Source organism: Hemitrygon akajei, chromosome 4, assembly GCF_048418815.1.
Source record: "Hemitrygon akajei chromosome 4, sHemAka1.3, whole genome shotgun sequence".
Lineage (NCBI taxonomy): Eukaryota > Metazoa > Chordata > Chondrichthyes > Myliobatiformes > Dasyatidae > Hemitrygon > Hemitrygon akajei.
This window is the reverse complement of record NC_133127.1, coordinates 121,173,888-121,245,976: the sequence shown is the minus strand read 5'-3', so window position 1 is coordinate 121,245,976 and position 72,089 is coordinate 121,173,888. Positions and strand designations below refer to the sequence as shown.

At 40.8% G+C, this 72,089-nt stretch overlaps 1 protein-coding gene and 1 long non-coding RNA gene across 2 annotated transcripts; one reads left to right on the top strand and one right to left on the bottom strand.

The window, feature by feature from the left end:
- Nucleotides 1–38,618: 38,618 nt before the first annotated feature.
- Nucleotides 38,619–55,296, bottom strand: LOC140726614 (uncharacterized). Its single transcript, XR_012098681.1, has 2 exons — nucleotides 55,159–55,296; nucleotides 38,619–39,145 (listed from the first exon to the last, which is right to left on the bottom strand). It is a non-coding gene; the product is annotated as an uncharacterized lncRNA (long non-coding RNA).
- Nucleotides 53,727–60,158, top strand: LOC140726613 (protocadherin-8). The gene is made up of 4 exons (XM_073043208.1): nucleotides 53,727–55,980; nucleotides 56,120–56,202; nucleotides 56,302–56,438; nucleotides 59,145–60,158. Exons 1-4 carry the CDS (start codon nucleotides 53,791–53,793, stop codon nucleotides 59,462–59,464), a joined length of 2,730 nt encoding a protein of 909 aa, XP_072899309.1. The 5' UTR covers nucleotides 53,727–53,790; the 3' UTR covers nucleotides 59,465–60,158.
- Nucleotides 60,159–72,089: the final 11,931 nt, after the last annotated feature.

Sequence of the window (72,089 nt, the reverse complement as noted above, 5' to 3'; positions counted from 1 at the left end):
CCTGCTTCTGCTCTTCTGTCATCAATGCAAGTTGTGAGTGAGTGAGTTGGGGAAATGGATATTTGAGGGGTTAGAGTTGCAGGTCTGCCAGGTAGCTTGCAAGGAGTAAGTAAAAAAATAAACATACCATGAGCATACTGCTCCTGGTGAACTGACTTGCATACTTGCAGCTTCACATGGACAGCAGAGAGGGTTCAATGTATATCTGGGTTATGGAGACATATAAAAAATAACAGTGTCCTCTTCTCTGGACTTAATAATGGTCCCAATGCCGCTTCCAATCTGTGCAGCAATGTGTGTGTGTGGGAAAGAGATTTTCATCTCAAAGCGGAAGAGAGAAGGTTTAAATGATGGACCTTTACGTATCTTGTGAGGGTCATGGTACTGTTTCCAGCATCTCTCTGTTCTGAGGAATGACATTCTTGAAGGACAGCGTACAGATGACCTCTCACCAGGCTCTTTTACCTGTTTCCCTTGCAGGTCTCTTACACTGTATCTGGTACACCCTTTGTATAAGATTCTTCCACTAATGTCTCCAAGCCATGACCCACTAATTGTAGGTATTCACTCCATTTTCCTTCCTGCCTCTCTCATCTGCATTGTAGATGTAACATCTGTTGTTGCCACTGAGATACACCTTTAGGAAATCACAGAACAGTACCAGCAGCATCAAATCTCTGAGAGGTAGATCGTACTGCAATCTTCCAATTTAAAAAAAGCATCTGTGCTGTTGCGATAGGATTTACCTGAAAAAGATCTCACTCACACACACACACACACACACACACACACACACACACACACACACACACACACACACACACACACACACACACACACACACACACACACACACACACACACACACACACACACACACACACACACACACACACACACACACACACACACACACACACACACAATAATATTCTAACATTCCAAGAATTGGTGCTGATAAACTTCTTGAGAACTGTATGCAAAGTTGCAGAACTTCAAAGGTTTGATTTAAGTAATTTTGCTGGTGTCCTGTGCTTGAAGATGACAGCAATTTAAAAGTACAAACTGGTTTATTTGACCTCATAACATTGTCAGTGGAATATTTCAGATTCTGTTCACCAACAAATTTATGGCTGGAAAGAATAAGTTTTACTTACAGAAAATTTTCTCAGGTCTTCTCAATGTGCTTTATAATTAATGAAGAACTGCTGCAGCATCAGAAGAAACAGTGAAATCACGTTACCTATTTCTATGTATTTGTTGAAGAATAAGCGCTGAGATAACCCTGTGCTTTCTTTCAATAATTCTGTGTGATATTCAATACAAATGGGAAGAGAAGGTTTCTTTGTAACATTTTATGCAAAAGCATGCCCTCTACCACAACACTGCGACAAAGACTGCAGAAACAATAACGTCAATGCTGGAGTGAGACTTTGAATCAGCACTCTTCTGATCCGAGCTGAGAGATGTACCACTGAGTTAGGACTGGTGATGTACCTGCTGCCTTTTGCTTGAGTGAGATAGCTTAATACATGGTACTAGAGAAAGTAAACCGGACTTTAAAATTGATTTTTAACTTTTTAAAAAAGATAACAATTCATTGGATCATCTGTGGACATTTCTCTATAACATTAACCTTTATTATGGTTCTATCTTAAGGAGGTCCAATGATCAAAATAATGGTATCTCTACCAGGATCTGTAGATCCTGCATACCTCTGAATATCAGATAGCCAGCCCCACTCTGAGGCTCTGAGGATCTGAGGGGTGAGAGAGAGGGTGGAGAAGTGAAACCATTTCTCTCATTTGTCATCCCACAACTATCTGTACAATCAGCCACATTCCAGAGGCACAGAAGCACAGCTTCACAATTCACTTGCTGTATGACGATATCTCAGAGACAGAAGTGAGACCATTAGGGAGCAAATCATCTGCCACCAATGAAAGGCAAATTGGGGATCAGTAAAAAAATTCCCATTCTTAACATAACTTGGTTGAGGAAGGTCAATAATTCATCTCATTATTTTGGATGGCTCAAGAAGGATTTTTGCTTATGTGAAATAGGGAAATGGAAGGAGTGGTTGCTTTATTTATTTTCTATGCTCCCAAGAGGTTTTACCACACCAGAATACTCAACTGATAATTAAAAATTAAGATACTGTGGAAAATCTGTGGATGTATATGATCTTTCTGAGTGGTTTTGGTGCTCATTTACAAATTGAATACTCTACATCAGTATTTACTTCCATTGCAAAATGTTCAAAGTGTGGAGCACACAATGTATATTAACGGTATGTCAAATATCCCCATTGTTTGAACTTTTAGATGCAATCCTTCGAACCTCTGGGAAGATGAGTTAAATCTCAAGGCATTCTCACTCCTGGTCTGTTTGTCACAGTCTTATTTATGTGGGTAGAATGTGATTTTTGCATTTATAGAGTCTAAGCAAAGAGCAAAAAATGTCCCTTTAATAGGCACTGCAGGAGATATCAGCAGGGATGAGTGTTCAAATGCAGTTTTATTACCATCACTAACTAGTGCCCATTTCATTGAAAGAGTTATGTCAGCAACTGTGAACGAGTTGAAAGAAAATATCAGCATATGTGCCACTTTCCTATTATGTTAAACACAGTGAGAATTTTCTATTTGGGTTATTCACCTGAAACAAAACTGGACATTGATATATAACGTCCCGAGGCCGAAGCATCCTGTGGTGTTTTTTGTATCTGCTAATGAGGTTTTGTATCTTTAGTTTAATACTGCAATATTTGCACATCTGTTAGATTCCAGAACCTCAACCCCACAAATTGGGGTTTGAAAAAATATGGTGAGCATAGGGAAGGTGTAGAAAAAGCAGAATCATTATTTGAAAATATTGAACTCAACACTGAGCATTGAAGTTTATTATATGTACAATCAAACAATGTGGCACTTTTCCTTGAGATTTGATTGAGTTATATTGGGACACTATTTAAGATGAGGAAATAATTGTGATAAGCAATTAAAAATTTGCAGCTAATAGACTAAGTTTGACAAACAATTGTCAGCCCAATGAATGTAATCCTCAAAAGATTTATCCAGCCATATTCAATCCCCAGAATGTAGATGAAAAGATATAGGAACTACATTGCAAACACGTGGAAATCTGAAGATGCTGGAAATTCAAGCAACACACACAGAATGTTGGTGGAATGCAGCAGGCCAGGCAGCATCTATAGGGAGAAGCACTGTCAACGTTTTGGGCTGAGGGTCTCGGTCTGAAACATTGACAGAGCTTCTCCCTATAGATGCTGCCTGGCCTGCTGCATTCCACCAGCATTTTGTGTGTGTTGCTAGGAACCACATTGGGCCATTTGGCCCATTGAGTTTGTTCTGCTATTTCAACAAGGCTGATACATTTCCCTCTCAGCCCCAATTCCTGCCTTCTCCCCGTATCCCTTCATGCTCCAACTAATCAAGAAACTATCAACCTCCACCTTAAATATAACCATATAACAATTACAGCACGGAAACAGGCCATCTCGGCCCTTCTAATCCATGCCGACACTTACTCTCATCTAGTCCCACTGGCCCGCACTCAGCCCATAACCCTCCACTCCTTTCCTGTCCATATACCTATCCAATTTTACTTTAAATGACAATACCGAACCAGCCTCTATCACTTCTACTGGAAGCTCTTTCCACACAGCTACCACTCTCTGAGTAAAGAAATTCCCCCTTGTGTTACCCTTAAACTTTTGCCCCCTAACTCTCAAATCATGTCCTCTTGTTTGAATCTCCCCTAATCTCAATGGAAAAAGCCTATCCACGTCAACTCTATCTATCCACGTCAACTCTATCTATCCCCCTCATAATTTTAAATACCTCTATCAAGTCCCCCCTCAACCTTTTACGCTCCAAAGAATAAAGACCTAACTTGTTCAACCTTTCCCTGTAACTTAGGTGCTGAAACCCAGGTAACATTCTAGTACTCTGTACTCTCTCTATTTTGTTGATATCTTTCCTATCATTCGCTGACCAGAACTGTACACAATACTCCAAATTTGGCCTTACCAATGTCTTGTACAATGTTAACATTACTTCCCAACTCTTATACACAATGATCTGATTTATAAAGGCCAGCATACCAAAAGCTTTCTTCACTACCCTATCCACATGAGATTCCACCTTCAGGGAACTATGCACCATTATTCCTAGATCACTCTGTTCTACTGCATTCTTCAATGCCCTACCATTTACCATGTATGTCCTATTTGGATTATTCCTACCAAAATGTAGCACCTCACACTTAGCAGTATTAAACTCCATCTGCCATCGTTCAGCCCACTCTTCTAACTGACCTAAATCTCTCTGCAAGCTTTGAAAACCTACTTCATTATCCACAACGCCACCTACCTTAGTATCATCTGCATATTTTATATTATATTATTATTATTATATCCAACAACCTGGCCTTCACAGCCACCTGTGGCAATGAATTCTGCAGATTCATGACTCACTGGCTTAGGACATCCCTCCTCATCTCAATTCCAAATTAACGTCTATTCTGAGGCTATGTCCTCTGGTCCTAGATTCCCCCACCAAAGGAAACGATCATTCCACATTAACTCTATTGGAGCCTTTCAACATTCAATAGATTTCAATAAGAACCCCCTCATTCTTCTGAATTTCAGTGAGTACAGGCCAGGAGACATCAAACACTCCTCATATGATAAGCCTTTCGATTCTGATATCATTTTTGTGAACTTCGTTTGAACCCTCTCCAATGTCAGCAGATCTTTCTTCGATAGGAGGCCCATAACTGCTCACAATACTCCAAGTGAGGTCTCACCAGTGCCTTATAAAGCCTCAACATTACATTCTTGCTTTTACATTCCAGTCCTCTCAAAATAAATGCTAAAATTGCATTTCCCACCGGCTCAACCTACAAATCAACTTTTAGGGAATCCTGCACAAGGACTCCCAAGTCCATTTGCACATCAGATTTTTGTATTTTCTCTTCATTTAGCAAATTTTCTACCCTTTTACTTACTCTACCAAATTGCATGCCCATACATTCCTGACACTACATTCCACTTGCCACATCTTTGCCAGTTCTCCTAATCTGTCAAAATCCTTCTGCAGCCTCTCTGCTTCCACAAAACTACCTGCCCCTCCACCTATCTTCATATCATCTGCAAACTTGGCCAGGAAGCCATCAATTCTATCAACCAAATAATTGATATATAATGTAAAAAGAACCAGTCCCAACACCAACCCTGTGGAACACCACTAGTCACCGGCTATCAACCAGAAAAGGCTCTCTTTATTCCCACTTTTTGCCTCCTGCCAATCACCTAAAGCTCTATCCATGCTAGTAACTTTCTCTTAATACCATGGGCTTGCAGCTTGTTAAGCAGCCTCATGTGCAGCACCTTGTCAAAGGCTTTTTGAAACTCCTAGGACACAACATCCACTGATTCTCCTTTGTCTATCCTGCTTATTATTTCTTCAAAGAATTCCAACAGATTTGTCAGGCAAGATTTTCCTAAGGAAACCATGCTGACTTCTACCTGTTTTATTATGTGCCTCTAAATATCTGAAACTGTATCATTAACAATCAACTCCAACATCTTCCCAATCACTGAGGACAGACTAACTGGCCTATAATTTCCTTTCTTCTGCCTTTCTCTCTTCTTGAAGAGTGAAGTGACATTTGCAATTTTCCAGTCCTCAGGAACCATGCCAGAATCTGGTGATTCTTGAAAGATCATTACAAGTGCCTCTACTGTCTCATCAGCAACCTCTTTCAGAACCCTGGGATGTAGACCATCTGGTCCAGGTGATTTACCTACTTTCAGATCTTTCTGTTTCCCAAGCATCTTCTCCCTAGAAATGTCAACTTTACTCACTCCTACCTCCTGCCGCTCTCAAACTTCCAGCATACTGTTAGTGTCTTCCACAGTGAAGACTGATGCAAAATACTTAATTCAATTCATCCACCATCTCCTTGTCCCCCATTGCTACCTCTCCAGCATCATTCCAGCCATCAGATATCCACCCTTGCCTCTCTGTTACACTTTATATATTCCAATAAAGTTTAAGTGTCTTCTTTAATATTATTGGCCAGTTTACTTTCGTATTCCATCTTTTCCTGCTTTATGACATTTTTAGTTGCCTTCTGGTTGTTTTTAGAAGCATAATCCTTTAACTTCCCAGCAATTTTTGCTCTATTATAAGACCATAAGACATAGGAACAGAATTAGAACATTTAGCCCATTGAATCTGCTCCATTATTCAATCATGGCTGATCCTTTATCCCCTCCTCAGCCCCACTCCCCAACCTTCTCCCCATAAACTTTGTGCTGTGTCTGATCAAGAACCTATCAAGCTCTGCCTTAAATACACCCAACGACCTGACGTTCATAGCTGCCTGCGGTAATAAATTTCACAAATTCACTACCCTCTGGCAAAAGAAATTTTTCCACATCTTTCTTTTAAATGGATCCCCCCTCATCCTTCTAAATTCCAGCAAGTACAGACCCAGAGCCATCAAACATTCCTCATATGATAACCCTTTCATTCCCGGAATCATCCTTGTAAACCTCCTCTGAACCCTCTCCAATGCCAGTATTGTACATCTTTTCTTAGATGAGGAGCCCAAAACTGCTCACAATATTCAAGGAGAGGCTTTACTAGTACCTTATAAAGCCTCAGCATCACATCCCTGCTCTTGTATTCTAGACCTCTTGAAATGAATGCTAACATTGCATTTGCCTTCCTCACCAACGACTCAACCTACAAGTTAACCTCAGGACTCTCAGGCCCCTTTGTATCTCAAATTTTTGAATTTTCTCCCTACTTAGAAAATAGTCTGCACATTTATTTCGACTACCAAAGTACATGACCATGCATTTTCCATCATTGTATTTCATTTCCAATTTTTTTGCCCATTCTCTTAAACCGACCCCTGCTGGCAGCCAACAAGACAAGGATCCTTTTATTCCCACTCGCTGCCTCCTACCAATCAGCCAATGCTCTAACCATGTCAGTAACTTCCCTGTAATGCCATGGGCTCTTAACTTGGTAAGCAGCCTCATGTGTGGCACCTTGTCAAAGGACTTCTGAAAGTCCAAATATATATGGGCAGTTAAGATTTTCGGTTGAGACCCTTCAACTGAACTGACAAAAAAGAGGAGGTGAAGGGAAGGGACGGGGCAAGAGATGGCAAGAGGTAAGTGGATCAATGTGAAAAGAATTGAGGCTGGTGATTTGAAAGGAGGAGGGGAACATATTCATTGTACTAAGAGAAGAGAAATGCAGCTAGAGGTATGGGAAATAAAAAGCTGATCTTCTTGTCAAAAAGGTGGAAGATTTCTCAGTTGATTAAAACATAAACAGCAGGAGCACTAGTATAAAAGTTGGAATCTTCTGGACTGTTGCAACAGAGGTACAACTGAGATAATAAAATCCTTAAAGGCAACAGGCAAGGAGAATATGTAGTCAGGATAGTTGTGGAATGAAGTGGATTAATAGTGGAATAATTTGAATAACTCCTTTGTGAAAGCTTGAGTTAGGAGCTGCCCCAGGGAGAAATCATATATGTAGCATTACTGAATTTCACAAGAGAATCTACAGGAAGAAATTAACACAACTCAGGTTTACCACCCATGGGCTTAAAAGCAGTGAGCTTTAAAAAGAGGATATTCTTTGAAAGACATTGTGTGAATTGAATGCAATTTCTTGAAGCAGCGAACTTTGCCTTGAGGTGAGTGAAGAGACAGATTGCACTTATTACATAGTAATAGGACCAGTGAGTCTGATGTTGCTTAACCCTGGAAACACTTTCATCCCTGTACTGTTCTTGCACCTATGTTGGAACCAAAGATATCTGCACTGCAGCAGAAGCTAGCCACAGGAGAGATTCAGTTTCAGCAAAAATTTTGCATTTTGAAATGTGTTACTAGAATCTAGAGCAGAGTCAATGCCTTGCAGCAACCAGTGAATGACAAGGAGTGTATCTCTGTATCCTGGATTCCTGAACACGTTGTTTGTTCTATATATTTAGGTTTTTGAGATATATGTTCACGTCTCTAATCATCTGAGGATTTTCTTTCTGTACCGCAAATATCCGGCTACAATGGCTCCCTCCATTGGCATCCCCGTAGCATTTAATGAACTGTTCACACTGGCAAGTGAGTTTCTAGAAGTTCTGAATGGACGCCTTCAAGAACTCATGACCTAAGACCTAGAAATACCTTGCTCTCAGCTTGCACTAGTTCCTCCTAATGCTCCAATTTTGGTTTCTTGACCTGACATGCCCTACTCAAAATTCAACCCTAGTTCAGCCTACAGGATCTGCATTCATGTATTGATATGGGAAGTCCTTGACATAATGTGGTGTTAACTGGGAATATCCTCGACATAATTGTAGCTACTACTGCTCTTTCCCCACCCTCCCACCCTCACCCTGTACTGAAGTACAACAGGACATGTATTTAGCAACATCTAAAATAAGGTTTTAGTAAAATGATCAATTCCCTTCAGCAATTTTTGCACTAATGCAAAAGCTTTTTTATTATCAGATGGAGATTTAGTTCTGAATTGTGTTCCACATTTGCAATTACAGCATTTCTGTGATTCACTAAAAAACATGAGATAACTCTAAACAAAATGAACAATACAATACTACTGGAAGAAGATTTCGTTTTTCCACTTGTCGGTAAATCCCTGACAAATACATCAAAGACTTGAAGTTCTGATTTGAGAAATCTCACCCTTCTGCTGACTTGAGTCAATGCTGTAGAATCTGTAGCACCTGTAACAAAGCACACATTTGAGTCTTTTACAGTCAAAATGAGCCATCCTACAACCACTATTTGGATTTTTCTAATGAGATTGATAAAAAATCCCAAACTGCAAGTTAGAAGCATTATCAAAAATGTGATATTAGGTCCTTTGGTCAAAGAGGCAGGCTTTCAAGTGTACCTCAAGTAAGAGCTAAAAGAGTGAAGAAGGAACTTTCCCATCTTATACTTGAGATAGCTGAACTGACCCTTGAATTTTTGCCAAAGATGGAGCAATTAAAAGTGAGATGCTTGAGTAACCCGAGCTGGAAAATCATAGATTGTTTAAATCATTCAGCTGGAAGTTCTTAAATGCTTGAGTCAGAAACTGATGAACTGTTAGTTTTATGTCTTAATTTTGTAAATCTAATTTTGAGTTGTTTCCAGTTTTTGTCAAACAAAGATAGACTGCTGTGTATATGGCCCAACACACCTAAGTGCTAATGGGGGAGTTCAGCTTCTGAAGTACTCATACTTGTTCAGAGCAAAGCCTCAGAAATGGGTAAATATACCCAAAGATAAAATAGGAGATAAAACATATACAAGTGGTGAACCTACTTTGCTGCTAGAGTCATTGTGTTAATGTCTATAACAGAATCTGTCCTTTCTTCTGAACTTTTCCTCTTGAAGCTCTCACCTCAACTCACATCTGGCTAGTCTCTTTCAGTCTGTTCTCTGAGTGTTTGAACTCACCCAAACCTCCGCAGCTTCTGTCTTATTTTCATCCATCTTATTCATTCACAATCTCTTGCTTGTTACCCATGCTAAAGGTTAAACAGTAATATGATTTTAAATTTCTCACTCTGTTTCCTGTTCCTACAATGACTGGATATTAAGATTCTCATCGCTGTTTTCAAATTCCCCATCTCTGCAATCTTCTGCAACCTGTCAATCTGAGAAACTTTTCCACCTGAAATTCGACTTGTTGAATTCTACTTTGTAATTTCCTCCTGTTTTAGCATAACATTCTAGTGAAATATTTTGGGAAATGTTGTTATATTAAATGCATTATATAAATTAAGTCTCCACTAAAGTAGTTGTAAGGTGTAAGGCGCACCACCTAGTCTGATGGTTACCCCCTTGAGCAAGGTGTAGCTCCTGTTAGTCCTCCCACGATCTGGGTCATGTGAAATAGAAGCAGATGGAGGATAGTCGTAGGAGCAGCTGATATACATCACAAGTCTTGGTAATATGACCAGTGACGCCAGGCAGGCAATCTCTGAAGGGTATTGATAATAGCTGGGTTCACCTACCTTGTAAAGATACTGTCCAGAAGAAGGCAATGGCAAACCACTTCTGTAGAAAAATTTGCCAAGAACAATCATGGTCATGAGACCATGATCACCTATGTCATATGACAATGCACACAATGATGGTGATGATTTTATAAATTAAAAATATTTTAAAAGTCTTGCAACTAATCCAAGTTTTTAGTCATTAATCCTAATTGTGTGGAATTTTTAATCACTCCTGTGAAATGTTTTGGGAGTTTTTGCTGTTGCTGAAGTTGTATATAAATCAACACAAATACTAGTAGAACTGCTGCCTCACTGCTCCAGCATTCCATTTCAATCCTGACCTTGAGTGTTGTCTATGTGGAGTTAGCATATTTTTTCTTTTGACTGTCTGGGTTTCCTCAAAATATTCTGGCTTCCTTCCACATCCCAGAAACAAGTGGGTAGTAGGCTAATTGGCCACAGTAAATTGTGTAAGTGAGTGGTAGAATCTAAGGGTGGAGAGTTGATAAGAACACAGAGACAACAAAAGATAGAAATAACATAAGGTGGGTGCAAATGGGCCAGTGCACACACAGTGGACTGAAGGGCCTATTTTCATCAGGATCTATCAATAATTTTATGAACTTGCATCTTTATTAATGCTTAATCCCAGTTCTCTTGGTTAATACTGCTCCAAAATAGTGGAAAAACAGGTTCAACTTTGAGGTGATTTAGAAAAATCATACCTTTTTTTATCAAAAGGTTGAGGAGGCAGAAAGTCCCAGTGAAAAAACCCGCTTCTTTCAGGTATCCACAGCTCTGCGTAATCATGTGGCATCGTTTTTAACTGAAAAAATATCAGTTGTATGGTACTTCTTGTGCTTATGAAATGTTAAATGATATTTCACTGATGCAACAAATACAAGATATTGGCATATTGCATTACAAGGCAGCTAACACTGGTAGGTCAGAGTGCAAAGCATTCATAGACTTTAGCTGTAGTCAGGGAAGCTAATCTCTTGTTTTGGTATATACAACTTTCAGCTTTCATCTGTTTTTTGATGTTGACTGAGTTCTTTAAACTTTCAAAAATCTGTTAGCTTTACGAAGTTTAATAATTAATTAGACTCCTGAGAATCCTTTAAATCTCACTCCTGTTTTAACTGTATTCAATAGCCACAGCAAAGTTATGGTGGTACAAGTTGATTGAACTATTCTAACTGCAATGTTTGCATTGATTGTGAAATCAAAATTGCTTTTCATCAGGAGAGTGACCCATTATTGACCCTCTAGATACCAATGCCAAACTATTATCTTATGACAGTTTAACTGATTTAAGAAGACTTCAAAAGTACGGAAAAGCATATTTTCAGTCACAATAGAAAATTGGCTTAGAAAATGCAATGAGCTTTCAGTTACTTTGGTATCTGTAAATGCATTCAGAATTCTTGTGTTATTGAAGTGCAATGAAATGTTTTAAAAGTTCGTTAAACTCAATAAATCAATGTCTGATTTGCTTTTTTTAGTTATTATATTGAAAGAGTAACCTTTATTCTTTTTTCCCACAGAATTTGGGCGGTCAATTTAATACAAAGGGTGAATCACCGCATGAATCTTATCCCTTCACGGGAAGATCTTTTGACTGTTTAACTAGACAGCAAAACACACAATCACTCCCAGCAACAGAATGGATTTCATTGATCAACCACTCTGCTACTTTTCTCTGTTCATAATAGTGCTCTCAAAGGCTTCTTCCACATATCTTGAAGGTAACATTTCACTTCAAAAAAAAGAGCAGCAGGTGTCTGCGCGGCGGGTTTGAAACCATCTGCCACTGAAAATCCAGGAACTGTGAGGATTCCAGGACATTCATTAGGAAATGATCATCACCACTTACAGGGACAAAGATCTGCCATTGAAAGCTTATTACAGCTGGCAGGGGACCTTACTATTGTTCTGGAGAAATATATTTTGATCATTAAAGTCTTATAATTCGTAACCTTTCGCACACGAACAGAGCCTTTTGTCAATGCCTCCAGCACATAACTCGTCCATCTTGCAGACAGTTTGCACAAATATCAGGGTGCTTGGTTGGATGTGACATACAAACAAATTCACTGTGCATTTTGAAAAAAGAGAACAAGAGGGAAGGAAGCCAACGCGATAGCATGTGTCGGGTATCAGACACAATAAAAACAAAACAACAGCACTTCGCCATTAAGCAACCTTTGCTATGAGAACATTGAGCCAAAATGGCACATTGAGCTCAGCAAAAATAAAATAGGTTTTGTTTACAGGTAAATAATTTGGAAGAAATAGATTTACCTTGAAAGCAACCACATCTGTTCTGAATAACATAAAGGCTGTGGCAAGAATGGTAGTAAGGATTTTGATTTGTTCCATTTTTACACAAGGATTCTGCAGTGTATATTTATTATTTCAGTAATACTTGAGTAATATTGTAAAGATATTGTTTATTTAAGCATTCTTTTAATCAGGTGGACGATGGCACCAGTGAACAACACAATGAAAGGCAACATCCTCTAGATGGTTACAAAGCTAATCCTTTCACTTTGCTTACTTCTGCTTTTTCTTTCCAATGTAGTCCTGCTGCTGTTGGAGTCTGTGCTCTACATTTTGGTGGTGTGTTTGCAGTCCAATTGAGTGAGTTGGCACTTTGCTGTGTCAGAGGGAATTTGGTGAGGTTTTAAAGTGAGGTGTACGGTGGTCTAGAGGCCAAGAAGCCTGTAGACAGGGCAAGAGCCCATTTTATCACTGATCTTGTTGATTAAAGTGTCAAGGATGAGAGTGGAAGGTGGGCGGGTGTTTAGTGGTGACTACCTGCAAGTGACTGGTTCCTCACTCTCTTTCACTCACTGTTCCCAGAGGAACGCAAATGCATGTGACAGCCTCTCTCTCTCTTGCTTAGTGCTGCTGGAGGATGGTGGTGGAGTCCAGAGTCTTGGGCAAGGTTTAATGTGGTTTATGGATTGAACTCTTGCTGGTCACTTCTTTTTCTTGCTGCTATTTTATCTGATTCTAATCAGGGCAGACAGCCTCTGTGGCCTACAGGTAATGAAGACAGCACTGGGTTAGGCTGAACTGAGCAGCCTGGACTGTTTAAATGACTTTCTGGTTTGATGTTTTATATTCTGTGTTTTTTTGCTCTTTTTTTTGCTGTTTGTGCAATTTGGTTTTTTTTTGTGCATAGGGGCTTTAATGCTTTTCTTAGAATTGTTCCATGGTTATCTTTGTTTTGTGGCTGTCTGTGAAAAGAGGAATCTCAGGGTTGTATACTGCATACACACATTGATAATAAATATACTTTTAACTTTGATTTTTTGATTGTTTACATAATTCATTATGGGTTATATGTAAAAAGTACATGAATGGCATATGTCATTACACCATCACATTATATGTGAGTGCCTCACTAAAAAAATTTTAAATGCATCTGATGTCATCTGGTGACAATACATTGGTCAGTTGAGGGAAGCGGAGTCAATTGTTAGAGAAGAATGGAGTTCTGAGCTGTTAGAACAAATTCCTGCAGTTCCAGAGTCAACTCCTACAACCACCACTGAGAAGGCCCTGAATCTGAGTCTGTTTCACAGCCACAAGTCTCTCTTGTCAGCAAAGACATTATCCCACAAGATTAAGAAATCCTCCACAGTGATTAAATCTTTAGCCCTGAACAGAACAACTTAAAATTTACTATGCTGTGGATGTCTATATAGTAGCTGTATTATATATTATACTATGTAGTATATTATATGGTATGCCATACAAACAAAGAATGCTTAATCAAACAATATATTTTTAATATTATTCAGATATTACTGTGGGTATACACACACGTATATATATGTATGTATATATACATTAATATTTGAGTTATATTGTAAATAAATCTAGTCAAGAAGAAAGTTTTTTTCAGAGAGCTGGGTAATGTTAGAGATCCAGAAGATTATAAAGCTAACAGGAAGGAGCTTAAGAAGGAAATTAGGAAAGCCAGAAGGGGCCATGAGAAGGCCTTGGTGGGCAGAATTAAGGAAAACACCAAGGCATTCTACAAGTATGTGAAGTGCAAGAGGGTAAGACGTGAAAGAATAGGACCTATCAAGTGTAACAGTGAGCAAGTGTGTATGGAATCAGAGGAAATAGCAGGGGTACTTAATGAATACTTTACTTCAGTATTCACTATGGAAAAGGATCTTGGTGATTGTAGTGCAGATTTGCAGCAGACTGAAAAGCTTGAGCATGTAGATATTAAGAAAGAGGGTGTCCTGGAGCCTTTGGAAAGCATCAAGTTGGATAAGTCGCCAGGACCGGATGAGATGTACCCCAGGCTACTGTGTGAGGCAAGGGAGGAGATTGCTGAGCCTCTGGCAATGATCTTTGCATCATCAATGGGGACAGGAGAGGTTCCAGAGGATTGGAGGGTTGCGGATGTTGTTCTTTTATTCAAGAAAGGGAGTAGCGATAGCCCAGGAAATTATAGATCAGTGAGTCTTACTTCAGTGGTTGGTAGGCTGATGGAGAAGATCCTGAGAGGCAGGATTTATGAACATTTGGAGAGGTATAATATGATTAGGAGTAGTCAGCATGGCTTTGTAAAGGGCAGGTCATGCCTTATGAACCTGATGGAATTTCTTGAGGATGTGACTAAACACATTGATGAAGGAAGAGCAGTAGATGTAGTGTATATGGATTTCAGCAAGGCATTCGATAAGGTACCCTATGCAAGGCTTATCGAGAAAGTAAGGAGGCATGGGATCCAAGGGGACATTGCTTTGTGGACTAAGAACTGGCTTGCCCACAGAAGGCAAAGAGTGGTTGTAGATGGGTGATATTCTGCATGGAGGTCGGAGACCAGTGGTGTGCCTCAGGGACCCCGGGACCCCTACTCTTCATGATTTTTATAAGTGACCTGGATGAGGAAGTGGAGGGATGGGCTAGTAAGTTTGCAGATGACACAAAGGGTGGGGATGATGTGGATAGTGTGGAGGGCTGTCAGAGGTTACAGCGGGACATTAATAGGATGCAAAACTGGGCTGGGAAGTGACAGATGGAGTTCAACCCAGATAAGTGTGAAGTGGTTCATTTTGGTAGGTCAAATATGATGGCAGAATATAGTATTAATGGTAAGACCCTTGGCATGTGAAGGATCAGTGGGATCTTGGGGTTCGGGTCTCTAAGATGCTCAAAGCAGCTGTGCAGGTTGACGTTGTGGTTAGGAAGACATACGATGTATTGGCCTTCATTAATCATGGAATTGAATTTAGGAGATGAGAGGTAATGTTGCAGCTATATAGGAACCTGGTCAGACACCACTTGGAGTACTGTGCTCACTTCTGGTCACCTCACTACAGGAAGGATGTGGAAGCCATAGAAATGGTGCAGAGGAGATTTACAAGGATGGTGTCTGGATTGGGGAACATGCTTTATGAAAACAGGTTGAGTGAACTTGGCCCTTTCTCCTCGGAATGACGGAGGATTAGAGATGACCTGATAGAGGTGTATAAGATGATGAGAGGCATTGATCATGTGGATAGCCAGAGGCTTTTTCCCAGGGATGAAATGGTTGCCACAAAAGGACACAGGGTTAAGATGCTGGGGAGTAGGTACAGAGGAGATGTCAGAGGTAAGTTCTTTACTCAGAGAATGGTGAGTGCATGGAATGGGCTGCCGACAATGGTGGTGGAGGCGGATACGATAGGGTCTTTTAAGAGACTTTTGGATAGGTACATGGAGCTTAGAAAAATAGAGGGCTATGGGGAAGTCTAGTAATTTATAAGGTAGGGGCATGTTCAGCATAACTTTGTGGGCTGAAGGGCCTGTATTGTGCTGTAGATTTTCTATGTTTCTATATTGTTTGATGAACCACTCTTGTTTGTTTACATAATTCACGACAGGTTATATGTAAAATTATGTGGATGGCATACATCATTATGCCACCATGACAGATGTAATAGCCTCACTAATAAACAAAGAAAAAACTATGTAAACAAGTATCCTGGCTCCTGCATATTTCTTTTGATTAGTTTCTGGAATTAAAAAACAAAACAGCATTAATAAAACTTCATTGAATCAAAGATTAGGTGACCAGTTGCCATTGGGCTAAGTGAGCACATTTTCTGTTCTTGCACTTGGAACAATCTGCACCTGCTGCACTGGAATGGAATCAGTAAAGTGCCAGTGGTATCTCCACTGTGTGTTGATGGGTCACACACAGTAGTGGGTGCTGAGTACGTGCAGCCACTGCAGAGCAAATATAAAATGGAGGAAGCACTATCAGCAAGAATATGATAGAGACAAACTGATCAGGAGGAAAGGTTTTTGCAGAAAATTGTAACTTGTTGCAGACATAAGATAGGTTCCTTCCGAGCGCATGTAATGTACCTGTCTGACGGTGTTGTTTGCGTTTTGCTCTTTGATTCTCATTCAACTGTGCAACACAGGAGGGGTGATTTTGCTCTGCACTGGTTCCTTGAAAAAGCTATTGCACTGGATGCATGGCCTACGTCACTCATACCCTTACCCAGAATACTAAAAAGGTAAGAGGCCAGCGTGGGGAATTGAAAAAGTGGAAAGGGAAAAAATTAATGGAATTTTAGGGATTTTTTGTTCATGCCATCAAGTTGGAGGCTTTGTAAATGGAATATGAGGTGTTACTCCTCTACACTGAGAAGAAGAGGCCATGGGTGAACATGTCAGAGGGGGAATGGGGATAGGAATTAGAATGATTAGCCACCGGGAAGTCCCACTTTCTTGGGGATGGAGTGGAGATATTTGACAAAGCGTTCCCCCAAGCTATGTCGAGTCTCACCAATGTAGAGGAGGCCATATCAGGAGCACCGGTTACAGTAGCCGACCCCGACAGTTTCACAGCTGACGTGCTGTCTCACCTGGAAGGACTGTTTGGGAACTTCAATGGAGATGATGAAGCAGGTAAATGGGCAGGTGTAGCACTTCTACTGCTTGCAGGGAGAAGTGTCAGGATGGAGATTAATGGGAGTGGCAAATGAACAAAAGAGTCACAGAGGGGGCGACCCCTGTGGAAAGCAGAGAATGAGGTGGGGAGGTAAAGATGTGTTTGGTGGTAGGGTCCCATGGAAGATGGTGGAAGTCGCAAAGAATAATGTGCTGGAAGCACAGGCTCATGGGGAAGGGAAAAATTATTTCCAAATTCCTCTCAAATAAATAAATTCCATGATCTTAGTGCTCTCATTTCTATTCTAAACTAATACCTTGAAAGAAGACAGAAAAGGTATCTAGTATCTTCCCGTAGCATAGCTGGTTTTTCTTTTATATTTATGAAGACATTATATTTGAACTGAACCAGCAAATAAACCCAAATTTTATCTGTTCAGTGTCATTCAGCCTATTAAAAGTAGAGAGTAACTCCAGGGAGATCACAGCAATGATGTAGTCCCCCAATCCTATCTTCACTTAATTTTGTGTGGTCCTTGAAAAAAGTATCCCATGATGTTGCTTGAAGAAGGTAGATAACTAATTTAAAGATTCAAAGTTCATTTATTATCAAAATATGTACATAGTATGCAACCCTAAGATTCGTGTTCCCCGCAGACAGCCAGAAAACAAAGGTAACTATGGAACCTGTTCAAAGAAAGCATCAGCCCCCTCCCACATGCAAAAAAAATCAAATCGCACAAACAGCAACAAAAAATGAGCGAGAAACTTAGAATATAAAACAGAAAATTGAACGAGTCCAGGCATTATTCAGTTCAGCACAGTTCCTGTTATCTTCAGGCCGCCCTGATACAAAATCATCCAAAATAGCAATCAGAAACTAGAAACACATCATAATGTGGACTACAGAGTCCAAACCACAAACTGCATACCGGGAACATCAGCATCATCCTTCAACAGCATTGAGGGAGAGTGAGGGAACATTCAAAATTAGAAACCTTCCTTCAGGAGCAGCAAGTGAGAAGAAGAGAGATACCATCATACGCAAGCACCTTCCTCCAGCAGCAGTGAGCAAGAGGCTGGTAGACGGCGCTGAACACCTGCTTGCCTTCTGCTCACTCCTCGATGATTTTAATCTTCTTTGGTGCTTTAATCGGTGAGATTTGTGAGAAATAGAGTTGATCATGGGCTTGCACCCTATCTCCAGGCTTCTTCTGCCTTGAAGCCGCACACATCAATCAAAGCCTCTGGATCCCTCTTGGACACAGCAAAGCGCCAGCTCATTCAATCAACCAGAAAACACAGCACCAAAATCTAGGTCACAGGCTCAACTAGTAGAGGAATGACATTTGAAAGAAAAAGAAGGCATGATGCAATGCAACATATTTATTGAGAACTTTAATGTAATGAAGTATCCAGGAGGGATTCACAGCCACTTAAGTTTTTTTTAAGAAAGATGGTGAAAAGCTTGGTCTAAAGGGTATATCGCGATGTCCATTTTAACAAGGACAGAAAATTAAGGGAGTTCCAAAGTTTAAGATAAAGGCTTAGCAACCAGCAGTGGAGTAATAAAAATTAAATATGCTTGCAAGGTCAGGAATGCTGATATCTTGACGTATGATTGAGTGTGGACAATATTACAGAACAAGTAGGAATGATTGAAAACTAGTACTGTGAACTCCTCAGGCTCTGCAGCTAAGGGTCAGACTGACAAAGAGTCCAAGACTTACTTAATTTTTATGAGGGTGAGAAGAGAATGAGTGGAACGGAAGAAAGAGCATCAAAATATAGAGCTTCCGAGATGACTTATATCTTTAAAAGTGAAACAAGAAACTGGGACTAATTGGATTCAAAGGACTGACCCCATAGGTTGACTGGTTTCCTTCAGTATTATCTGAATGATACTGAACTAAAGGGAAATAAATCATCACCATCTGCACAACTTACTGGGATGTTTGAATGTTTTGATATTGCAATAATAAGAGGGTTTTTTTGCACCTTTAATAAAGGAGCTGACTCATCGGCAGAGAGGTGTTTATCTTTCTGGGTTCATTATTTACCCTTTTACAACCAAGAAATTACACTTGTGTTGTGATTAGCAGCTTGGTTAAGTTTGTGGAGAGTGTAATAAATGTATGCTTCCTGGTTGAATTATTCACTAATTAACTTTACAGTGGCAAGAATATCTGCTCTTTATTTAATGCTATTCAAAGTAAACATGAATTCTCAGCCTGGCACATTTTTCTCACACCAATACAATCTTGCAGCCTTACTAGAATTCAAGCACATTCACCCAGAGCAATGAAGCAATAAATGGACAAAAGTGCTATGTGTGTGAGTGAGTGAATGGGGATGGTTGTGACAGAGATCTGCAAACACTGACAAATGGAAATGCTCAGGACCTGGGGAGGCATCTCAAATACTCCTTAAATTGCCATTGAAAAGTCATTAGAAATCTGGCAGAGACCTCTGGACAGATTGCTAGGCAATCAAACAAAGCACTGGGATCCTTAAATAATGATGGGAACGATGTGGAAGAATTGAGGGTGGAACTCAAAACAGATTTGTTACTTAACAACCAGAGCTTCATTTTTTTTAACACAATTTGTTCACTGGTAAAAGTTTTATTCATGAGCTGTTAAGCAAGTCAGTTTATCCCTGTGACCTTGGGCCGCTACTATTTTCTGCCAGATGGTATTAAGAGGTATTCTTAAATCTGCTTCAAATCAGCTGACTGGGATAGAGCAAACAGGAATAAAATGACTGGGATAAAGCAACCAGGGCTGACTTCGTAATCATATGTTGTATGTACTGTAGATCGCAAGTCACCACCAGTCTGCAAATATCCAAAATGATGTTTTCGTTGTCCTAGAGGTCAGTCTGTCTGTTTGATATTAAGATATTTGCAGAACAGAAATTGAAACCTACATTTAATGCATGTTAGTGATATATTTCTTAATTATAGATAAAATATGGTATATTTTATCTATGATTGAGAAACACAGATGAATGCCTAAAGCCTAAATTATCAACAATGAAAGAGTGGGTTAGAAGATCAAAAACTGCAGATTTCAAGCAGGGAGATTGGTTTACCATATTCCACTTTCAAAAAAATCACTTGATTGTGAAAATGAGCTTCTAAAATACTCACTTTCCTAGTGTGGACAACTGGATTCAATCCTCTTATCCATGCAGTATTCTTTACCACTAATATTATTGTTAATCTAGAATCAGATTCAGATTCATTTATTTATCACATCAAAGCATATAGTGAAATGTGTATTAGTGTTAAGGATGTGCTGGGGGCAGCCGACAAGTTCAAAGTTCAAAGGTACAATTTAATGTCAGAGATATGTATACAATATACATTCTGAAATGCTTTTTCTTCACAACCATCCACAAAATCAGAGGAGTAACCCAAAGAATGATTGACAGTTAAATGTTACAACTCCAAAGAATTTGGGCGCCAACATAGCATGCATACTATGTTTAGCAGAACAACCACACCATGTCCAGAGCATGCACACCATGTCTATGTGAGCAACTACAGGACACAACATACAGAGCAGATTAAGCAACAACAGTGAAACAAGCCCTATTTTTCCCTCCCTCCCACCCACCCATGCACACACACAGTCCTCTAACCCCAGGATGGGCCATCTTTGGCCTCCAGATTCCAGTGGACATATATGTTCAAGAACTCTGGACCATGACATCCCCGGTGGACTCAGAGATACACATACTTGTGCTCTGGCCATTGGACCTTCATTTCTGGACTTCTGATACGCTTCAGCCTTTGATCTGGACCTCTGACCGACCTTCAGGCTTTAATTCAGACATCTAATTGACCTCCATGCTTTGATATTGACCTTTGGGCTTCAATCCTATCTTCTAATTGACATTCAGCTTCAATCTTTGGTATCCGCCCAGGATTTGCAATGATGATGAATGAGTCCCCTGGATGAGGGCCCAAACCCCAGGCCTTGAACACTGGACTTCTGATGATGGGGCCCCAAAAACCAGGCCTCAAACTCCAGACAGGACCTTCAACATCTGACCATGCCCATGAAGCTGGCTTTCAAATGCAAAGTGGAAGCTTAGATTCTGACCTGTCCTCCAATTCTCCCACATCCCAGTCCCTAAATCCTAACCTGACACCTAACTCCCCTCTGTCTCCAAAACCAGCCTTACAAAACTAAAGAAAACCTAAAAGAAGAAACTAGGTCTGAGCCACGAGCTCAATGAAGACCACTGCAGCTCAGCATCATTTAAGATCAAACCAGGGATATAGTTAGGCTGGACTAATGAAAAGTGAGAGCTTATTGGTTTGCTCTATTTCACATAACTTTGAGTGTGCTAATGGTTTTACAGGTTATTTATATTTAATATCCAGGATCATAGTCCAATAAAAAAAGGGATCTCTTAGGGAAATGCTGCCCAGTTTGCCTCTGCTGTTTAACATGGCTTCAATTTCCATGTCCTCACACTGTAAATAAAATAAAGAAGGAAAAAGAGATTGCAAGAACAAAAATAACTAGAAGTCAGTGATCATGGAGCATCTATAGATGAAAAAGGTGTGTTGATATGTGGGTGAGACCCTGCATCAGGGCAGAGAGGGAAGAGGAAAGATCACTGGTTTGTAGCAGTACATCAGTCTATGGCACAGAGAATGGCAGGTAATAGGGGTAGGCAGATAGGGAGGGGATTGTGGGTAGATGGAACCAAGTGGGAGAAGGTAGGAGAGACAGACAAAGGAAGGTGAAACTAGGTGAACAGACAAGTATAAATAAAAGGAGAGCATCATGGGTGTGGGCTAGCTGAAATTGCAAGATTCAGATTCTGCAGTCCGAGATGTAGTCATCTCTTGTGATCATTTCACCTGGCAGAGGAGCAGCACCAATAGGTCTCAAGTTCAATTAGACCCGTAAGGTCCAAATGGTCAGAGTGCTTACAGGGATCTTGCAGGAAAGATATTGATGAAGTGAATGTGAGGTGTGGATGGATCAAACAATCTATCCCAGTGTTTCTGTGAAAATTTAATTCTGATATGTTGTTTAGTATGACACACCTGTACATAGCCCAATCCACCCCATTACCACCTGGTAAATCCTGCATCATTCAACCTCCAGGCTGATTGGAATTCCACAATGGCTGTTTATTCTCAGTTATCTGAATCTTAATGGGATAAGCTAGCAACATATATCTTCAGTTAAACAACCTCTAGCTCTACCCTTTGATCAATGCTCAATATTTCTCAATTAACATTATCAACAGAGTTGACCATCAGATTTATGTTATGCCAAAATTTAGGGGAAGCCACATAGACACTCAGTTTCCCATATTGAAATCTAATGATCTACACAGAAATTGTGGGCTGGAGAGCCTGCACCTGTGCTGGATTATTCTACATTGTTCTTGAATAGCACCTTTGCCAGTCCTCTCCCACCTATACGACATGAGGGCTGTGGGTTTTGAATTGTTTTCACTACATTCACTTTTGAAACACGGATGATGCTGGTAATATCAGCATTTATTATCAATATGTCTCAAAATTCCTGTTTCTGACTTGCTCTTACATATCCGCTTATTTGAACTTTTGGTCAAAAGTAATCCTCAGGTACTGATGGTGAGGGACTTCGTGATGCTAATGACATTGGATCTCAAGGTGAACTGGTTTGACTCCCTTGTTGCCAGTCATCATTATCTGGTACTCTTCTGGTCTGTGTGTTCCAAGCCACCTAATAGTCCATTTTTGAGAATTTCAATACCGTGTAATTATCAGAGAACATCCCCATTTCTTACAAGAGAAGGAATGTCATTGGTGATGAAGATGAAGATGGATGGGCTTAGGGCACAGCCTAAATAATTCCTACACTGTTGACCAAAGCTGAAATGATTGCTTCCAACATTGGATTGCTTTACTATTAAACAAATGACTGTGTGTGGTCTTAGGAATTTAATAAGATACATCATGTTATACAAAATTTATTCTACAGAGGAACCTTTACAAAGTCTTGCTTCTGACACAGAGCTTTACACATTGGAAGTATATTTAAAAATACTCCTCTCCTCCCGCTGCCACCCCCCCCCCCCCCCCCATGACACTGAGCTCTTTTTCCGCCGCTTCCATCTCAATGCCTGCTTCTTTGACATGGACTCCCCAGCCCGCTTTGATGATGCCTTCTCCCATCTCCAACCTGTCTCCTCTTCCTGAACACCCCACTCTGGTCGTCTGCCTGCTCTGTATCTTTTCATTGCTAACTGCTGACGAAACATCAACTGTCTCGACTTTACTACTCCTCTCTCCATTGGTTCAGACCCTTCCTATCTACATTCATGATATGTCACACTCTCTTGATCTTTTCAACTACTTCAAGTTCCATGGCCCTGGTTGTCTCATTTTCACTATGGATGTCCAGTCCCTATACCCCTCCAACCCCCAAAAGAAAGGCCTTAAAGCCCTCTACTTCTTTCTGGACACCAGACCCAACCAGTTCACCTCTACCAGCACTCCTCACTGTCTGGTGGAACTGGTCCATACACTCAATAACTTCTCCTTTGGCTCTTCCCACTTCCTTCAAACAAAAGGTATAGACATGGGCACTTGCATGGGTCCTAGCTATGCTTGCTCTTTTGCTGGCTACATGGAACAGTCAATGTTCCATGGCTACACCAGTATCACTCCCCAACATTTCCTAGGCTACATCAACAGCTACATTGGTGCTGCTTCTATGCCAAGCTCATAGATTTCATTAACTTTACCTCCACTTGAAGCCCTTTTCAGTGTGCAGCATGTGTGTTGTTTGGGGGAAAGGAAGTCTGGCCTCCGAATGTGAGACTTCCAGTACTCACAAGCAAGAGAAAATCTGCAGATGCTGGAAATCCAAGCAACACACACAAAATGCTGGAGGAAATCAGCAGGCCAGGCAGCATCTATGGGAAAGAGTACAGTCGACGTTTCGGACCAAGACTCCACATCAGGACCGATAAAGGGCCTTAGCCCAAAACATCGACTGTACTCTTTCCCATAGATGCTGCCTGATATGCTGAGTTCCTCCAGTATTTCATTTGTGTTGCTGCCAGTACTGAGCCTGAAGGCAAAGAGGCTGTCATTAAGTGAGCTGTCCTACCTACTGGAAGGACACCAGAAGTACTGCTGAATTGTGCAAAGCCAACCTTGACTAACACTGCTCCCATATGTTGTTATTTTCACATATCCCACCACCCTCTGACTTGATAAGAGATGAATGACTACTTGACACAGGTTTCTATAGGTATTATTTAAATAGGGAATGTTCCCATGACCTGGGATTTTCCAGCTATAGTGGGTACCAGACAGGGATAAAGATCCAATCTGTGTCTGTTCCACTGCACAGTCCACTTATGCAATGAATATTTCTGTTTGGCTATATGCAGTCATTAAAATTCATATTCCTCACTGTTTTTGAATATACTTTGCAATAAGTATAATTACAGTTATTTGTTTTATAAAGGCATTTTATACTTATGAAAGAAAATCAATGCACATTTGCCTCAACATTTGCTCAATTCTGCTGCAAGAAGCATGCAAATAAAGGAAAGGCACCATTTCAACCATTACAGCTTCCTCTGGAAAATATGCTAAATTTTCCATATTATCAACTGAATCCAACCCAGTTAATCTGCTGAGGGAGGCAGTGAAGCACAAGGAAAATGGCTGAAAACCTGACAAAATTAAGCCAGCCTTGCAAGCCAGATTTAAAAGTCTGATCAATCACATTTCACAAGAAGTTCATCCGCAATCTCAGGTGTATATGACCTTTCATATTCAGTAGACTTTTTATCCATGTGTCTTACTGAGTAATCCAATTCTCAAAGCAGATATTTTCCAGTTTGGTTTAAAAGTACTCCTTTTAAATCAATACCAGAGAATAAAATGTCTTTTTTACTGATGATCCATTTTACATTATTTTCTGGGGAAAAAATCTACCAATCCCTAGTCTTTGTTGAAAATTATTAATTTTGTATGAATGATTGTAGATTAAAACCAGTGCATAGTCTCCTAGTGATGATTGTATTCCTCCAATTACATTTCTTCCTTCTTATAACATTAAGTTGAATGTAGGTCCATGTCACTGTATTAAAGCTTCAGTAGTGAGCATTCAAGACTAATTCAAGTAGATGCTGCAATGACCAAGTGAAGTGTCTCAGGTGACTTTAGATCCAGGCTCCATTCCACTTAATAGGTGAATAGGCAGTAAATGAATCTACCATACTTCACAGAGGAATATACCACTTCTCCTGACTTATTATTATAGTTTGTCCCCCTATCAACATCTAAGAATTGTTTATTATCTATTGCAAAGTATAGACATTTATGGAAACACTCAGCAGTTTAGGTAAAATATGACAAAGGCTGTGCACATGAAACATTAACTGACCTGCTAAGTATTTCCAGGATTTTCTATCTACTATCTATTGCTGGTTATGGGATCCAGAAATCACATGCTAGAATATTCTGAGGTCATAAAATCAGTTATGTAGGTGCAAATGTTTATATTACTGTTAACCAGAGGAACATGGGACACAGTTGCAGGAAAAGGCCATCTAGTTCTCTGGCATCCATCAAGAACATGGCTGATCTTCTACCTCAAAGCAACTACTTTTTCTTCTCTCTGTGACCACTCTCAGTGCCCTGAATATCTGGAAATGCAGATCTCTACGTTGAATGGATTCTCAGAGCCTTCACAATCCTCTAGGGTAGAGCATAGCAAAACTTTTCCACCCTTAGCATAAACAAATTTCTTAATAACTCAGTCCTAAAGTACCTACTTCCATATCCGATTCTGTGAACTCAACAGACATGGTAACATCCTCCCAACCTGCTGAGCTGTGTAAGAATTCCTAGAATTCCATGTGCTCTCCTCTCACTTTCCTAATATCCTGGGAATATAGGCCTAATTTACTAAACTTTCTTCATATGGCGGACATGCCAAACCCAGAAATAGTTTAGTGTACATTTGTGACATTCCCTCTTTGGCAAGTATAGATATTTTCAGATAAGGAGACTAAATTTCCACACAGTAGTCCAGGTGCATTCTCACCAAGGCTCTATGTAATTGCAGGAAGACATCTTAGCTACTTAACTGAAATCCTTTCATAAGAGCTAAGATGCAAGTTGGCTTGCTAATCACTTTCTACACTTGCATGTTGGCATTTAGAGACAAGAATTTGGATTGTTATCATAATCCAATCTCTCATAATTTTAAAAAATACTATTTTTACTGTTTTGTGAAGTAAGGAGGTTAACCTCACAATTGTCCACATTATATTCCATGTCTTTTGTCTAGTTAATCTCCAACCTGATGGCATGAACGTCAGTTTCTCTAGTAATCTCTTTTTACATTCTCCATTCTGGCTCCTCCTTTACCCCTTCTCATCTCCCTCTGTTGCCTCTCCTCCTTCCCAGTGGGAGGGTGGAGCTTAGGATAATGGTGCCTAATGGTGACTCCTTTGCTTGCATCTTTGGAAACAGCTCTATTTATATCTTTGATATCTCTTTTTTTTTACCATTTCAGGGTTCTTTTGAAGACCCTGACATGGAGTTACATGCTGACCTCGGTTCTTTGCGGAAATGGGATCTGCTCTCAGGGCCTCACGACGAGCTGCTTTTCAATATGCCAAGGACACAGCCAGGAAGACTAGCGCGCCTTCAGAGTGCTGGAGTTTTGTGGCTCTGGAGGCAGGTGGATTAGAGGTCAGTGCCGCTGCCTGGTGTATTGTGGGAGTGTATGGAAGATCAAAAGCAGCAAGCTGGCTGCTGGCCATGTGGCCGGAGACCCGAGATCTTTGGGCACAGAGCTCGGAAAAAGTGACGCAACAGACTTTAAACACCATAAATCTGCGAGTTGTTTTGTAACATCTATCCTCTTGCTGTGAAATGGGGACATTTCTTTTTCCCGTATTAGGGAGAGAGAGAGAGCCTGTGGTATGTCAAATACTGGGTGAACAAGTAGTCTTTAGGGTTCTGCAAGTCACTGTCTTTATTGATCCTTCGCTGCACGCTCGAGTGCTCGGTGGAGGGTTCAGATGCTTTTTTGTTGGGGTGGGTTGTCACTTTGCTGCTGCTTATGCGTGGGAGGGGAGATGGGGAGAGCTTTGGGGTTCTAACATTTGTCATTCATTCTTAGGGGCACTTCTCTGTTTTCGTGGATGTTTGTGAAGAAAAGGAATTTCAGGATGTATATTGTATACATTTCTCTGACAGTAAATGTACCTATTGAAACCTTTCTCCCACGGTCCACTCTTTTCTCCTATCGGATTCCTTCTTCTTCAGCCCTTTATTTTTTCCACCTATCACCTCCCTGCTTCTTGCTTCATTCCCCCTGTCCCACACACCTACCTAACCTCACCTGGTTTCGCCTATAACCTGTCAGCTTGTACTGCACTCCTTCCCTTCCCTCACCTAGTTATTCTAGCTTCTTCCTTCTTCCTTTCCAGTCCTAAATAACTGCAAGGATAAAAAGACCCTCAAGAGAGTTGTATACAGACCAGCAAACAGTAGTGAAGATGTGGTCCACAAATTACAATGGGAGATGGAAAATGCATGCCTAAAGGGCAATGTTACAATAGTTATGGGGGATTTCAATATGCAGGTAGATTGGGAAAATCAGGTTGGTGCTGGATTCCAAGAGGGAGAAATTTTAGAATGCCTATGAGATGACTTTTTAGAGCAGCTTGTGGTTGAGCCCACTAGGGAATCAGCTATTCTGGCTTGTTTTTTATTTTCATTTACAGGATGTGGGCATCCAGCTAAGCCAGCATTTATTGCCCATCCATAGTTGCCCTTGAGAAGGTGGAGATGAGCTGCCTTCTTGAACCACTGCAGTCCCTGAGGTGTAGGTACACCCACAGTACTGTTAGGGAGGGAATTCCATGATATTGACCCAGCAACAATGAAAGAACAGTGATATGTTTCCAAGTCAGGATGGTGAGTGACTTGGAGGGTGATTTCCTGGTGGTGGGTTCCCAGGTATCTACTGTTCTCGTCCTTCTGGATGGTAGTGGTCATAGGTCCAGAAGGTGCTGCCTTAGGAACTTTGGTGTGTTGTTGTAGTGCATCTTATAGATAGCACACACTGATGCAACTGTTCATCGATGGTGGAGAGATTACATGCTTGTGGAAAGGGTACCAATCATGTGGGCTTACTTGGTGTCAAGGAAGTGCCACGCTTCTTGTTTAATGATGTTGTTTAAGGTGTTGTTTAATGAGCTACAATTGATTAGAGAGCTTAAGATAAAATAACCCTTAGGGGAAAGTGATCATAATAAATTAAATTCACCCTGAAATTTGAGAAGGAGAAGCTACAGTTAGATGTACCAATATTACAGAGGAGTAAAGAGAATTAAAGAGGCATGAGAGAGAAGCTGGTCAGAAATGATGGGAAAAGAACATTAGCAGGGATGATGGCAGAGCAGTAATTGGAATTTCTGAAAGCACTTTGGAAGGCACAGGATATATACATCTCAAAGAAGAAGTTTTCTACAGAGATGACACAACTGTGGTTAACAAGAGAAGTCAAAGTCACTATAAAAGACAAATTAGGACCAGAGGACACAGCCTCAGAGTGAAGGGGTGTCTTTTTAGAATGGAGATGAGGAGGAATTTCTTTAGCCAGAGAGTGATGAATCTGTGGAACTTTTGCTACAGGCAGCTGGGGAGGTCAAGCCCTTGTGTATACGTAAGGCAGAGGTTGATAGATCCTTGATTGGTCAAGGCATGAAGGGATGGGGAGAAGGCAAGAGATTGGGGCTGAGAGGAAAACTGGATCAGCCATGATGAAATGGTGGCAAAGATTTTATGGGCCAAATGGTCTAATTCTGCTCCTATGTCTTATGATCTGATTAATGGTCTCAGCCCATTTATTCATCTCCATAGATGTTAACTGACTTGCTGAAGTCCTCTAGCATTTTCTATGTGTTGGTCAACATACCCTGTTTGATTGGATTTTCCTCAGTTGATTAACTTAAAATATATTTTTTTATGTAGTCATACAAGATGGCTGGGTAAAATTCAGTGTAGGCATATGGGAAGCTTACATTGACATTTTTCATTCATTGTAAATTAGTATGTTCTTTGTGCTTTGTTTACCTTCCATAGTCATAATTTCTAGTATATTCACTTGATAGTTCACTTGGATTACCAAACAATCAGGCACGTTTCTACACAGCCACAATCTCTCTGCAAATATTGTAGAGTAGCAGATTGAAAATCTTTTGTTTCTCTCAATTTTGACTGGTTATGCTTTACTTTGCTTTTCTCATCACTTTTTTCATCACTTTTTAAAAATTTTTTTCCCCCTTCAGTGCATTGCTTTACTTTTAGAGGACTCTCTGAAATCTGTTTCTATGTTTGGTTAATCTCCATCCTATATGCTGATTTGTCACCACCTTTGGTTGGATCTGCAACAGTGGTGTCATCAGCAAACTTGAATATGGCATTGGCCACACAGTCATAAGTGTAAAGCGCATAGAGCAGGATGCTAAGTACGTAGTCTTCCTGTGTGCTTGCGCTGATGGAGATCATGGAGGTGTTGTTGCCAACGTGAACTGACTGTGGTCTGCAAGTGTGGAAATTGAAGATCCAGATGCACAAAGAGGTATTGAGGCTAAGGATATTGATTAGTTTTGAGGTGGTAATGATATTGAATGCTGAGCTGTAGTCGATAAAGAGCATCCTGATGTATGCACCTTTGCTGTCCAGATATTCCAGGGATGAGTGAACTGCAAATGGGACAGCATCTGCTGTAGGCCTGTTGCTCCGGTAGGCAAATTGGAGAAGATCTAAGATGCTTCTTAGGCAGGAGCTGATATGTTTCATTCCCAACCTCTCAAATAACTTCATTACTGTGGATGTAAGTGCTACTGGAAGTTAGTCATTAAGGCATGTTACCACTTTCTTCTTGGGCACTGGTATAATTGAAGCCTGCATGAAACAGGTGGGTGCCTCAGATTGCTGAAGCAAGTGGTTAAAGATCTTAGTGAACACTCCAGCCAGCTGATCAACACAGGTCTTTAGTACTTTGTTCTGGGGGGCAGATGCATTTCATGGGTTCACACTTCTGAAGGCTGTTTGCATGTCAGCCTCAGAGATTGAAATCATACGATCACTGGGGCTCTGAGAGTTATTGATGGTTCTCTATATTTTGATGGTTAAAGAAAGCATAGAAGGCAGTGAGCTCATCTGGAAATGAAACCCTGCTGTCACCCATATTGCTTGATTTAACTTTGTAAGAGGTGATAGTATTCAAACGCTGCCACAACTGTTGAGCATCCTTCGTTGATTCGAGTTTAGTTCAGAATTGCAACTTTGCCCATGAGATGCCTTTCCAGATGTCATACCTGGACCTCTTGTAACTTTCTTGGTCACCAGACTTGAATGCTTTTGCTCTGGCTATTAATGGATTGTGGATCACATAATCCATCCAGGGCTTCTGGTTTGGGAAGATGCTGAATGGTTGTGTGGGGACACACTCATCCACAACTGTTTTTATAAAGTCCATGATTTGATATGCATGTTTCTTTACAAACAAGAGAAAATCTGCAGATGCTAGAAATCCAAGCAACACACACAAAATGCTGGAGGAACTCAGCATTTTTTTTGTTTTATTTTCTCCAGTCCTGCCTAAGGGTCTTGGCCCGAAATATCGACTGTACTTTTTCCATAGATGCTACCTACCCTGCTGAGTTCCTTCAGCATTTTTTGTTGTGTGTTGCTATGCATGTTTCTTGTTTGGAGATGGCATCGTGTAGTTTCTCATGCCACTTGATTATAGTCGGCCACTGGTGGTATGTACACTGCCATCTGAATTATGGAGAACTTCCTAGGAAAATAGAACAGACAGCATTTGACTGTTAGGTGTTCAAGGTTGAGGGATTACAAAATTGCCACATCAGAGCATCACCAAGAGTTTATCAAGAAACACACTCCTCTATCTTTTGCTTTTTCTGAAACAGCAGTTCTGTCCATACAGAAAATTGAGAAGCCTTCCTGTTTGGTCACTGTATCTAGCATGTTGGGAGAAAGCCAAGTCTCACTCAGACATAGAATACAACAGTCTCTCATTTCCCTCTGATACAGCAATCTTGCCCTCAGATCCTCAATTTTGTTCTCCAGTAATTGCATATTTGCTAACAAGATGGGTAGAGGTGGCCTCATCCCTTGGCATTTCAGCCTGGCTTGGAGTCCCCACATCCTGCCACACTTCTTGTCATGGTGACCGACTTTCATCCACTTAAAGGTAATGTACCTGCCTGGTCTGCCAAGACCTTCAGATGATCATGAAATCTGTAGATCATTAAGTTGATTTGAAAGTACATTGCTTAGAGGGAAATTACAAGCTGCAGATTGCAGGGACGGAAATTCGAAAAAGAGGTATATTTAAAAGTATATTTAGAAGTATTGTCCGTAGCCCACAGACCATCGTCGTAGTTCACCAACACCATTGTGATGTTGCCAGAGATGTTAAACAGAAATGATGGCTTAGTATGCGATTGTGAAGTCTGTTATGTGCCATACAATAGAGCTTACATTTTTCTAAGTGAGAATTGTTTTTAATACTTTGTCTGCAGAATTGCCTGGAAGATGCTGCAACAGTGCTCCCTGTGGAGGAGCAAGGAATTAGTGGCAAAGGATTGTGTGTTCAAATTATACAAAATCTGAGCCATCACTTTAATGTATCACTGGATGCAGCATTCTCAGAGATGCCCATATTCAGAATGAATAGTTAAACTATCACTCCACCTGCCATTTAGATGGCTATAAAACATCCAGTGGAACAATTAGAATAAAATAAGATTTTCAACTTACATGTTAGTTAAGCGAAACAATAGTTTTAGGATGCCATTATCCAAGAGTTATCTGTGTGACTTGGTCATGTATGATTTGTTGTCCCATTGTCAGTTAGTAAATCGTCTAAATCATTTTCTTTTTGCAAAATGTTTCAGACTGTTTCAGACAAAATCTATAATCTATTTTTACAGTTTACAAATTTGTAGCTTTCAGAGGGTCGACATTTTATTATGCACAGCTGGAATAAAGCCTTACTTCTATTTTGAAAATATAGGCATCATGAAAGCAAGCTTTCAGATATAAAATAGTCCATAGCTGGATGGGTGCATCCACCTGATGCTAAGTTGCTCTTACTTAGCATGTATTATTAACAAAATATATTCACCACTGAGGGCATTTAAGAATAAATGGTCAAATTTTCAATATGTAAGTTCCCAAATGGATTATATAACATCTGGAACAGCTCTCCAGATTGTGCTGTCATCAGTTCCGAATACGTATTTAATGGTAGATTGTTCTACAGATAGTCTAAAAGAATAAACCAAACTTACCAGAAAGTAATCCACAACAGGCATCATCAGATGAAGATACAGTATGTAAGACTTCAATATATTATCCTTTCAAACCATCTCAAAACTATAAGCAGCCTGATTAGTAATCTGTCTGATGATTGTAATATACCTTTCAAACAGAAGTAAAAGTATATTATATGTCTTTTTTTAATAAGTATTAAGTAAAGTTTAAAAATTTTGGCAAATGTATACCAATATTTGAATCAATACTTGAAATTACAAGATGACGCTGGTGAACCACAGTGACGTTCTGCCAGCTACGTATAATATTTCTAAATATACCTCTTTTGAGTTACTGAACTGCAATCTGCAACATGTAATTGCCATTTAAGCTTTGTACTTTTAAATCAGCTTGGCAGACCAAGCAGGTACAGCACATTTAAGCAGACAAAGGTTCATCACCATGCCCGGAAATGAGGCAGGAGGGGAGGATTCCAAGCCAGGCTGGAATGCAGAAGGATGACACCCCTCCTTCCTAACATCTTGTTAGCAAATGTTCAGTTGCTGAAGAACAAAATTGAGAACCTGAGGGCAAGATTGTTGTATCAGAGGGAAATGAGAGATTGTTGTGTTCTATGTTTGAATGACTCAAACCTCAAGAGCCCTGATTGATTTCAGCTTCCAATAACTTACATACACTTCATTTTCCTTCTTGACTAAATTCACAACCTCACTCATCATCTAAGGTTACTTTGCCCTGCCATTCTTGTCCTACCTTCTTCGTGAAACATACTGGTCTTGCACTCTGTTCAGTTGGTCTCTAAACAAAGCCTCTGTATCAGATGTGGACTTATTCAAAAACAGATGTTCCCAATTAACACTCCCTAATTCCTGCCTAATACTATCATAATTTGCCCTCCTCTCTGCAAGGTCCATACTTACCTTGTTCATAGATGTCTTAAAAGCTCAAGAGATGTGATGATTGTTTCCAAATATTCCTCTTCTGAAAGGTCAGTTGCCTGGCCACGTTCAGTTCTTAATACAGATATGGCCCCACCTATATCAGATTAAGCACGTACTGCTTTAAGAAATTCTCTTGGATGCACCTAACAAATTCTAGGCCATCTAACTCTTGCACTAAGGAGTTCCCAGTCCATATTGGGGAAGTTGAAGTCAACCATTATGACAGCTCCTGTTGTTTTTGCACCTTTCCCTAATCTGGTGCATTTTTTCCTCAATGTCCCAGTGGCTACTGATGGGTCTGTCATGTAGAAACCTCTCCAAAATCTACCAATAAAGCTCATATCCAAATATTAGAGGTATAAGTCAGCAGGTTAACTTCACAATAAGTCCCATTACTATCAGAAACAACTCTTTGGTATGAACGGAAGAGGTATATCTTTAACCTGGTGAGAGACATTGGTATTTTAGAGATTTGAGCAATTTCTCACTTTATAGGGCTTTCCTCGCTACCTTGGAAATGATTATGGTAAAACAGGTTATGCAAAGTGTTTAATCTTGCGAATGTTTAATCTTTCTTGGGCTACATGCTCTCTTTAATAACGAGATTGTCACCCTGTTTACTTTCTGAGTTTCAATACAGTATAATTGGATTAAAATTGACACCAGGCAGGTGTAAAGGGTGGGGGTCAAACATTTGGTCAATGATGTAGCATTTACAGAACCTCTTAAAGGGGCAGAAGCAGTAAAGAAATTTAGGAACAGAATTCCAAACCTGGTGTACTATATAACTAAAGATGCAATTATTAATTGTAGGACCATAGTAATTTGGGATCCATAATAAAACTGATTTTTGATGTCATAGATTTCTCTTTTAGCAGATGACAAGAAGAGTGAATTTACCCAGGTACCTGGCATCCCACCATACCACGTTCTCTACCTTTCTGTTTACTTCTTAGTGGCAGCTAGTCCAGCCATTTGTGCAGTTTGAGATCCCATAATTTTTCTGCCAGATTTAAGCCATTAAATTGTGAAGGCCTCTTTTCTCCCAGTATGGCCACCTGACCCATACACTCCATTAGTAAGTGACTCAAACATCAATATTAATTCCGTATTATCCTGGTTGTGATTATTTCTTCAAATCACTGCTGTATCATACTGCACTTCGTTCTCTGAAATGGATGAGCATTTTGGACACCCTGTAAACAACAAAGTTAACAAGGCAATCCACCTCATTTTAACTGTTACCACTGGTAATTTTAATAGTATATTTGTAACCACTTTATAAATTGTTTTATACTGCAAAATATTCCTAATTAAATGAAAAAATATTCAGTTTAAGTAGATAACACCCATGTTCTATCTCCTCTCCTATTTTCTCTAAACATCAATGACTGTGACTCCAGTGATCCATCAGTTAAACTGATAAAAGTTTGCAGATGACACCGCTGTCATTGGACTAATCACCAGAGGCAACAAATCCAAATACCAACAGGAAGTAAACAAGCTAGAATCCTGGTGCAATCACAACAACTTGGAGGTGAATGCCCTCCAAACTGTGGAAATGTATCTCCTCTCCACCCATTCATCATCAACAACTCTACATGTGATAAAACCAGATCGCCTTCATTAACAAAAAAACTTCGTAGAGGATGTACTTCATACGACAATTGGGAAAAATCCATCTTTACCAGAACATACTGGTGCAATTCTGCATTGCCATCATAGAAAGCATCCTCACATCAGCCATTACTGTCTAGTTCACTGCAGCATCCTCTCTATATATGAAAACTACAGTGAACTCTCAGGTCAGCTATCATTAGCCTATCATTACTGATACCTCAGTGACCAAGACAAAGCGGCAGGAAAAATCATTGTGGACTCTACCCACCCAACAAACTGCCTTTTCCAAACACTTTCTTCTGGAAGGCACTATATGACTATTAAAACAAAAACCATCTTAAAATGTTCTTCCCCCAGGCAATTAATCTGATCAACCATTCCAGTTAGACACCCCACCCCCGCTATTACCTCAGTCACTGCACCACACAGTAAACACTTGAAATCACTTTTTATAATGGTGTTTACATTGTAAGTACATGATAGTATTTATGTATTTATGCACACTGTATTCAATATCCATATTTCAACCTCTAACTTTATTTTATAATTCTTGTTGAATGTTGTTTATTGTTGAATGCTATGCCAACACTCCACAGAAAATTCCTAACACATAAAAATGTATATGGTGAACAAAGTTGATCCTTGATCTACCAAATGATCATTTGTGTCTTCTTATTTATTTAGTTAAATACATTTGCTCAAAATTGGTATATGCTTTAAGCTCCAAATAAGTCTATCATTAATAGTAAAAGAATGATAAATAGGGAAGAATTGTTCTTTTGTGGCAACAACATACATATGATTTTAACAAGTCAAGAAAAATGCAGAGAAAAGTTTATGTAGCAAGGCAGGAGTGATGATTTGAACTTGTGTTTACATGTGAACACAAGGAATCCCATATTTTGAAAAATTATTAAGTGACAATTTGTATTTACACTTTACAAAGTAAAATCTGTAACTTCATTTCTCAAATAGTTGTAATGCTCATGAACTGGGATAAACCCCTGAAGTTAAAACTCTCTGTTTGAAACAAATTTTATAAAGTTTCAATTGCACTGTGCATTTTATCAGAGCATAATTAACCAAAAGTTAGACAAACTACTTCTGAACATCCAGCAGCTGTGCAGCTTCACTAGGGAAAAACAGGCCAATAAGAAAAAATACAAAAAATAGAAAATTTATCTTCCCACTGATTGAAGCACATCCAGATGACACAGTAAAGTTTTGGATCACTTATCTCCCATCAGTTTTGATTTCAGACGTCAGGTCTTCGACGTGGAACATTATATTTGTTCCTCTCTACTCATCCCTTGTCTCATTTTGGCCAGTCTGTGTTCTTTTTTCGTATTTAGTAAATATCCTACTAAAGTGAGTACCAGCTGCCAGTGAATTTTTAACCAAGTTGTGTGAATCCTAATTGTGGTCATTATTGATGCAGCTTATTTTTTTCTCTCTAGGTAACTGCTGAAGATTCCAGACTGACTCATACGGGGAAAAAACTTAGCTTTGGAACATTCTCTGACGTGCAAGGGCAATGTTATAGCTGATAAATTGTAAGGAATTTAACGGTCCAGCCTGAATGCTTTGCAACGGAATTAAGTAATTATTAAATACACTATAATTATTTTGGTGTACTCAATTCCTTTATATTACATATTAAACTATACTAATGAATTGATTTTAAACGTATGCTTTATCCCTTAATAAGATTGTTTTTGCAGAGTGGATTTTTGTTGCTTCCTTTTCTTTTACTTTTTGTTATACGTATGCCATATGGAACAATAACCCCACACTCTGCCCCACACATTATCCCACGAGTTAAATATTAAAATAATTGTTTTGCAACGTTTGTCAGTATTAAATGCATCAGATGCTAAAATAATGGCAGTTTCTATTAGCGTTGTCTGCTATGGTCTTTTTTTTACATGGGATGTAGGTTTAAAAAGACATCTGAAATTGTTTCACTTCTTTACTTTCCCATCATGTGAAGAAGCTGGTGCTTTGTTCCACTTCTTGCCAATCTGTGCAGAGACTCCTGCCAGATTTCTAATGACTTTTCAATGCCGATTTAAGGAGGATTTAAGACGCTTTTCTTGGATCCTGAATGTGCCCATCAGCCGCTGTTCAGCACCTCTGTCATCACCAGTTCCTTTCACACGTACACACCTTTTGTTCGCTTTGCGCTTGAGGGGTTACAACGATTTGGATCAGTATGTTACAGTCCTGGTTAGGCAAGCCATCAGATCAAGTTGATTTAGAAAATACTTATAAATCTATTCTTAAATTTAATACAATAAATGTCAGTGATGTATGTAACTACAGTCCTTATGACTGTATATCAGAAATGTACATTACGCTTTAGTTTGAAGTGCTGGACTTTAAGCTGTGGCTCTTTTGTTTCATTAGCAGCCACACTGACCGCTGATAAAAAAAACTGTCAGGAGGTGGTATTATATTTCAGACATAAGTCTACACTCCAGTCTGGTCAATTAAATAAAGAGACGGGTGATTAGCAGATAATGTGGAATAGTTTTGTACTAAAAATAACATTTCATGGAATTTGAGTGAAATTTATGATATAGTAAATAATTTTAAACGTGTTTTCCATGTGACCTTTGGAAGGTGAAAATAATGTTCTGTAATGCGTACATTTAAACCCAAGGAAAGTTTGCTTTCTATTAGTACATGCATGAATTGCTAGAGCGGAGACAACGAGGAAAATTATACAAACACTGGCATTTTCGGTCCCTTGGCAATGTTTTAAAGCAATCAATGAAATAAATTCCAGATCACTATCGCACAAATCCACACGATTTATCCGACCACGAACTGTAGTACAATTTTCAATATCTATATTTTGAAACCATAAAATAACTAATAGAAAGTGACTTATTCTGGAGTTAAAATAGTGACAGATGATCGGCAGATAACCTGCTTACTGTACCGGAAGGTTTACGCAAGTTAACAAACACAAAAGGCCTCGCAGAACCCCAATTATAGATATACTAGATTGTTTATAAATAATCTCCGTTGCCTAGAATTTCGGCTGTACATGTTGGTTTGCCTTGGTCAAAAACATGCTGATTTAAATAAACTGCTAAGGGTGAGAAATAAACCGATTAGTTTAACAATTTGGAGTTTTTTTTAAAGTTTGCTTTCTATCAGTAATTATATTTTGTCAGGTCGACCTGCAATTTCAGACTGCTAAATTCTCTTTAAATCAGCGGCCGTCTGTCACGTGATTTTATTTCAAGTCTACACGCGTTTTACACAATACTGCATTAGACACACTCCGACGAAATCCAACTTTTTGGCACCGAGCAGTTGCTTTCCTTAAAGAAATAGTCCATTATATCCGTGTTTGCTCTGGTGATCACTAGGCTGTTGTCTGCCAAGTTACTTGGAAAATGAGCCTTTGAGATGGCTCCGCTCTCTTTTGGTATGTTAACGAAACGATTAAATCTCCCTTTGTTCATTGGACAAGTGATTGGCAAAAGTTTTCTCTGCAGGGATTCGGGTAGTGAGGGTGCTTTTCACATTCCCGACTATATAATCCTTGATCCATCCCTGGGAAACTCAAACCATTTCCAACAATTCAGTCTCGTTCCATTCGCGTGGCCTCACTCCAGTTCATTATTTTAAGCGCAATTTAGAACGTACTCAAAACACTTTAAACTTTACAATAAAAACGTTATAGAAGTTCACGCATCTGCAAAATATTTAACCACTGCGAGGATATGTTCCATTTATTTTATATTTCAGGTAAAGATTAGTTAAGTCCACCGTTTTTATTCTCCCATCCTTGTTTTGAATAACATTATACAGTAAACTCTATTGATTATATTGCCAAATGATATTGTTTGCACCAGTGGCTAGACTTTATTTTTCCTATTAACCCAAATTGTACGTGAATATTTACAAATGATGAACAAACTTTATATTAAAGTATTTAACACACTAATAATATATCCAAAGGATAGAGATTGTGCTTTTCGAGAGCAATATAGCTTAAGTACAGAGACAATTTATGTTTTGGACAAACTGAAATAATTACATTTGTAAAAGATACATTCAATACCTCGGAGATACCGAGATGTGAAGCATTCCGAGCCGCTGAATGGAACTCAAAGTACAGGGGCAACACAAATACTATCACGCGACCTGTTTCCTAATTCTTTAGCTCTTACGGCAGATGGTTTCATTCCCCCGAGTTGAACGATCCGAACCGCCTACTGATGTTTTGTCTCTATATAAAAAAAGAGCCAAGTGTTAGCGTGCACGAAAGATGGGAAATAAAATCCCGAGATAGGCGTATCATGCATATCGCTGGGGTGGATCACTAAATGTATTTTAATACCCAATGCAATTGTATTCAATGCAGCCCACATCATCGTTTAGTCAAAGAGTTATGGCAGTTAATTGTGTCCGCATAGAAAAGCAGAATGGATACATGTGGCGATTGCTCATTGTATTAAACTTAGCGCGGGTCCTCTGTGGAAATTGTCGAGTATCCTTTTGGTTTGCTGCATTGAAATAAAACAAGCATTGATGCCACAAATAGGGTGCCCTGTCGAGCTTTTCTACGCGTACTGCTAACGAGACTTTCATAAGCGATTGAACTAATCTGACCATTGAAACCACGCTAAATCTGCTAGTGCTTAAACTAAATCCTATTGGAAGCGGTTGTTCTTCACCTGCCACTATTTTCTGTACAGGCAAAGAGCTCGCCCAGAAAAGTGATATAGATACAGAAACCAAAAAACCACAAAGAAGTATTTAAGGATAAGTCCACTTTTCTCACACAACCTAAATCAGCATACATAAAAATAAACCCAAAGTTTGCTAAGGATGTGTTTGTTTAAAATAAATATTTTTCAATTAGGTTAATTCATCATGGTTTTAATCACGAAAATGAACATGTGGAGCTCACGCATTAGTAAATAAAATGCATGCACTGCTTTAACTCGTGAAACCATTTCGTACATTATGTTATTGGATAGCAGCTTTAAAATATGTGTATCTGGAGTTATGAACATAAATGGATATGGTCTGCTGTTTCAATGTGAAACCAGGATTATGTAAATTAGTGTTTGTGGTTCAGCTTTTTTTTCGGGAAGTTAGAGTTTGGCACCTAAACTGAGGTATATACACTAATGGTTAAAAAGGGAAACATGTTTTTTATATCAGTAACAGTAATATGCAATTTAAATGCCTTCAAAATAGAAAATATCCTAAGATGACTCACAGGACTGCTATCAAATAAAATTTAACACCAACCCATCTAATTTATTAGATAAGAAAATAATAGAGGTGGATTTTCAGGAGTATCTTAAAGCAGGAGAAAGTATGAATATGCCAAGATCTTGGCAAGTAATTCCAGAGTTGAGGGCTAAGGCGTCTGAAGATGCAACTCTTTATAGTAGAAAAATGGCTATCAAGACTCACCCTCTTCTTACTACCATCAGGTGCAAGGTACAAGAAGATCCATATCAAAAATTTAGGAACAGCTTCTTCCTTTCTGCTATCAGATTTCCAGGTCTATGAACCCATGTTTATAATCCAGGTCTATAACTACCTTGTTAGTCAGATTTTACATACTTGTTTTTGTACTTTTTAAGATGTGCACTGTACTGCTGCAGCAAAACAATTTTCGTGACATATGTCAGTGATAATAGATCTGATTCTGAACCATGGATAAAGAGGCTAGAATTGGAGCAAAAAGTCTCAGGCAGCCGTAGACCTGTTGGCAGCAGCACAATTTGCAAAAGAAAAAGTGGGGACTGTTTGAAAAGCAAAACTGAGATAAAATTCAAACAGATTAGAAGTCTGGTTACTAGAAGTTTGGTTATAAAACATTGTATATGAGCCTAGTGATTACAGGGTTGATAAGTGAACAAACTCATCAAAAGTAAGGTTATTATTAGCAGTTTTGGATGAATTTAATTTATGGAATGCACTAGGTAGTGGAAGGGGAAGTACTGAAATAGTTATATTTAAATCTGATTAAGCATTTGATAAATATTTCATTAGTATCATGAAGCAGAGGTTCTGGATGTTGATGGTGTTTTCTGTCAGATCTCCAGCATCACACTTCTGTTTTGCTTTTCAATTACTGTTTAACTTCACTGAACTTCCAGGAACACACAACCTGAAGAAACTCTGCTCCTTTCTCTATAGTTTAAGCCCTTTGTAAAATTATAATATAGTTTTGGTGAACCTGCATTCTACAACTGAGAATTGCTCCTAAAACTGGTATCAAGAATGTAAACCAATGCTCTCTATGTTTATCCTTCTGTCTTCCAGCCTCTTACAATAAAGGCCAATATTCCACTATTCTCTTCAATTATGTGTTGTTCTTGTTTGCTAGTTTTAGTCATCACTATCCATGAATTCCTAAATTAATTTAATCCTCTGAAGTTCCTTGCAGTGATCTAATTTCTTACATTGTTTATTCCTTCTTATGCAGTCCCTTGTGGTAAAGTGTTTACCTGTGATAGGATTCTAGCATCAATTACATTTTCCCTGGGACATTTTGGAATATTGTAGGATCTATATAGTTAAATGCAAGTTACTTCTGATATTAAAAGAATAAGTTACAAGTTATAAGCTGCCCTTTACAAATTATTTGGCACTCTTGTGTTAAATTTGTTACATATAAGAGTATATATGGTTTAATAATTTTAATAAAATTAATGTAATAAAACTAAGTAATGTAATAAAAATAAGTGAATATTTGTAAATTGATTGAAAGCTGTGAATTGGCATCATACAGCACAGGAGGATGCCATGTACCACATGGTGATTATGTAAACTCTAATGGATTCTCCAATCAATCCCACCTTCAAGCAATTTTCTTCAACTTTTGTCTTTTTCAAATGCATATCCAATTCCCTTTCTGCTCCTGTATAACCATATAACCATATAACAATCACAGCACGGAAACAGGCCATTCCGGCCCTCCTAGTCCGTGCCGAACTCTTAATCTCACCTAGTCCCACCTACCCGCACTCAGCCCATAACCCTCCACTCCTTTCCTATCCATATACCTATCCAATTTTACCTTAAATGACACAACTGATCTGGCCTCTACTACTTCTACAGGAAGCTCATTCCACACAGCTATCACTCTCTGAGTAAAGAAATACCCCCTCGTGTTTCCCTTAAACTTTTGCCCCCTAACTCTCAAATCATGTCCTCTCGTTTGAATCTCCCCTACTCTCAATGGAAACAGCCTATTCACGTCAACTCTATCTATCCCTCTCAACATTTTAAATACCTCGATCAAATCCCCCCTCAACCTTCTACGCTCCAATGAATAGAGACCTAACTTGTTCAACCTTTCTCTGTAACTTAAGTGCTGAAACCCTGGTAACATCCTAGTAAATCGTCTCTGCACTCTCTCTAATTTATTGATATCTTTCCTATAATTCGGTGACCAGAACTGTACACAATATTCCAAATTTGGCCTTACCAATGCCTTGTACAATTTTAACATTACATCCCAACTTCTGTACTCAATGCTCTGATTTATAAAGGCCAGCGTTCCAAAAGCCTTCTTCACCACCCTATCTACATGAGACTCCACCTTCAGGGAACTATGCACTGTTATTCCTAGATCTCTCTGTTCCACTGCATTCCTCAATGCCCTACCATTTACCCTGTATGTTCTATTTGGATTATTCCTGCCAAAATGTAGAACCTCACACTTCTCAGCATTAAACTCCATCTGCCAACGTTCAGCCCATTCTTCTAACCGGCATAAATCTCCCTGCAAGCTTTGAAAACCCACCTCATTATCCACAACACCTCCTACCTTAGTATCATCAGCATACTTACTAATCCAATTTACCACCCCATCATCCAGATCATTTATGTATATTACAAACAACATTGGGCCCAAAACAGATCCCTGAGGCACCCCGCTAGTCACCGGCCTCCATCCCGATAAACAATTATCCACCACTACTCTCTGGCATCTCCCATCTAGCCACTGTTGAATCCATTTTATTACTCCAGCACTAATACCTAACGACTGAACCTTCTTAACTAACCTTCCATGTGGAACTTTGTCAAAGGCCTTGCTGAAGTCCATATAGACTACATCCACTGCCTTACCCTCGTCAACATTCCTCGTAACTACTTCAAAAAATTCAATAAGGTTTGTCAAACATGACCTTCCACGCACAAATCCATGCTGGCTACTCCTAATCAGATCCTGTCTATCCAGATAATTATAAATACTATCTCTAAGAATACTTTCCATTAATTTACCCACCACTGATGTCAAACTGACAGGTCTATAATTGCCAGGCTTACTTCTAGAACCCTTTTTAAACAATGGAACCACATGAGCAATACGCCAATCCTCCGGCACAATCCCTGTTTCTAATGACATCTGAAAGATCTCCGTCAGAGCTCCTGCTATCTCTACACAAACTTCCCTCAAGGTCCTGGGGAATATCCGGTCAGGACCCGGAGATTTATCCACTTTTAAATTTCTTAAAAGCGCCAGTACTTCCACCTCTTTAATTGTCATAGGTTCCATAACTTCCTTACTTGTTTCCCACACCTTACACCATTCGATATCTGCTCCATTACCTGCTCATGCAACATATTGCTTATCATTATAACTCAATGCATAAAAATTGTATTTTTTTGCCCTCTGGAACTTTAGTCATTTATCTAAAATATCTATCTATGGCTTCTGGTCCTCTTACAACACATTTTTTTCTGAATTAAACCATTGTATTTTTTTAACATTTAAAACACAATTGGAACTCTCCATTTTTGACTGCAATTATAAACCTGACATTTATCATTGCCTCCTTTTAGTATTTCATTATCCCACAGGAAATTATGTAGCCTACCATTTCCCTCTTTAGCTACCACAATGGCTCATTTACTACTTTACCTGCCAATCTTTATTTCCAATTCATCTGGGTCAGATCCCTTTCCAACCCTTTAAGATCAGCCATTTACAAGATGAACATCTTCATTGCTTTGAGCTCTTTTTCATAATCACTCTAAATTTATTAATATTAATTGTTTCCCACAGGATCTTCTGGTGAAACACCCCCACATTTCAGTATTCAAAACTTGATTCAGCATTGGTCCTTCCTTGTTGATACAGCAAAGCCTCTGGTAGACCTTTTTGGAATTATATGCTGTTCTTGATCAAACCTTCCATAAACTGAAATTCCATCAATATTACTTTATTGTTTTAATATCTTTCTAAAATTAGCCTGCAGCTTTGTTCCTTCATTATTTTACCACACTTATCAACTCTCACGTCTGCTGCCTGAAACTGAACCATTCTTTTATTCTAAAATTGCTGCTCTCTACTGTCATTGTGGGACTTCTCTTCTCCTCTTGATGGTTTACTCAGGTTTGCTTTACTGAGTTACTCCAGTTTATAAGTACCTCCTGTCCATGTAATCTGAAGTCCTATCTTCCATTTACATTCCCAACCATGTACTACCAAGTTGCCTTTTCCTGTTGCCATTATAAATCTGTGGCCTATGACAACGAGAGTAATCCTCAAACACCCTGCTCTAGTTTTAACTCTTGGCTCTTAGAATTCCATTCTTACCTCCTTCATTGGGCACCAGAGAAGCAATTTAACAAATGAGTTACATCAGTGGTTTCAGAAATGCCTGTTTAAATCCATAAAATAGTAACCAATGTGTTAATGGGAAATAAACTTTATCCTTATTTCCTTGTATAGTTATTGACCACACTGCACTGTGAATCTACTCTAAATGACAAGAGCTCAAGATCATTACTGCAGCTTTCCTGAGCAGAATTCTGTGATTTGTGGTACCATTAGGACTGGTGCTAGGATACTTGATGTTTGTCTTATACATGAATAATTTGAACTTGAATGTATCAGTTACGGTAAGTTTCAGAATCAAATGCTCATGCAGTGAAATATGTTGTTTTGCAGCAGAGATACATTAAAATAAAAACTATAAATTACTATAGGCATATATTAGGACCTCCATTAGTCAGGGCTGACCTTAAATAATGCATTGAAGCTCTCTACGATACACAAGCTAGGGCAGTACAATATGGAGAGCAAGCTGTTGCCCATGCAGCAGGCTCTCTCTCCATGCAGCTGAACAATTCAAAGCTTGGCACCAGCAGCGTCACAGGTGTTGCCAGTCAGCGTTGAACTCAAAGTAGGTCTGCCTGAAGGACTCTAGCTCCAGACTTTTCCTCAGGGTTCATTCCCGGAGTCCTCCCCATGAGAGAGGCAGTGGAGATTTGAGATCAGTTTTGCTTCTCCTAGATGAACTGTCAACCATGGCTGACAAGGCCCATATGCCTGAAGCAACTGGTTTTAAGGTGTCACATTTGCCCCTCCTCTCAGTAGAAACAGTTCTGCTGGGCTTAGTAGTTAATCCACATATGAAAACCAGGAGCTGAACACGGTTGCCAGAAGCTATTTAAGATGTGCAATATTTGGAGGGTTTAATAGGTAGCAAGAGCTTATTCCCACTGCATCTTCTAGCTATGACAACCTTAAAGAACTATGTTAAATAAGTTGTGCAAAAAGAGAGGAAAAAGTACTGAGGTAGTGTTCATGGGTTGATTGTCAATTTAGAGATCTGATGGCAGAGGGGAAGAAGCTGTTCCTGAAGCATTGAGTGTGTGTCTTCAGGCTCCTGTATCTCCTGCTTGATTGTAGCAATGAGAAGAGGGCATGTCCGAGTGATGGGGGTCCTTAATGATAGATGCCACCTTTTTTAGGCATTGCCTTTTGAAGGTATTCTTGATGCTGGGGAGACTGGTGCCCATGACGAAGCTGGCTGAGTTTACAACTTTTTGCAGATATTTCTGATCTTTTGCGGTGGCCCTTCCATAACAGTGATGCAACCAGTTAGAATGCTCTCCATGGTACATTTATAGAAATCACCAATTATCTTTGGTGACATACAAATTCTCCTCAAACTCCTAATGAAATATAGCTGCTGTCATGCCTTTGTTGTAATTGCATCAATATGCTGGGACCGGGATAGACCTTCAGATATGTTAACACCCAGAAACATGAAACTGCTCACCATTTCAACTCCATGAGGACTACCTTATAATCCCTCTACTTCCCCTTCCTGAAGTCCACAATCAATTTCTTCATTTCCCTTGACCATACCTTCTTGGTCCTCACCAATGGTAATGTGGCCATTGGTCTCTACCTATATTCTGGGAGTAGAAGTACAGCCAGGTGGTTGTACTTTCCGAAGTCTAGGCATGGGACAACAGTATAACAGTGGTCTAGTGTGTTAGCTCCTCTGGTTCCCCAGATGATATGTTGGTGGTCCTTGTTCAGAGACTTCTTCAAGCTAGTGTGGTTGAAATCTTCCACAATGATAGGTAAAGGCATCAGGGTATGCTATTTTGTGCATGCTGATTATGTTGCTCAACTTCTCCAGAGCCTCCCTGACCTTGGCCTGAGATGGAATGCACAACGCTAAAAGGATGATGGTGGAAAACTCCCTTGGCAGATAAAATGGACAACATTTGACTGCTAAATGTTCCAGGTCAGATGAGCAGGACAAAGACAGAATCGCCATGTTTATGCAACACAATGAGTCAGTCATAAAGCATACTCCATCTCTTCTGCCTTTAAGGCTGAGCAGTCCTGTCTTTGCGGAGAATGGTGAAGCTATCAGGCTGCAGCGCTGCATCTCAAATTGTAGGTGTTAGCCATGTTTCCATGAAGTGGAGTACACAGCACTCCCTGATGTTACTCTGGCACAGGAATCTTGCACTCAGGTCTTCAGTTTTATTTCTCAGAAACTGTACATTTGCCAGCAGGATAGTTGGGAGTGGAACTCTAAGGCCTCTGTTTTTCAATTGTACCTGCAGACCAGCATGTTGCCCCGCTTCCATACACTCACAACCAGAGTCTGCCATCTGAAGTATGTCGATTTTGAGTATAGATATTTTTAAATGTCTTAGAATGATGCTGCTTACTGAAGTACCTATGACTGTGATTGTAAATTTCAGCTGTAGTAGTCCTGAACAGGAATATTTAATGGTGGTGTTATAGATAGTGAGGGATTGTTTAAGCGTAAAGTATGAAATAGATCAGTTATAAAACTAGGCAGAACAATGGAAAATGGAATTTAATCCTGACAAATAGTGCATTTTGGTAAGGTAAACAAGGACAAGAAGCCACAGTAAATGGTAAAGCCCTGGTGAGATTTGATGAACAGAAGGACCTTTAAATACAGATCCCTGAACATGGCAGCACAGGTGTATAAAATAGTGAAGAACACATAGGGGATGCCTGCTTTCATTAGCCAAGGAATATAAGTGCTGGGATGCCAAGTTATTGAATTAAGAAAAACATAGGTAGGTCTACATTGGAATATTACGTGCAGGTCTTGTCACTACATTAAAGGAGGGATGTGAAGGTGCTGGACAAAGTGTAGGATTCAATGGAATGGAGTAGTGAGATTATAAGGATATACTGCATAGGGAATGCTTTGTTTCCCCTGAAGCAGAGAGGCCCACAGTATAAAAACAAGGGAGATAAATAGGGTAGATAGTAAAAATAATTTTCCCATGATGCAAGTGTCTAAGGAAAGAGGGCATGGGTTAAAAGCGAGAGGTAAGAAGTTTAGAGGGAATCTGAGAGGTAATTTTTTCACAGGTTGATATGAGTCTGGAGTGATCTGTCTAAAGAGGAGATGCAGGCAGAAACTCTTTATTTCAGAAACATGTACACAAATACTTGAACTGTCAAGGAATAAGAACATAAGAAATAGGAGGAGGAGTAGGCCATCTGGCTCATTGAGCTTGCTCTGCCATTCAATAAGGTCTGACCATGTAATCATCACCACCTAGTTGCCTTTTCCCCATAACCTTTAATTCCCCTACTATGCAAAAATCTATCCAACCTTGCCTTAAATATATTTACTGAGGTAGCCTCCACAACTTCATTGGGCAGAAAATTCCACAGATTCACCACTAAGGGAAAAGCACTTCCCCGAATCTTGAGGCTATGTCCCCTAGTTCTAGTCTCACCTACAGTGGAAACAACTTTCCTGCCTCTATCTTATGTTTCTATATATAGAATGATCTCCTATCATTCTTCTGAATTCCAGTGAGTACAGTCCCAGGTGACTCAATCTCCCCTCATAACCTAACCCCCTCATCTCTGGAATTAACCTGATGAATGTCCTCTGCATCTCACCAAAGCCAGTACATGCTTCCTCAAGTAAGGAAATCAGAACTGCATACAGTGCTTCAGGTGCGACCTCACCAGTACCCTGTGCTGGTGCAGTTGCAGCATAACCTCCTTGCTCTTAAATTCAATCCCTCTAGCAACGAAGGTCAAAATTCCATTTGCCTTTTTGATAGCCTGCTGCATCCACAAACCGACCATTTGCAATTCATGCATAAGCATTCCCAAGTCCTTCTGCACAACAGCATGCTGCAATCTTTTACCATTTAAATAATAATCTGATCTTCCATTTTTCCTTCAAAAGTGGATGACCTAGCATTTACCAACATTGTACTCCATCTGCCAGACCCTTGCGCACTCACTTAACCTATCTGTATCTCTCTGCAGACTCTCCATAGCCTCTGCACAATTTGCTTTTCCACTCAATTTAGTCTCATCAGCAAACTTAGATACACTACACGGTCCCCTCTTCCAGATCGTTAATGTATATCATGAACAGATGCGGGCCCAGCACCGATCCCTGTTGTACACCACTCGCCACTGATTGCCAACCAGAGAAACACCGACATATCCCAAATCTCTGCTTTCAGTTAGTTAAATAATTCTCTATCCATGCTAATTCATCACCCATAACTCTATGCTTCCTTATCTTATGGATAAGTCTTTTATGCAGCACATTATCAAACACCTTCTGGAAATCCAAGTAAATAACATCTATCTGTTCCCCCCATCCACTGTGGCAGTTATATCCTCAAAGAACTCCAGCAAGTTTGTCAAACAAGATATGCCTTTGCTGAATCCATGCTGTGTCTGCCTGATAGATCCATTTTTTTCCCAGATGCCTTGCTATTTCTTCTTTAATGATAGCTTCAAATATTTTCCCAACTACACAAGTTAAACCAACTGGCCTATAGTTACCTGCCTTTTGCCTATATTCTTTTTTGAATAGTGGCATAACATTCACCTTCTTCCAGACGTACAAAAAAGCTGGATGAACTCAGCAGATCGGGCAGCATCCGTTGAAAGAAGCAATCAATGTTTCAGGTCGAAACCCTTCATCAGGACTAAAGAGGGAGGGGGCAGGGGCCCTATAAAGAAGGTGGGGAGACGGTGGAAAACCAATCAGAGGAAAGATCAAGGGGGAGGGGAGGGGAAGCAGGGAGGGGATAGGCAGGAGAGGTGAAGAAGGAATCTAAGGGGAAAGCACTCTGGGTAGTAAAAGAAGGCAGAGTCATGAGAGGTGATAGGCAGCTAGAAGAGGAGACAGAGTAGAGGTGGGATGGTTAAGGGAGAGGGAGGGAATTACCAGAAGTTGGAGAATTCGATGTTCATACCAAGGGGCTGGAGACTACCCAGACGGTATATGAGATGTTGTTCCTCCAACCGAAGTTTAGTCTCATCATAGCAGTAGAGGAGGCCACGTATGGACATATCCGAAACATATCGACAGACCCGAAACGTTGACTGCTTCTTTCAACGGATGCTGCCCGACCTGCTGAGTTCATCCAGCTTTTTTGTACATCTTGATTTGACACAGCATCTGCAGTGTACTTTGTGTTTATTATTCACCTTCTTCCAATCTGCTGGGGCCTGATCAAATACCAGAGTATTTTGGTAACTTATTACCAAAGCGTCTAATATAACTTTGTTAATCTATATATAACTCTAATATATTCTTTATTGCTTTTTAAAGTTTTCTCAATCTTCCAGTTTCCCACTACTCTTGGCGACTTTGTACGCACGAATTTTTAGTTTGATGCCTTTATTTCCTTAGTTATCCATGGCTAGATCGCCCCACCTTTACTGTCCTTGTTGTTAACTGGAATATACTTTTATTGAGCATCATGAAAAATCTCTTTTAAAGTCTTTCACTACTCCTTAACCATCCCACCATATAGCTTGTGTTCCCAATCTATGCTATCCAACTCCTCCCTCATACCATTGTATTCTCTCTTGTTTAGGCATAATACACTGGTTTTAGATCGAACTATTGCACCTCCATTTGTATGAGAAACTGAATCATACTGTGATAACTCTTTCCAAGAGGATCCTTAACTACAAGATTGCTAATTTTACCAGTCTCATTGCACAGGACCAAATCTAAGATAGCATGTTTCTTTGTAGGTTCAGTAACATGCTGTTCAAGAAAGCCACCACAGATGTATTCTATGAAGTCCTTCTCAAGACTGCCTCGACCAACTTGATACACCCAATCTACGTGCAAGTTAAAGTCCCCCACAATAACTGCTATTCCATTCTTACATGCCTCAGATATTTCTTAGTTCATTGCTTGTGCCACTGCAATGTTACTATTTGGTGGCCTATAGACAAGTCCCACCAATGATATTTCCCTTTACTATTCCTGATCTCAACCCAGATGGATTCAACATTCTGCTCCTTAGATCTTGTATTGTCTTTATCACCCTGATCTCATCCTTAATTAAGAGCACTCTCCCACCTCTCTTACCTTCGTCCCTATCCCTTCATATTATCTGATATCCTTTGTTACTTAATTCCCAATCCTCTCCACCCTGCAACCATGTTTCTGTAAAGGCCACTAAATCATACCCCTTTATACTGGCTTGACCCACAAGTTCACTGACCTGGTTACAAATACTGTGGGCATGCAGAAAAAGTGCCCTTACACTCATTGTGCCTTTAAAATCTAGTAATCTTTGTTTCTTATGCACGTGACTTTTCTGCGTTCCACCCTTACTTTTCTCTTAACATTTCCTTTAACTTTATCTTTATCCACCCTTCTCCAATCTGTTGAACACACCCCCCTACTATTTATTTTCAAGCCCTATCCACAATCCCAGTTATGCGATTCACCAGGAGCCATGAGCCATCACAGTTCAGGTGGAGGCGGTCCTGATGGACAGCTCCCCCTTCCCCAATACTAGTAACAGCTTCCCATGAATTCAAACCCATTTCTCCCTCACCAATCCTTGAGCCACGCATTTAACTCTCCAATCTTCTTACCCTGTGTTAATTTGCACGTGACTCAAGTAGTAATCTCAAGATTACCACCTTTTTAGTCCTGCTTTTTTAGTCCCCAGCTGCTCAAATACTCAGTAGAATCTCTTTCCTTGTTTTACTTATGTCATTTATACTCACATGGACCACGACAACTGGATCTTTCCCCTCCCAATGCAAATTCCTCTGCAGGTCAGATAAAATGTCCTGAACCCAGGCACCAGGCAGGTAACACAGCCTTCAGGACAGGGAACTCTGTCTATTCCCCTGAATATACTATCCCCTATTATCACAACATTTCTCTTCCCTCCTCTTAAGTGGCTCCCTGAACTACAGTGCCACGCTTATCCATCCTACAGCCCCCACTCTCATTCACACAGGGAGCAAGAGTCTCAGAACTTCTGTACAAGCTCAAGGGCTGAGGCTACTCCAGCACTGTCTCTTGGATCCCACTACCTACCTCACTCAGTCACCACCTCTTCTCCCTAACCACAGACCGAATTTGAGGCAGCTAATCTAATGGGTGTGACTATCTGCTGAAACAGAGAATCCAGGTAACTCTCCCCCTCCCTGATGCATCAGTGTTTGAAGCTCAGATTCCAGGTCATCAACTTTGAGCCTGAGTTCCTCGAGCAGCCAACACTTGCTACAGATGTGGTCACAACGGGTGCCACTAGCTCGCACATCATGCAGCTACAGCACATCTCCTGATCCTGCATCTTCCTTACTTTATTTAATTAGTTGTAGTTTGGTGACTTTCTATTTAACATTATAAACCTTTACCCACTACTCAACTGTGCCTCCTCACCGAAGTCTCTTAAGCCAAAGTTGGTAAACTCCGCTCTCTCTGCTGGTAAACTATACTATGAAGTGACTTTTAGTCCCGCCTTGTTAGGCCTACAACAACTTCGCCACTGTTCTAATTATTGGTTCACTTTTTTCTTTGAAAAACTTGCAAAATGCCTCTATTACCGTTAGCACTAGCGAATTGCTTATGCAAAGGTGAAAAAAAAGCTGCCCAAAACAAGGGATAGGCTGGAAAAAATTCCTTTGCAGCCCCTGTAAGGTGACCAAACACAAGTTATATAAGCAGCTGCGTCCAAGATGTAAAATAGAACAAAAGAATGCTACAGGCCAAATCAACCAAACCCCTTTCTCACATTCACACACTCTCCCAGACAGCATGCTCAGTCAGACCAGAGTCTGCTACGCCAGCAGCAGCTCAACCTGGAAGGGAATAGATTTTGTACCCAATGTGGGAAAGTGAGGGAAGTGTAGATGGATACAATGAATGACATATATCTGTTGGACCAAGGAGTCTCTTTCTGCAGAGCTTCAAGATCTAAGTGAAAGTTTACACTGAGTGCCCAGTCAATGCTCAGTGACATATAAGAGCTTTTCGATGAAAATCTCAAATTTGAGATATTGGCTGGTTAGCAAAAGTCAGCAAGCAAACGTTAATTGCTACAAGTAGAAATACAGGCAAAGGAGTAACGGATAATCTGAAATTTATGGAGAATGATAGATTGTCCATTTGAGCACTGGAGTAGAAAGCTTTCTGTTAGAAAGCTTCGATAGATATTTCAACAGTAGTGGAAAGATGAAGTGGGTTGGAAAAAGGAGTACAACTGAGATATTGCAAAGGTGGATATAAATTGTTGGTATAAATTGGATTCGTTCACAGAAAGAAAGAACAAAGGGATAGCAAACAATCTACTTCAGCCTCAATGGCCAACAAAGTATTTCATCCATATCCAGAACACAGATGAGAATGAGAATGTAATGGTGAGAACCTACAGAGCACCAGAAGTAAAGATTGAAAATCTTGAAGAAACTGTCTCCAAGTGAAGTGACAGACAATGGGACATTAAACAAAGGTCTTAGTTAAGTAGTAAGGGCTGCATACAGCTTTAGAAATATTAGTGAGGATGGTGCCATATGGCTAGAAATATTACTAGTGTATATGATTTAAAACCTTAACACATGCAACTAATTAAGTACTCTAACGTATGAAAATAGTACTGCATATTTAAAGTGAATTGTAGCTTTTCACATTGCAGACAAGTTGTACATACAGTGCATATGGTTTACTATTATGTATGAAATCATTGTTACAGACTTTGGGTCAGTATATGATTTATTATCTGACAAACTAGTTAGGCACTATTAAGTGTACATAGTTGCATATATTGATGAATTATTAAAAAGTACCAGTTATTCCAAAATGCTGTGTGTACTTCTGTTAATGAGGGGTGACAAGGGCACAATTATTAATAGCAATACTTTTTTCTCCAGCTTCTAATGTCTTCAAGACTGATCTTCAGAAGTTTAGCACTGCAAGCCTGTGACACTTTGTTCCATCCCGCAAAATACGATTGGCTGCCAAGTATCCAATTTACATAAACGTAACAATAAAATGGCCCGAAAGAAACGGGATTTGAATAATTCCAAGACTTGTAGGCAAGTTTAGTCAGAACTTGAGCTTTGAGCGAGCATTCGAGGTAACCCAGTACGGAAAAGCCCGATCTTTCAAACGGATTCTAGTTCAAAAGTGGACAGAATAAGCTGGGCCAATGATGACCAGTGAAACAGATAAAAATACATTTACTGTTCCATTCCCTGGACACCCTTTCCGCCGCCTCCTCCTCCTAGTACTTTTAACCACCCCGAGAGCCGACGGCTTAACAGCCAAGTACTCCATCTCCGAGGAGGAGCCGCCCGGCACTATGATCGGAAACCTGGTGGCAGACCTGCAGCTGGAAGCGGCGGGCAGCTTCCGCCTGATGCAAAAGTCCAACTGGTCTCTGGTGGAAGTCGGCGAGAGCGACGGGCAGCTGACGGTCGGGGGCCGCATCGACCGGGAGCAACTGTGCCGCCAGCAGTCGGGGGCCGAGCCGTGCCTGTTGCTCTTCGACGTGGTGAACCTGTCCGGGGACAAGTTCCTGCTGATCCGCGTCGAAGTGCGAGTGCGGGACATCAACGACCACGCCCCCGAGTTCGGGCGCTCGGAGCTGCGGGTGGAAATCAGCGAGAGCTCGGCGCCGGGCACTCGCGTCCCGCTGGAGGCGGCTCTCGACGCCGACGTGGGCGCCAACTCGTTGCAGAAGTACCGGCTGTCGCCGAGCCGCCCTTTCGCGCTGGAGCTGCGCCGCGGCGCCGACGGACTCGCCCACGCCGAGCTGGTGCTGGTCGAGACGCTGGACCGCGAGAGCCAGGCCGAGTTGGTGCTGCAGCTGGAGGCCGAGGACGGCGGCGACCCGCCGCGGACAGGGGCGGCCCTGCTCCGGGTCCGGGTGCTCGACTCCAACGACAACGGCCCGGCCTTCGAGCGCAGCTCGTTCGCGGTGGAGCTGCGGGAAGACGCGCCGCCCGGCTCGCTGCTGCTCCAGCTGGAGGCCGCCGACCCCGACCTGGGCCTCAACGGCGAGGTGGTCTACAGCTTCAGCCCGCAGCTGCCCGCTCCCGTCCGCCGCCTCTTCCGCCTCGACGCGCAGACGGGCCGGCTGAGCCTGGCCGGGCCGCTGGACCGAGAGAGCAGGGCGAGCTTCCAGCTGGAGGTGCGCGCCCACGACCGCGGGGTCCCGCCGAGCGCCGCCGCCGGCTGCACCGTCACCGTGCGCGTCCTCGACGTCAACGACAACGCGCCCGAGATCGGCATCGCGCCGCTGGCCCCGGGCGGCGGCCTGGCCTACATCAGCGAGGCGGCGGCGCCGGGCAGTCTGGTGGCGCTGGTCAGCACCTCGGACAGGGACTCGGGGGCCAACGGCCGCGTCTCCTGCTCGCTCTCCGGGCACGAGCACTTCGAGCTCCGGCCGGCCTACGGCTCCAGCCACATGGTGGTGACGGCGGCGCCGCTGGACCGGGAGCGGGCCGCCCAATACAACCTGACGCTGCTGGCCGAGGACCTGGGCGCCGAGCCGCGCCGCACCGTGCGCACCCTCACCGTGCGCCTGACCGACGAGAACGACAACGCGCCCGCCTTCTCCCGCCGCCTGCACCGAGTCTCCGTGCTGGAGAACAACCAGGCCGGCACCTACCTGACCACCGTGGTGGCCCGCGACCCCGACCTGGCCGTCAATGGCCGGGTCACCTACCGCTTGCTGGGACCCGGCTCGGCCCTGGCCTCGGTAGACCCGGCCAGCGGCGCCATCTACGCGCTGCGCTCCTTCGACCGCGAGTCGCTGCCCGAGGCCCAGCTCTTGCTGCAGGCCACCGACGGCGGTTCCCCGCCGCTCAGCAGTTCGGCCACCGTCCTCCTCACCGTGGCCGATCGCAACGACAACGCGCCGGTCATCACGCACCCGCCGGCGGGCAACGGCTCGTCGTGCGTCATCACGCTCCCGCGCGACGGCGGCGCCGGTTACCTGGCAACGCGCGTGCGGGCCCGGGACGCCGACGAAGGGGTGAACGCGAAGCTGAGCTTCCGGCTGCTGAGCGGCGCCCAGGCCGGGCTCTTCACCATCGACAGCGGCAGCGGCGAAATCAAGCTGGGCCGCCGGCCGCTCGGGCTCGGGCCCGGGGCCCTGCGGCTTGTCGTGGCCGTCAGTGACAGCGGCTGGCCCGCCCTGTCCGCCACCGCCACTCTGCAGTTCGCGGTGGCGGCGGCCGAGGCTGACGGGGGCAACGCGCCGCTGCGGCCGGAGAACCGGAGCTGGGACACATCGTTAGTGGTCATCGTGGTGCTGGCGGGCGGCTGCGCGGCCCTACTCATGGCTATTGTCCTAATCGCCACGGCATGCGGGAGAGTCAGCAAGCCGGTCGAGTGGGAGGAAGCCCAGCTACCGAGGGGCAGGTTCGCCGTGAGGGTCGGCGCCCCCGGAGACGACCGATATGAAGGTGCCACGGCACCAGAGCTCGCCGGAGGCGGAGTGAAGGTGTTCCCGACCGTGGGGAGTCACACAGCCACCGAGCCGCAGGTGAGACAGAGTCTGTCAACTTTGTTTTTCCCGTATTTACATCTCAGCGTCAGTTACTTACTCCCAACACACTGTTAATTTAATCCGTCGGCTAATATTAACAGTAGCAATTAATTTCTCCCTTTTTTAACAATTCCAGCACTTCTCTCCCACCTCTGGGTTTGGCCAAACACTTCATCCAGTCGCAATCTGGCAAGGCAAACAGTTTGCTTTCAGTAAAAGGTAAGTCGTTTGTGGAAGTCGATTTTGTTTAGTAGTTTGACAACTGGTGCATGCTTTCGAACTGCAGGGGAAAAAAGTAACGTTTTTGTGATATTTCAGCGAACTTGCAAATCAAACTCAGGACAGATTCAGCGGAAAAGACAGTGGGAAAGGAGACAGTGACTTCAATGATAGTGACTCTGATATCAGCGGTATCGGTCTGAGCAAAAGCAATGCACCCAGTCAGAAGCAAAATGGTAAGCTGTGTTTGAGCTTTCACTGTACGTCATGAAATTTTGAAAAGTTATCATTGAGAAACCATTGCTTCTTGGTCCTACGTGTAATTTAAAATTCACTGTTTACTGTTCTGCGTCATTATAGCCTTAGTGAACTGCTTAAACTTCATTGCTAGTATTTAGAGATTGCATTTTAATCCTTCAACGCGAAATTCTTATTTGTGTTTTTTGATTGCAAGAGCCTTTTTGTGCATCTGGCCTGTACTATTTCATGTTTTTTTTTAATTCGTCCATTTCCTTTATTTAAATGCTGCAGATGCTAAAAATTGAAAATAAAAACAGAAAATGCTCAAGTTGTTCAGTAGTCAGGAAACTGGAAAATAAGCTATTTTTTCAGGATGCTGACTTTCCATCATAATTCAATCTAGTTTAATTTATACTTTATCTTTGGATTAAGTTTTTATTCACTGCCACTTCTGTTCCAGTAATGCCTGTCATTAAGTTGCTGCTTCTATCTCTGATGGCCTCTCTATTTGTCTGTCATTGAGTGTCTTACATTGGTTCAGCCAGGTTCTTTTTAGAAGCATCTTGCACCAGTACTCCATTACTATTTATGGAAGCACTTCTTCCACTGTCAAAATTCTTCATAATTTTGATAACTTTCAAAGAGTGCAGAGAAAATTTACAAGGGTGTTGCTGGGTCTGGAAGACCTCAATTGTAAGGAAAGATTGAATAGATTTAGACTTTATTCCTTGGAATGTAGAAGATTGAGAGGAGATTGATAAGGAAAATTATGGGGGTTATAGATAGGAAAATGCAAGCAGGCTTTTTCAACTGAACTTAGGTGAGACTACAAACTAAAGGTTACGGGTTAAGGGTGAAAGGTTAAACATTTAAGGGGAACATGAGGGGAACCTTCTTCACTGACTGTCTTGAGACTGGAATGAGGTGCCAGCATGAGCGAGCTCAATTTCAATGTTTGAGAAGTTTGGATAGGTACATGGATGGCTATGGTCCCAGTACAAGTCATTAGGAGTAGGCTGTTTAAACGGATTGGCACAGACTAGATGGGCTGAAGGGCCTGTTTCTGTGCTGTACTTTTTTATGACTCTGGGTGCCCCATTTGTTATTTGTCTTTAAAATAGTGTTTGTTCATTAGAAACATTACAGCAAATCTTTTGCACTCATTCCAAGATATCCAGTGTATTAGCCTTGACTTGCAGGAAGGAATTTTTAAAAGATTTAAGAGGAAAGTGAAGAAACGCAAATTGAGAATTTGACCTTCAGAGTTTTACTGAAACTTCAGTGCCAACTGCCCCTGTTGGCCTCAGTCAATGGGAAGCTGATGATTTTACTACATGTTTCAATGTAACAGGTCTTGTACTTGTGACTCCTTGTAAGCAGAAAGCTTTCATGTTTTACAAATGATGCATTTTATTCTGTTGAAACATACCTTTCACTGCTGCTCAGGATGCTGTTTATTAACACAATACAATATTGATGCATGTGCGTAGTTGAAAGGCAATGCATTTCTTTTGATCAGTATTTTATTTTTAACATGCAAATGTTAAAAGCATTGAATTCTTCATCAGAAAGTAAAGGAAAAGCAAATCTCTTGGATCGTCCAATGACAGCTTCCAGTAGTTATTGTATCCTATTGAACTGATATGAAAGTGTGATTTTAGTGAAGTTGGACTGGGAACTGGGTTTCAAGATGTACTGCTACTTGTAGATCAGGACACAACAATAAAGATATCAGAATTACACTACAACTTGGTCATCTTTTCAGGGAAGTTTGAAAATAAGATAGTGAGTTTGTAGGATGAAGCAGAATAGAACAGCTTTATTTGCATGGCCTCCGTCAGTCGTGGTTGACCATGGGTACTGCGCCTCTGGTAGTCACTAGCAGTGGCTTCTCCAGGGCGCAAGCCAGGACAGAGTTGATATGGAGATACGTCTGTTGCACATGATGACAGGTCCAAAGGAATGACAAAAGTTGATACAGTTTGGTGCCAGCAGCATCGCAGGAGTTGCCATGACAGTGCTGGGTACAGCAGTCCAGCCACCTTTGGGACTCCGACTCCAGATTTTTCCTCGGGGTTTACTCCCAAAGCCTTTCCCGTGAGCAGGGATAGCTGCAAGGCAGAGGAGGTTTGAAATCGGAGTTTTCCCTCTCCTAGATGAGCTACCAGCTGTGATTAATGAGCCCCATCTGCCCGGATCAACTGGTTTTCAGGTGCCAGTGGTCCGCCTTTGCTCCTTCTCCTGTCAGTGAGAACAGCTCCGCCAGGCATCAGAACTATGCCACACATTAAAGACAGGAGTTGGACTTGGTTGTCAGAGGCTGTTTGAGACGCAGGCCATGAAGAGCATTTGTTTAGCAGTGGGAGCTCATCCCCACTACCACCCTTCGGCTATGACTACCCTTGGAGCTTTATTTGTTCACTCAATAACTGAAATGCAGCCTGTTATGTCCAGGAGTATCCCATTTCTCAAACTAATATTTGAGTGCCTTTATTCTTCTGATTTGGGGAGGATTACTGAATACACATGGTCCTTTACTGAAGGACAATAATAATAAAGTATTCATATTCAAACAACAAATTTAATTACTATTGTTCAAACCTGAGGCAATTGGCATTGTAACCTCTGTGACCTTCAGTAACTTGCATAGAATAATTAACAGTCCAATTAAAGATTAAAACTATTGATTTCCTTCTTAACAGGTTTACGGTCCTGCACCAGTGAATGCAAGCTCCTTGGCCACTCGGATCGCTGCTGGAATCCATCTTCCCAAGGGCCAAAGTCTTATTCATCCACAGGCACAGCTGAACACCTCAACACTTTTGGGAAAAGCACTTCACTCCCACGTGAACACCTCCGAAAAGACACTTACTACCAAGCACTTCTACCAAAAACGGCAGGCCTGCAAAGTGTGTATCAGAAGGTTACCTGCAATGAATCAGAAACTGTAACATCTGTTATTGTACCACAATTTCATTCCGTGGGATTAAACAGTCACAGCTCAAGATTAATATCTCATTGATCAATATAGCACTGAGCATATTCCACAAGTTTTTTTTAAAATTATTGAATTTGTGCAATATATTGATAGTATACATAATATAAACATTATTTTTATAATAATTATACAAACTAATTGATTCCATGTTGTTGTATAAATGAATAATACAAAACATAAAAATGAATGTAAATGTAAGTTAATGCTACTTTATATATATTTTTTTAAATTTGCCTATTGTGTGGATCATAGTTGTTAATTCCACCTTGTTGTATAGAGTGTAGTTGCTAAATTACTGGACTAGTAGCCTGAGTTCTGAACCATTAATCCAGAGGCATGGATTTGAATCGCCCATAACAACTAGGAATTTAAATTCAGTCTATTAAATAAACTTGGAATTAAATGTTAGTCTCAGAAAAGGTAACTGAGGCTACTGGATTGTTTGTCAGTGAAATCCAGCTGGTTCAGTAAAGACATTTAGAGAAGGAAATATGTAATTCTTGCCTAATATAACCCATACAATTTTTAAGATTGTGTTTGACTTTTATGTACTTCCTTAGGATGGGGGCAATTAGGAGTGAATAATAAATGCTGGTATGGATCCAACAAAGAAATATAAGTGAATGAATGATGTTTTGACTTTTTTGTGTTATTAGTGCAGAATGTACAGATTTAAATAATTCATACAAATGTTAATAAAATTTGGGAGCTGTTTGTATACACTGCAGTGAATGTATTATGAAACTATATAGTGATAGTACATTAATTTCTGCAGCAAGTAGCTGTCTGGACCTTAAATGTCATGAACTTTCCTGAAGTTAACTTTAAAGAACAATAGAAATGTTAAGAATGTATACTATAACTCATCCATAAATCAAGTATAATGGATAGATGTATGAGGCTTTGTTGTAAGAAGCAACCTTTAGGACAGTATTTTGTCAGAATTGGAAACTTAAAGATTTAGATGAAGAACAAACCGGGTCAATAGCTGAAAACTCGAGTGCCAGTTTCTTATCGTGGGAGGATTGAAGTCTTCAAATGTCCAATATATGCCCAGGTAATCTGAAGTTGAATTAGTTTCTTTAATGCTTGATTAGATCTAACAGGAACCCAATTAATGGTCTGGTTGAGTAGTCAGGCTCAGAGTACTGGGTCTTATGAGCAGCTGTCATGATCCTTAAGCTTAAAGGCTTATATAACCATTCACAACTTTGGGTCCTACTGGACTTGGGTTTGTTAGCTCTCATTCTGAATTTAACTGGCCTCTGCATTCTGTGCAGGTGCGATTATTCTTGTCATTCACTACCCCACCGCCCAGCTGTAATTCTCCACAGAATCAGTACAAGCAAAACAATCACTTTGCTATTTTCCAAGATCTAAAATGAATGCCATTTCAGCTTGAGCTGGACAACAGTGACAGAAATCCTTCCCAAAAATACATTACAGAACAAAAATTTCAAGCTGCATGTGATTTGAACTGAACATTTTAAAATGTTACAATTCAGATCGCTTAAATTTATTTAGTAATAAATCCACTATGTTGAGATATATAACGTGATGAGTCCTGTATACGTTCTGGGAGAAGAAGTTGTGGTGGAGTACAAATACTTGGTGTTCACCTTAACAACAGATTTGACTGGAAAACCAGCACCAAGGCTGTTTACAAAAAAAGGGGATGAGCAGACTCTATTTTCTAAGGAAGTTGAGATCCTTCAATGCATGCAGCAGGATGCTGGAGATCTTTTACCAGTCTGTTATAGTGAGTGCGGTCTTCTTTGCGGCTTTATGCTGAGGAGCAGCATTGGTGCGGGTGATGCATAAAGACTAAGTAAACTCATCAAAAAGGCTGGACTGTCCTTGACTCTTGAGTTAGTGGTGGAGAGGAGGTCACTAATCAAACTGTTATCCATCAATGGACAATCAGGCACATCCTCTCCGTGATCTACTGAATAAGCAGTGAAGCACCATTTTGAACAGACTCATTCAGCTCTGCTGTCACAAAGATCATTACAGAAAATCTTTCCTATCAGGTGCAATAAGCATATACAACAGTTTATCTCTGCAGCAGGCGAATACACATAGTTATACAATAGTCTGTTTTATTATTTTGTATATTTTGCAGATTGGTAAATCATTATTGTGTATATTACTATTCTGTACTTTATTATTAGTTAAGTCTGCACACTACTAAGCATGTTTTTAAATTTCCTGGTGTAATGAAATAATTTCCCATCCAGAATCAATAAGGTACTTATTATTATTATGATGCGTGACCCTCATTTTCCAGTGTTTCATCTTCCCATGCTGACTCCTAAGTTTAGTCTCACATCGAGCCAAGATCAAATGCATCACAAGATTCAGAAACAGCAGGTTAGATTTTCAAGCCCGTACGGTGATAGATCTGGCTTTATGGTCTTTAAATTAAATGCAAGTCAAATTGTTATTGTATTAGGTGATTGGCAATGAAAGACAGAAGGGAAATGCTTTAACATATTTCACACATCCATAACATCCAAAATGTGTGCAGTTCGTGAAACACCTTTGAAGTGAAGCCATGGCTGTAAAAAATATGACAGATGATTTTGTGCTCAGCAGGGTCCCACAAAGAAATAATTGACCAAGTATCTGTTTTGAGGATAAATGTTAGACAAGGTACCTGAGAAGGTTTTCTGTTTTCGTTTGAACTTGATGGAATTTGTTTAGTATTTCTCAAAAAATATCAGCACATCTTAAAAGCTGAGGTGTTATACTGGCTTCACCACATTTCCATCTGTTTCAGATGTACCCATAGATGAAAGTAATAGTAGGAGAGAAGATTTTATGGAGTTGAGGTCCCTCTTCACAATGCTTCCCCTTGGCTGTTGTGTTGTAACTTCAGTCACTCAAACAGCCCAAAATTGGGAATCCTGTTGCTGCGGGCCTTCAAATGCAATGCAATTACAATTGCCACAATTTGCAAACTTGTTATACAATGTAACCTGGAGGAGGTTTTGGCAGTCTTGAGGTGCGTGAAGGTGGATAAAACCCCAAGGCCTAGGAAAAAGTGGAAAGCTAAGGGCAAAAAAAAGATACCGGGTCCCTGACAAAAGTTTTTTTTATTTTCATTAGCCATTTTTTATCCTCGTGAGACACCAGAAAATTATGGTTTTCCTTTATTTAGGGCTGCAAAGACAAGCCTGGGAGCTACAGAACAGTGACCCTAAATTATTGATAGAAAAGTTACCAGAGGGTACTCTGAGAGACAGGCACTAGCTCCATATGAAAAAGTAAGGGATAGTCAGCATAACCTTGTATGTGGAAAATGGTGTCTCACATATTTGTTTTTGAAGAGGTGACCAAGAGAACTGACTAAGATGGCCTTTGACAAGCCCTGCATGGCAGGCTGGTCCAGAAGGTTATGTTAAATGGGATCTAGAATGAGCTAACTAATTGGATACAAAATTGGCCTAGAGACAGGAGACAGAGGATAGTAGTAGATGGTTATTTCTCTTTCCAAAGGCTTATGACCAATTCAGTACCACAGTGATCAGTGCTGGTCCCCTGTCATTTGTCATATATTAATCATTCGGTTGGGAACATAGTTGTCATGATTAGCAAGTTTATGGGTGACACTAAAAGTGTTAGTATAAGAGACAGTAAAGAAACTGATAAAAGGTGACAATAAGATTTGGATATTACTGGGGAAGTGTGCAAAGAAATGGCAGAAGGAATTAACCCTGACAAGTGCAAAGTGAACACGAGGAAATCTGCAGATGCTGGAAATTCAAACAACAACACACACAAAATGCTGGTAGAACACAGCAGGCCAGGCAGCATCTATAGGGAGAAGCGCTGTCGATGTTTCGGGCTGAGACCCTTCATCAGGACTAACTGAAAGGAAAGATAGTAAGAGATTTGAAAGTAGTGGGGGGAGGGGTAAATGCAAAATGATAGGAGAAGACTGGAGGGGGTGGGATGAAGCTAAGAGCTGGAAAGGTGATTGGCGAAAGTGATACAGAGCTGGAGAAGGGAAAGGATCATGGGACGGTAGGCCTCAGGAGAAAGAAAGGAGGGGGGAGCATCAGAGGGAGATGGAGAACAGGCAAACAACTAAATTTGTCAGGGATGGGGTAAGAAGGGGAGGAGGGACATTACCGGAAGTTAGAGAAGTCAATGTTCATGCCATCAGGTTGGAGGCTACCCAGCGGGCAAAGTGATACAGTTTGGTAAGTTAAACCAAGGAAGACATACACAGAGGACAGCTGATCCCTGCAGTGTTAAAGAACCAATAGACCTAGGGGTACAGCACATCATTCCCTGAAAGTGGTGACACAGCTGAACAAAACTGTGAAGAAGATATTTAGATGTTCGTCTCCATCAGTTAAGGCTATTGAGATCCATAGGCAATTTTAATCCATGTAACTGCATTTCATAGCTTTTCAGACTCTATTTGTAGCTGCTTCTGATTAAAGATCAATACCTTTGCTGCTGAGATCCATGATTTTGATCTATTGTGACTCCAAGGTTTTGTTGAAGTTGCATCAACTGATATAAATTCAGAAAAAAAAGTCACATAGGTCAAAATCATGGATTTTCTTTAGTGCTTAGAAAAAAAGCACTTGTATTGTTTATCTTGCAAACTGACAAAGCTCCAAGCATAAATCCAGTGATATTTTATAGTAATTACTATACAATGTAAAGGTATGCTTAGTTTTCACAAAACAGCAATGTATAAACTGTTTTGAAAATTTTTTTTTGGTCAGGGCATTTGGAGAATTCCTCTCTTCATCGTTGAAATGTTACCCTCATCTACATGGCCCATTGGGGCCTCACATTATGGCATAATCCTAAAATAGCTGTCATTTCTGACATCATAGAGTTTTGTACTGCCAGGTTGCATTATGTTTAAATTTCAACAAACATAGCATAGCTACCGATAGCATGAAATGAAGAGTGAAATCTGGATGTGCTGTAGATATTAAATGCAACAACAAGAATAATATGAATACTTCTGCCCTTCTCACTCTTCCACTGTAGCTCTTTTACATCTTCTAGTGTTCCTTTGGTTACTGCACATTGCTCAATGTCAGAGAGCTTCGTTTGGCTTTTCATTACTGACTCAAAGGATTAAAATCATTTTTCTGATTTTCTAAATAGATAGACAAAAAAGCATAGTTTTAGGGTCTGCAACTTCTCTGTCCATACTCCTTTCATGTACTAAATATGCAAAAGCAGAACCATTCAGTGATCTTTGTCACGACTTGTGCATTTATTTAGACCAAACCTCATAAAACACTTGACAATTAATTGTTTATATAATATCATATTTTGTATAAAATATTCCCGACACACTTTCAAAGATTTATCTGAACTTCCCACAACAGAACAATCTCTATGGACAATCCTCATGTTATTAAAATTTCTGAACTAAAGCTTTCTTCTGAAGATTAGGACTCTATTCTGGCACAAAGCTCATGGTCAACTCAATAGTATTGACCCCTTTCCTCTTACAGACTTCCAACAAGACAATGGAAAAATAGTACTAAAGCAATCTCTGTGAAACCTTTAAATTAATTGGAAGGACAGGTTAAGCATCCCTTCCCAGGCTAATTGTATTGAGGCCTTTATTACGTTCAAATAAGTCTCTTGAACGGGTCATGGTATTCACATTCCTGACACTAAACTTGAAGCAGGGCACTTGCTCTGAGCTGTCTCAGAAAGTGATTACCAGGCAGCTAGATTAAAAGACTCAATAGCTATGGAAAGGGATAAAATCAGATGAAATGGTAAAGCACTTAACTGGGGAAGGGCTAACTTTGAAAGGATGAGGCAGGAACTAGCGAGAGTAAATTGGAAACAGATGTTCAAAGGGGAAAGCACAGAAGTAATGTGGGAGAAGTTTAGGGACCACTTGAGCTGGGTTCAGGATAGGTTTGTCCCACTGAGGCAAGGAAAAAATGGTAGGAAAAGGGAACCGTGGCTGACAAAACACATGAGGCAACTCATCAAGAGGAAAAAGGAAGCATATGTTAGATATAAGAAGCAGGAAGTAGGAGGGGCTCATGAGAAATATAGGGTAGCCAGGAAGGAGCTAAAGAAAGGACTTAGGAGAGCTCGAAGGGGGCATGAGAAGGCCTTGGCATGTAGGATTAAGGAGAACCCCAAGGGATTCTATGTCTATGTGAAGAACAGGAGGATGATGAGAACAAAGGTGGGACCGCTAAAGGATAAAGAGGGCAACATGTGCCTGGAGGCGGAGGAGGTTGGGGAGGTCCTAAATGAATACTTTGCTTCAGTATTCACAAGTGAAAAGGATCTTGATCAGGGTGAGGACGAAATAGAGCAGGCCGGCGTGCTGGTCAATGTGGAGATTATGGAAGAAGAAATGCTGGATCTTCTTAAAAACATCAAGATTGATAAATCCCCAGGGCCAGATATGATACACCCCAGGTTGTTGTGGGAAGTGAGAGAAGAGATTGAGGGAGCATTAGCTATGATCTTTGAATCCTCTTTGGTTACAGGGGAAGTGCTGGAGGACTGAAGAATGGCAAATGTAGTTCCCTTGTTTAAAAAAGATAATAGGGAGAAACTTGGGAACTATAGACCAGTGAGTCTTACGTCGGTGGTCTGCAAACTACTGGAAAGGATTCTTAAGGATAGGATCTATGAACATTTGGAGAAGTACAGTCTACTCATGAATAGTCAATATGGCTTTGTGAAGGGAAGATCATGTGTCACGAGCCTGATTGAGTTTTTTGAAGAGGTAACAAAAGAAATTGATGAGGGTAGGGCAGTGGATGTGGTCTACATAGACTTTAGCAAGGCATTGCTAAAGCAGTGGACGTTGTCTATATGGACTTCAATAAGGCCATTGACAAGGTTTCGCATGGAAGGTTAGTTAGGAAGGTTCAATCATTAGGTATTAATATTGAAGTAGTAAAATGGATTCAACAGTGGCTGGATGGGAGATGCCAGAGAGTAGTGGTGGATAACTGTTTGTCAGGTTGGAGGCCGGTGACTAGTGGTGTGCCTCAGGGATCTGTACTGGGTCCAATGTTGTTTGTCATATACATTAATGATCTGGATGATGGGGTGGTAAATTGAATTAGTAAGTATGCAGATGATACTAAGGTAGGTGGCGTTGTGGATAATGAAGTAGGTTTTCAAAATTTCCAGAGAGACTTAGGCCAGTTAGAAGAGTGGGCTGAACGATGGCAGATGGAGTTTAATGCTGATAAATGTGAGGTGCTACATTTTGGTAGGAATAATCCAAATAGGACAAACATGGTAAATGGTTGGGCATTGAAGAATGCAGTAGAACAGAGTGATCTAGGAATAATGGTGCATCGTTCCCTGAAGGTGGAATCTCATGTGGATAGGGTGGTGAAGAAAGCTTTTGGTATGTTGGCCTTTATAAATCAGAGCATTGAGTATAGGTGTTGGGATGTAATGCTAAAATTGTACAAGGAATTGATAAGGCCGAATTTGGAGTATTGTGTACAGTTCTGGTCACCGAATTATAGGAAAGATGTCAACAAAATAGAGAGAGTACAGAGAAGATTTACTAGAATGTTACCTGGGTTTCAGCACCTAAGTTACAGGGAAAGTTTGAACAAGTTAGGTCTTTATTCTTTGGAGCGTAGAAGGTTGAGGAGGGACTTGATAGAGGTACTTAAAATTATCAGGGGGATAGATAGAGTTGACATAGATAGGCTTTTTCCATTGAGAGTAGCGAAGATTCAAACAAGAGGACATGATTTGAGAGTTAGGGGGCAAAAGTTTAAGGGTAATATGAGGGGGAATTTCTTTACTCAGAGAGTGGTAGCTGTGTGGAACGAGCTTCCAGTAGAGGTGATAGAGGCTGGTTCGGTATTGTCATTTAAAGTAAAATTGGATAGGTATATGGACAGGAAAAGAATGGAGGGTTACGGGCTGAGTGCGGGTCAGTGGGACTAGGTGAGAGTAAGCGTTCAGCACGGACTAGAAGGGCCAAGATGGCCTGTTTCCGTGCTGTAATTGTTATATGGTTATATATTTGACAATGTCCCTCATGAGAGACTCATCCAGAAAGTCATGAGGCATGGGATAAGTGGAACCTTGGCTGTTTGGATAAAAAAATTGGCTAAAAGGAAGAAAGCAGAGGGTAGTTGTGGAAGGAAAGTATTCTGCCTGGAGGTCGGTGACTAGTGGAGTACCGCATGGATCTGTCCTGGGACCCCTGCTATTTGTGATTTTTATAAATGACCTGGATGTAGAGGCGGAAGGATGGGTGACTAAGTTTGCGGATGACACGAAGATTGGAGGAGTTGTGGATGGAGCTGCAGGTTGTCAAAGGTTACAAGAGGATATAGATAGGCTGCAGAGTTGGGCAGAAAAATGGCAGATGGAGCTCAATCCAGGTAAGTGTGAGGTAATGCATTTTGGAAGGACAAACCAGAAGACTGAGTACAGGATTAATGGTCAGTTACTTAAGAGTGTGGATGAACAAAGGGACCTTGGGGTACAAATCCATACATCCCTCAAGGTCGCTGCACAGGTTGATAGGGTAGTTAAGAAGGCCTATGGATGCTAGGCTTCATTAACAGGGGGATTGAGTTCAAGAGTAGAGAGATCATGTTGCAACTCTACAAATCTCTGGTGAGACCGCACTTAGAGTATTGTGTTCAATTCTGGTCACCTCATTATAGGAAGGATATGGAAGCTATGGAGAGGATGCAGAGGAGATTTACCAGGATGTTGCCTGGTTTGGAGAACAAGTCATATGAAACAAGGTTAGCAGAGCTGGGACTTTTCTCTTTGGAGCGTAGAAGAATGAGAGGGGATTTGATGGAGGTCTACAAGATTATGAGAGGCATAGATAGGGTGGATAGTCAGTACCTGTTTTCCAGGGCACCAATAGCAAACACCAGAGGGCATATGTACAAAATTAAGGAAGGGAAGTTTAGGGGAGACACGAGGGGTAAGGTTTTTACACAGTGGGTTGTGAGTGCCTGGAATGACTTGCCAGGGATGGTGGTGGAGGCTAAAACATTAGGGGTATTTAAGAGCCTCTTGGACAGGCACATGGATGAAAGAAAAATAGAGGGTTATGGGGTAGTGTGGGTTTAGTACTTTTTTTAAGGATTATATGGGTCGGCACAACATGGAGGGCTGAAGGGCCTGTACTGTGCTGTAGTGTTCTATGGTTCTATGGTTCTCAAAGCCAGGGACTCCCTGCTTAATGAACCTTCAAAGTGGATAAGTCACATTTGAATAGCATTGAGAACCTGCATTCCGTGCATTGTAAACTCAAAGTATCCTAGCATAAATGGCAGAAGTATATCACCTCACACTCCACCCATTGACCCATCAATTCAGGCACCTCCTGCCCCAACAATGGAAAAGTCTATGGTTCCATATCAACCTCATCGGTTGACTCAGATAACAGAACCTGCATGGATGCAAATCATCCTCACTCCCAAGGGACTGCTTCTCTTCTTATTGTGTCCACGGACAGTCTATACATGGCCCCACCAGAACTGGACACATTTTTGCACCTTGTTGTTGAATTTGGCAAGATCTGCAACAGTACAGGGTTCCTCTAGCAATGGGCATTGCAGGAGATGTTGCATGGTACGTGGCTCAGTTCCACATTCACAAGTTGTTGGGCTGGTTGTCAATCCCTATTTGCTTAGTGACACCTTTGAACGACCTACACCAGTCCTGAGTCTGTTAAGGCACTTCCAGGTTACAATTAGCTCATGGGGGAAGGCTTTCATCCGGTGGGATTTCCATCGTTGGGGGTTGTTTGAGACTGGCGAGCCAGTCTTTCCACAAGGCGATGTGGGCTTCAGATGGGGTTGATTGTAATGGAACAACACTGTTCATGAAGCTCTTCCTTGACTTTAGGCGGCTGGGTGTAGTTGTATGACCATGTAGAGGGTGCCTCTCATCTGATGTTTGACTGAGTCATTCTTTCTTGCTGGCTCCCATTCTTCTTATATTGGGGGAGCGATACCCGCCAGCATATATAGGCTGTTGTTGTTTGTTGGTTTTAAACAACCTGTGATAAGTCGGCAGCTTGCATTCAGAACAGCATCCATCTTCTTAGCATGAGTAGACCTTTCCCATGCAGGGCAGACATATTCGGCAGTGGAATAGCAAAGAGCAAGTCCACAGACTCGCAATGTTTTCGAGCTTGCTCCCTATTTTGTGTTAGTGAGCTTATTCAGGATGTTGTTTCGTGCGCTCACTTTTGCCTTTGTCTTATGATATGGTTCTTGAAAGTGAGGCATCTGTCAGGGGTGACTCCTAAATAGATAGTGTGCTCGCAATGCATCAGTGTCACTCCACACCAGGATACTTTAAGCTGTTGTTTGGCTTTACGGTTCCTGAGGTGGAATGCACAAACTTGCATCTTTGACGGGTTTGCGCGGAGGTGGTTTTCTTCATCGTAGGATGTTAGTCCCTCCCAGGCCACAGAAAGCGTTTTCTCCACGGTGTTAAAATCAGTGCTTTGGGCAGTGATGCATAAGTCATCAGCATATATAAATCAGCATATGACATCACCTACAGGTTGGTCATTCGTGTAGATGTCGTACAGCAGCGGAGCGAGCACACTTCCCTGAGGAAGACCATTCTTCCGAATGTGCTGCCTGCTGTGCCACCTAGTTCATCTAGGGACTGCTTAAAAGAAGAGGATGATTCCATCACTTTAGTATCTAAAATCCCTTTCAGAAAGATTAGAGTGGAAATAGGATGGGGATTTAAAGTTATATAATTTTGGTTAAGATCACTTCACATTCTCAGTTGATATCTATTCTAAATCAAGGTATAAAATAAATTTATTACCAAAATATGTATATGTCATCATTTTCTTGCAGGCATTCTCAATAGAACAAATACAATACTATCAATGAAAAACTGCACACAACAACTGACAACAAACAATGTGCAAAAGAATTCAAACTGCAAATGCAAAAATAATAATAAAAGTAATACTGAGAACATGAGTTGTAAGTCCTTGAAATTAGTCCATCAGTTGTGGAATCAGTTCAGTGCTGGTGAGTGAAATTATCTACGATGGTTCTGATGTCTGATGGTTGAAGGGAATAACTGTTCTTGAAACTGGTGGTGTAGGACCTAAGCCTCCTTCTGACAAAAGATTGCAGCAAGATGCCTACATTAGAAGGAATTCTGCTACCAGCTTGCTGTGTGGTAACTATCGGGTAACCTCTGGTACTTTTTGAGGTGAGCAATAGAATATATTGTTTGATTTCATTTCAATATTAACATCAAAGTCAAAAATGTCATGCCACACTTGAGAACAGCTGATCATTACTGGAGACAGAGAGACACTTGAATGCTGCATGATATATTTTATATTAGAACAAGACCACAGAAAACCAAAAAAGTTATGGAGGGAAAATTTAACCCTCTTACTATTTCCTTATCCATTTAAGAAAAAAGGAAGTATCATAACTGATCACTATAGTTGGAGGGAAATCTCCCTCCGACGTTATTATCTCATATATTTAGGAAGGATAGCTATCATTTTACTACTCCACAGAATTTTAAAATGGATAAGTCCAGATTTTTTTTACTTAAGTTATGAGAAAACATATTTTCTTCAAGAAATAGTTTTTAAACTTGGAATTGATGGATTTCCACAACAATGAAGAGGGAGAAAATTTAATTTGTGGCAGGCATTTGGTAATAATCACAAGCTAGTTGATGAAATTTCTCATTTTAATGAGATTGATGGTCATGAGAAGAAATATTTGGAATGGAGATCCATGCAGAATGCAAAACAGTTGGAAACATTTGCATGCTTCCAGAAAAGTAATTCTGACAAACACAATGAGACAAAGCTGGTGGATGCATATCAAGCTATTCCCCTGTGTTAGCAGCCATCCATCTTACTCAGCTCCACAATTTTGCTGCTGAATTACATGCCCTGTTAATATCTATCACAGTGTTGCCTACTCTTGGCAGAACACAAGAAGAGCTGATTAACAGACCATAGCTTTGCTGGTCTGGTCGAAGCATTCAATATTAACAGGAGTAGCTGCTAGATATAATCAAATACTCACATGAGGACCTGACTAAAAAACAGTTTGAATGATGTCACAATCATTCAGAACGTGCGCAAAGTTGTGCTGGGTAGGTAAGAAAAATTGATGAGATGCTCCAAAGAAAACTTTGGAGAAGAAACAAGTGTGCTCCCTGCCCTGTTAGGTTAGCATTGACTCAGCTTAAAGAAGCTAAGCAGCAATGAATTATTTTATTACTCCAAAGCTAAGTTATGTTTCTAGCACTCCTGATGTGCTTCTTTGAGGTGCTCCCATAGGTAATTAGGGCAGAGGAGGAGATAATTTGTGGTTGGAGCAGTTTTATGATGCATTATGTAACTTTCTAAAAGCAAAATTGAAATTTCAAGATTCATTTATTATCAAAGAATATATAATATGCAATCTTGCAATTTGCTTGATCACAGATAGTCAAAGCAAGAAACCTAAAAGAACCCAATTTAAAAAAAACATTAAAGACCAACACTCGATACACAAGAGAAAGAATCATGCAAACAATTGAAGTGGACAACACCACCAGCATTCTGAACCAAAACTGAGTCTTCTATTCTGGACCCCGGAGTAGGCCCAAAGCCTCACTATCAGCGGGCATGAAGCACAGC

What these genes read in the sequence shown, in the direction of transcription:
- LOC140726613 (XM_073043208.1), top strand. Translation starts at nt 53,791, where the DNA reads ATGATCGGAAACCTGGTGGCAGACCTGCAGCTGGAAGCGGCGGGCAGC. An exon ending in CAGTTTGCTTTCAGTAAAAG is followed by an intron (nt 56,203 to 56,301) that starts GTAAGTCGTTTG and finishes GTGATATTTCAG; the next exon opens with CGAACTTGCAAATCAAACTC. An exon ending in ACCCAGTCAGAAGCAAAATG is followed by an intron (nt 56,439 to 59,144) that starts GTAAGCTGTGTT and finishes CCTTCTTAACAG; the next exon opens with GTTTACGGTCCTGCACCAGT.